General features: G+C 37.7%; 1 protein-coding gene across 11 annotated transcripts; it reads left to right on the forward strand.

The window, feature by feature from the left end:
* The first annotated feature begins 21,695 nt into the window (after nt 1-21,695).
* On the forward strand, nt 21,696-25,236 carry LOC110936412 (callose synthase 3-like). 11 transcript variants are annotated; one of them, XM_035988892.1, is made up of 12 exons: nt 21,696-22,102; nt 22,241-22,261; nt 22,379-22,427; nt 22,710-22,765; nt 22,869-22,918; nt 23,005-23,124; nt 23,188-23,306; nt 23,375-23,458; nt 23,585-23,657; nt 23,829-23,950; nt 24,625-24,790; nt 24,900-25,236. In XM_035988892.1, exons 4-11 carry the CDS (start codon nt 22,753-22,755, stop codon nt 24,674-24,676), a joined length of 633 nt encoding a protein of 210 aa, XP_035844785.1. In that variant the 5' UTR covers nt 21,696-22,102; nt 22,241-22,261; nt 22,379-22,427; nt 22,710-22,752; the 3' UTR covers nt 24,677-24,790; nt 24,900-25,236. The 11 variants fall into 11 exon arrangements, with proteins under 11 accessions (XP_035844785.1, XP_035844790.1, XP_022034488.1 ...); XM_035988897.1 differs by having other exon boundaries at nt 22,379-22,765; nt 23,731-23,927; nt 24,589-24,790; XM_022178796.2 differs by having other exon boundaries at nt 22,379-22,765; nt 24,589-24,790.
* The last annotated feature ends 46,853 nt before the right edge of the window (nt 25,237-72,089 follow it).

Here is a 72,089-nt window from a genome sequence, read left to right on the forward strand (position 1 = left end):
TCAAAACAAAGTGTTTTGATACCTAAAAGTAGTTCCATTGCAAAATGCGTGCTAAAACGCATTTTGACCGAAACTTTGACTCGTCACTACACCTAGTTAACGTGATAATCAGTGGGTATAATCACTAAGGATTATAAACAACATGATTACAATCACGTAGCAAAGTTCAACCGAACTTTGCGTTGACCAAAGACTGGTCAAACTGAAAGTCAAACTATATTTGACTTTCAAACTAGGAAAACATTAAAAAGAATGAAAGAATGCACACTATGGGTCCTTGCAATCTTTTCTACAAGAAAAAACAAGTTCCAATCAGTTGAGAGAGCTCCCAAACCAGATTGTAGAGAAGAGAGGAGAGAAATGAGCAAGTAACAAGTGAGAAATGGATGGCTATATATACTTGTTGCAAGATCATAAGATCATTACACATGTTTGTGTAACCTCCAAGCATTAAATCTCATCCATACACTTGTTTCACGCAGGTTAGAAGCCTTGGGGAAGAAATAACTTGGTTACCACACAAAGAATTTACATAAACAGCCCCTGAAGTTCAAACAAAATGCCAAAAACTGATTTTCTATCGCTGGGCACTTTCACACGCCCCGCGTAAGACTCAAAGAAGTCTTACACGCCCCGCCTGAGGAAAGTTTGGCAGAAATGTCAAAACAGGTCCCTGCACTTCAAAAACTTGGATTTCGACCCATTTTTGACACGTTTAAGCCCCGTTAACCTCATTTCAAGGCTCCAAAATGAAGCTAAAGTATAGGGAACTCAAAAAATGTTCAAAAATATCTCAGATGTCGGTTCGTTTGGTCGTATGATCGCGTTGTTCAGTTAATTACGACGGAAGTCGTAACGGACGCAAAAACGATCCAAATTGAGCGACGAATGGAATTTTATCATGCCAATCACTAAAATAAGATATTTTAATGATTACATATATTTTTGGATGTCCGGATATATTCAGAACGTAAGATATGCGCGAAAATGCAAACTTGTGCACTTTTTGACGCTTTTAGTCCCTGAATGACCAATAAGTTTATTTTAGCATACCGAACCCCTCAAAGCCTATTTCTAAGCTATGTAAAGGATATTTAGGGTATGTTTAACTTATGATCAAGTTCCGGAATGTTTGTTACCATACAAATCGGTATAGTTTCGCAGTTTGACACAAATAGTCCCTGCGATCAAATAAACTTGTTTTCGTTACACCAAACCATCCAAAACTTATTTCTAAGTTATGTGAAGGTTATTTAAGGTATGATAAGCCTATTTCACTATCCCGGAGTGTTTTTTGCGTTAAACTGACTGCGTTTACGCACCAGTTTGCGTATAACTTTCCAGAAAGCGATTTAAAGCTTGAAATCGAATCGAATCAAATCGTAAAATCACCAAACACATAAAACACATATAGTAACACCAAAACACATTGTTTTATTAATAATTGACATTGTTTTGCATTGCACGATGATTACAGAACAGAGTTGTCACAGTCTCCCCTACTTTAGCAAATTTCGTCCCGAAATTTTAACTAGAGGAAACTTGTGAGAACAATTGCGGATATTTTGCCTTCATTTGGTCCTCACATTCCCAAGTAAACTCTGGGCCACGTTTGGATTCCCAGCGAACCTTGACCAATCGAATCCGTTTGTTCTTCAACTGTTTGAATGTACGGTCCACTATCTCCACAGGTTTCTCGACAAAGTGCATTGTTTCATTGATTCGGATCTCGTCGAGAGGAATGTGAAGATCAGCGTCAGCTAGACACTTCCGCAAATTGGACACGTGAAAAGTTGGATGAATATTTCCAAGCTCTGGAGGTAGCTCTAGTCGATAAGCAACCTTTCCAACTCTTTCAACAATCTTAAATGGTCCAACATATCGGGGTGCAAGTTTTCCTTTCTTTCATAATCTCACCACTCCCTACCAAGGTGACACCTTGAGTAGGACATGGTCTCCGACTTGAAATTCTAAGGGTTTGCGTCGTATATCCGCATAACTCTTTTGATGGCTTCTAGCTGTCACAAGATTATCGCGAATTTTCTTGATTTTGTATGTCGCTTCCAGAATGAGCTCAGGTCCAGTAAGCTGAGCTTCACCGATCTCATTCCAACAGACAGGTGAACGACATTTTCGACCGTAAAGAGCTTCGAATGGTGCCATATTGATGCTATCATGATAACTATTGTTGTAAGAGAACTCGATCAATGGCAGATGAGAATCCCAATTACCACCGAAGTCTATCACGCATGCTCTAAGCATATCCTCTATAGTTTGAATCGTCCTCTCGGAATGTCCATCTATTTGGGGATGATAAGCAGTGCTTAGATTTAGTTGGGTTCCCATAGTAGATTGCATGGTTCTCCAAAAATGAGATGAAAATCGAGCATCACGATCAGAAATGATATCCAAAGGAACACCATGTCGTGATACAATCTCATCAACATAAATCTTTGCAAGTTTATCAGCAGATAGATCGTCGCGAATCGCAATAAAATGAGCTGACTTCGTTAATCGATCGATGACAACCCAAATAGCATCGTGACCTTTAGATGTACGCGGTAATTTAGTGATGAGATCCATAGCAATGTTCTCCCACTTCCAAACCGGTATCTCTGGTTGTACAAGCAAACCAGAAGGTCGTTGATGTTCAGCCTTGACTTTGAGACAAGTTAGGCATTTCGATACATACAAGGCAACATCTTTCTTCATACCAGGCCACCAAAACTTGGTACGAAGATCCTTGTACATTTTATCAGCACCAGGATGGATAGAATATCGAGACTTTTGAGATTCGTCCATTACCAAGGTGCGAAGATCGTCTTGTTTTGGAACCCACAAACGATCCTTGAAATAAAGCAAACCATCGTCCTTCGCTTTGAGTTTAAGCTCAAGTTGACGTGGTAATTCCTCACCTATCAAATTTTGTGAAGCACAAAATTGTTGATCTTGAAGAACACGAGTTTGAAGATCAGATAGAGTTCGAACAGAATGAAGCTTGACTCGCTCTTTTCGACTAAGTGCATCGGCTACAACATTCGCCTTACCAGGATGGTAGCGAATCTCGCAATCATAATCACTTAAGAGTTCAACCCAACGTCGTTGCCTCATGTTCAACTCCTCCTGATTAAGAATATGATGGAGACTTTTGTGGTCTGTGAAAACCACAAACTTCGTACCATAAAGATAGTGTCTCCAGATTTTGAGAGCAAAAACTATAGCTCTCAACTCCAGATCATGAGTTGTGTGGTTCTTTTCATGAACTTTCAATTGTCTAGACGCATACGCTATAACTTTGCCTCGTTGCATGAGAACACAACCAAGGCCTAAGTTGGACGCATCGCAGTAGACAACGAAATCATCGTTTCCCTCGGGTAAAGATAGAACAAGAGCGTTACACAGCTTCTATTTCAGCGTTTGGAATGCTTCTTCTTGCTTGGGCCCCCACTCAAAAGGCTTATTCTTTTGAGTCAAAGCAGTGAGTGGAACCGCAATCTTTGAGAAGTTCGAAATGAAACGACGATAATACCTAGCGAGACCAAGAAAAGATCGAATCTCCGTTGGTGTCGTTGGTGTATTCCAATCCTTAATAGCTGCTATTTTGCAAGGATCCACATGGATACCCTGCTCGTTGACTATATGTCCCAAAAATTGAACTTCTTTAAGCCAGAATTCGCATTTGGAGAATTTAGCAAAAAGTTGTTCCTTCTTTAGGAGTTCCAGAGTTAAACGAAGGTGTTGCTCGTGATCGGCTCGAGACTTCGAATAAATAAGAATATCGTCGATGAACACAATGAAGAACTTGTCTAAATAAGGTTTACAGACCCTGTTCATTAAGTCCATGAAGATAGCTGGAGCATTTGTCAAACCAAAAGGCATGACAGTAAACTCATAGTGTCCATATCTCGTGCGGAACGCAGTTTTGGGAATATCTTCTTCGAATACACGAAGCTGATGAAACCTAGAACGCAAATCGATCTTAGAAAAACAGGTAGCACCTTGCAGCTGATCAAAGAGATCATCAATTCGAGGTAGGGGATATCGATTCTTGATGGTAAGCTTGTTAAGCTCACGATAATCGATACACATTCGAAAGATCCATCTTTCTTTTTCACAAAGAGGACAGGAGCTCCCCAAGGTGAATAACTCGGACGGATGAATACTTTATCAGATAACTCTTGAAGCTGTTTCGATAACTCTTGCATCTCCGACGGTGCAAGACGATAAGGTGCTTTCGCAATCGGGTTGGCATTGGGTACAAGGTCAATATGAAACTCGACTTGACGAACTGGAGGTAAACCAGGCAGTTCATCAGGAAACACCTCTAGATAATCCCGAACAATCGGAATATCCTGAATACTCTTGCTCTTGCCTTTCTCCTCGGTGACATGTGCCAGGAAAGCAACATATCCTTTTGGTAGATAACTTTGGGCTTTCGTACATGACATGAGTTTCAATCCACCAGATGCTTTCTCGCCACGAACCTCTAGGACATCACCAGAAGAAAGAGGAATACGAATGATCTTATCGAAGCAAACAACCTCAGCATGGTGTTTGGTTAACCAATCCATTCCCACGATAATGTCGAAACTCCCAAGTTGCATTGGTATGAGGTCGATAGGAAAAAGATGGTTATTGAGGTTCAATTTGTGACAACCTGAACCTTCAAGGTTAGTGTCGTCTAACCTCGTAACTTTTAATCTTGTATTTTCCTTTTACGCAATGTGTTACTACACGTTTCGGTGAATGTTTGTTACTTGTTACGCTTAGACGTAAACGGAAATCATATGTGTTTGGGCTGAGTACCAGCTATACACGATTGGGCCTAGGGCCGCATCCCAAATATTTGAAGCCTCAACTAGATTAAAGCCCACCCATTAATATGTATTGATTAAATTCAACCCATTTAATATATATTGATTTAAGCCCATTAGTATATGATTTCGGAAGTCAAGTGTGTGGGCTTGGCCCAGATCGGTCAAGATAAACAACCGCCCCCAAGATCCTATATCTATTATATCTATTAATACGTATCATACTCTAAAACGAATCCTGCATAGTTTAAATCATAACAAACTCTACCTTCCTCCATAAATTACGTACGAGAGTGGAAACCCTACGCCCCTATCTCTGATTTGCGACGGCAGCCCCTCTTCATCGAAGTCTCAGATATTGTGCACTCCTTATTCCGGTTAGTATAGTCCTTGTATCTTATGTGTGCTATGTGTCTTCATGCAAGTTGTCCAGTAGGTTAAAGTTCATGTCGATTTGTTAGGGTACTGTTATTATATGATGATGTTAAGACTCGATGATTATATGTTGTTATGAGCATGGATTCGTTGAATGTCTAAGTACACATATATGTGTTTACTAATTGTTGGTGGTGTTTATATGTCTCTGTAGAATGACTAGGGCTGCTTTAGCATATTGAAAACAATATATATCAATCAGGTGATAAAGGTCTCGGGTGTGGTTAAACGGCTAGATTATAAGGCCACGAGTTTAATTAGATCCGTTGTAATTAAGCTAGTGAACCAAGTTACAAAGCGGTCACTCAATGTTGGATATATATATAACACTGTCTGGCTCGAATTAGGCATAGATATGCATGATAGTTGTTTTACTTCTAAACCTAACTAACTGGTTTGAACCAGACATCGATTAAAAGAGAAGTGTGGGTTGTAGAACATATGAATGTAATCCTGGCTTGATCATTCGGGAAACAAAAGGAAGATGAGGGGTTCGGGCCTTGCTTAGGTTGTGGGCTGAACCAAAGGGATTGGGCCTGCCGCATGCTTGTTAGGGGGGCAGGGGGTAGGCCATGCGACTAAACAAACACCCGGGTGGGTAGGAGGTAATGGGCTCGCACACTTTGTTCGGTTAAACCACGTTAATGGGCTGCATGATAACACGGGGACACACACACAGTTGGGCTGGGATCGCACAACTAAATGTGAACCGCACACTCACTAGGGGCTCTCGACTGAATGGGCCGTGTACTGTTAGCTCATTGGTGTAAATCATGTAATTGTGTTATGAGCATATGGTTTGAATGTCTAAAATGTATGATGAAACGATGTGCATGCATGGGTTGACTGTTATGGTATTTGATGGTATGTAACTTGCTAGGTATAAGATTAATTGGCATGAGTTTATTTGTTCCCAAATTAATCATAATAATCAGAGGTACATAAGATGCCTAGTTTTGATATATGCACATGAGTGTTTTTGAGAATGTATAGGACTTATGATAACTGATAGTTGGATTCGTAATTTTGTTATGGGCTGAAATTATGTAGACATTTAAATTGGGCTGTTATAGGTAAATAAACTAATGAGTTCATGCGATTCGTGTTGGGCCGGGCATTATTCTAAGGACCCAATCGGGCTGGAATAAGTAATTAATCAGTACTGGGTTGGGTACTAATTAACGGGCCTCAAGTCTCATTGGGCCAGGTGAAGTTAATGGGTCATGTGGTGTATCAATCAGTGAATGAGCTTATGTGTAATATGAATCGGTGATGTAAATTTGTATACGACTGGGATACCAGTTGCTTAATAACAATGAATAGCTAATGTGCGTGCGTAATTGTTATGATTGGCCATATGTTATATATTTCTGGTACACTAATGGATTGAGGGTGTATGTAATACTTGTGTGCTCGATGTGTAATGTGTATAAGGAATGTGTGTTTACGTGCTACGAAACTGATTGTTATTGATACCTATGCTAGGGCGTGTTTGAGCAACTATTAAACAAGTAATTAATCTTACCGAGCAAAACTAAGGTGAGTTCACTGCACTTTTCTCAAGCATGCGTCCCGGTGGTTTGGGACAACTGGTAAACACTTGGAAGGGAAACTATGGGTAAACAACTTAATCGGTTTTGGGTATTGCCTGGAGGGCAATGGGGGTGATTAGTTGATAGCGCTATTAGGTGGGAAACCTCACACCGGGCCGTAAGGACGGGCGTGAACTAATTATCTGGGCATGGCTATGGTTGTTAGAGGCACACTCCTCGGATACATATGGGCACTCTCCCTAGGGTATCTAACGAAGGCAACATAGCAAACGGTCGTTAAGGGGTACCCACTCCCCGGATACTTATGGGCACACTCCCTAGGGTATCTAACATGAGCAACATCGAAACATCAAACATCAAACATCCTAACAACGAACAATATATCGTTTTGTAAACTGTTTTACTCACATGATCGGTTATACAACTTGGTAAACAAACACAAACCTTGAAATCACCAGTGTAGTCTGACACACTTGTTTACATGCTTGTAGGTAATTACTGAAGGAATCCGGGAACTTGCCGTCTGATGCTGCTGAAGTGGTTATGGTCATAATAAACATTTTATGTTGATTTGGTTTTCATTCATTTACGCATTTATACATTTATGCTTCCGCTCCGTAATTTGGTTTTGGTTTAACTTTTCAAACGTTATATTTATTTCAATTGGGTATTTCAATACATTATGACTTGTGTTTGATATGATTGGTGGCTCTTTGTTGAATCGTTACACCTCCATCAGGGACACGCCCTAGGTGGTAAATTGGGGGTGTGACAGTTTGGTATCAGAGCCACTGGTTATAGAGAACTCGGTTTTAAAAACATTTTCATAAAACCAGACTATAACCGAATTGATCCAAACGTTGACCATGACACTCAGCTTCAGACTGCAAGGTTCGTTCCTCCTTAGCTTATGTTTTATATGCCTAGTAAACGTAACTATAATTATAGCATGCACGATACGATATGACAGGCATCATGACACATTGTTAGTGCAATATAACACTTGCATCTAGTAAATTCTAATCTTGTTGGTAGTGCTTATTTTATGTTGATTGGAGTGGGAGAAACTTCAAACATAAGTTAAGAAGCATTGAGAGGAGCATGCAAACCGCCTTATTATCATGGGTGCACACATAATAATAACGCGTGGTGCATGCAAATCCCAATGAGGCTTAACGAGTGTAAGAGGGGTTCTTCCCTGTTTGTGTATGAACATGGTAGTTAATCGTTCTCAACGTGATAAACCTGAACACTTTCCTCGTTTTCGACCCCTGAATCAGCTCATTTCCATATATAGAAACGTGAGTGGACGAGGAAACGGACGTAGCAACTATTGATTGAAACCTTGTGTGCTTACTCTTTCTGTCATTTTTTTTTCTTTCTGCGTTAATACCCTCTTTTGGAACGTTGTGAGTGTGCATTCTTTCGTTTAACTTGCGTTACGTCATCAACTCGACAGGCATGTCTACACCGTCCGCGTCTTTCGACCAATCCCGGCGCCAGGGAAGGCACCCGCTGATACTCACTCACCCCCGCGTCAGGTGGAGACGCGTGCTGCTTATAGGAAGAGACTCGCACAGGGCGGGGAGTCGTCCTCCCGACCTACGCATGCTCTACCAGTTAACTCCCTCAGCGCTCAGGCCGAGTCGGCTGTGAGTAAGGCCCTCCGAGATTATAACCAGATTCTAATAGAACAAAACCAAGTCTTAATGGAGCAAAATCAGAAATTACTAAGAAAGGTTGATACCCAAGGAGGGCGATTGGAAGCTCAAGAGAAGCAGATACAGGAACTTATTAGGAGGACTACTGACTTGAAGGCAGAAGCCCTAAAAGGGCGTGAGGTACAAGGTCTGATACTGAGAGACGCTCGATTGGATCATGAAAGGCTTAACTCGCATGCCGAAAAGATAGGTATGATAGATTGGAGGGTCCATCACTTGGAGGAAGCTCGCTTCGCACCTGAACCCGAGCCAGCCCCAGTCCCGGCACCTCCCGAACCAGAGGCGGAAGGGTCTGATGAAGAGCCTGAAGAGGAGGAGGAAGAGCCGGAAGAGGAGGAAGAAGAGCCAGAGGAGGTCTCCGATAATGACGGAGACGATGATGATGGTAGTGACCTCGGGGATGGTGACGTGGATGACTGACTCGTCTTTCAATCGTTTACCTAGTTATTTTTTTTCTTCTTTCAGTTGTTTTCGTATAAACAATCATGGTGATTAAAACTTTTGCGAATATTCGATGTAGTGACTTATATGGTTTAATTTGAATGGGTTTCTTATTTTATCGTTTAAAGGATATTTCTTGTACTGAATCGTCACTTTACCTCTTTTTACCCTTGCACCACAAGAGTCACATCTTTGACTCTACGACAGTTACCTTAATTATGGTAAACCTCTCGCTGGCCTTGTACTACCCGGTGCCTATTGGTTGATGCAATACTCTTGTAAGTTTTGACATGGTCGTTGACATGGACTTGGTTATTTAGGTATCAAGCGGAAAATTCTCTGCAAAGAGAAAATCGTGCGTTCCCGCTCCCCAGTGGGGAATCCTTATCAGTTTAAGACCATCACAGTGGCGCCGTTGTTGGCGTTGTCACAGTCGTGAAAGCCCGGAAGTGTCTACGGAGGGGCTACTCTGCTATACTAGCTTTTGTCACCGATTCGCCACTCTAAGGAAGATAGAGTATCTTCCAGTATTCGTGGAATTTCTGACGTGTCTTCTAAGGAGTTACCTGGTTTACTTCCACATCGTTAGGTTGAATTCCAGAATTGACCTTATGCCATTCCTGATTTTCCCCTGGGATACAGCAATCCCTTGGATTCGCTGGATACTGTCACAGCTTCATCATAGGATTTTCGAAGGTTTCGCAACTTCAACCTCCTTAGCATAGCGGGGAGCTGTGAGTTCCTGAGAAATAAAGTCGGGGAAACGTCTTTGCAGCTTTCGAAACCCAACCCTACAACACGCGAAGCATCGCTTCTATCCGAGGGTACCGATGATCCAGCGATATACCATGAGGGCGTTACGGAGAGGAACTGCACGACCTACAACCTCCGGTGGAAACCGTGGTCATTGGATTTAAGTGGGAGGCATTACTTGGACGGTACCGAATGCACCAATTAGACCGATCACAAGGGCCTCCAGTGCACCCTTGTTTCCATAGAGCTAACCATGTGAAGGCATCGCTAGAATGGAACTTCCGAACGAACACGGGATTAGGAGAACTATACCCACGCATCCCTGTAGACGAACCTTATCACTTTCACTTGTCATCGCCGCTAGAAGTGAAGCAGTCACAGTTACACGCGTATGTCGTTTTGCAACACTAACCTTTACCCACCAAACTCTGTTTTGGACAAATGATACACTCGCGCGACCGCAATGTGACGAACCTCCCTGTTGTGCCATGCCGCCATGCACCACTACTGGAAATTACTTCTTGACAACAAATTTGCTGGCCAAATCCTTCGGATGTTTAATGGACCCCTGTTTCGCTCGAATCTTCGTACGAACCTCATTAATTCCCTGTTTCTTTGATTGGCAACCGATATAACGAAACGCTAACCACCATACCATGATTTTCACCGATCACAAGATTAGCCCCAGGCGTTGTAAAGTATCTATAGATCGAGTTCGTCGGAACTCACTTCAAGCCATTGTTTTAGATCAATTTTCGGGATGAAAATTCTTTCAAGTAGGGGATGTTGTGACACCCCGCGAAAACGCTTAACAAACTAGCTTCCTCAGCGACTGTTTGCTAAATTTCGGGACGAAATTTCCTTCAAGTTGGGGATGATGTCACACCTGAGCAAAATCCGCAGCAATCTTGATTTCCTCACTTCACTCCTCAATGCTTACTTGCCAAATTTCGGGACGAAATTTCTTTCAAGTTGGGGATGATGTGACAACCTGAACCTTCAAGGTTAGTGTCGTCTAACCTCGTAGCTTTTAATCTTGTATTTTCCTTTTACGCAATGTGTTACTACACGTTTCGGTGAATGTTTGTTACTTGTTACGCTTAGACGTAAACGGAAATCATATGTGTTTGGGCTGAGTACCAGCTATACACGATTGGGCCTAGGGCCGCATCCCAAATATTTGAAGCCTCAACTAGATTAAAGCCCACCCATTAATATGTATTGATTAAATTCAACCCATTTAATATATATTGATTTAAGCCCATTAGTATATGATTTCGGAAGTCAAGTGTGTGGGCTTGGCCCAGATCGGTCAAGATAAACAACCGCCCCCAAGATCCTATATCTATTATATCTATTAATACGTATCATACTCTAAAACGAATCCTGCATAGTTTAAATCATAACAAACTCTACCTTCCTCCATAAATTACGTACGAGAGTGGAAACCCTACGCCCCTATCTCTGATTTGCGACGGCAGCCCCTCTTCATCGAAGTCTCAGATATTGTGCACTCCTTATTCCGGTTAGTATAGTCCTTGTATCTTACGTGTGCTATGTGTCTTCATGCAAGTTGTCCAGTAGGTTAAAGTTCATGTCGATTTGTTAGGGTACTGTTATTATATGATGATGTTAAGACTCGATGATTATATGTTGTTATGAGCATGGATTCGTTGAATGTCTAAGTACACATATATGTGTTTACTAATTGTTGGTGGTGTTTATATGTCTCTGTAGAATGACTAGGGCTGCTTTAGCATATTGAAAACAATATATATCAATCAGGTGATAAAGGTCTCGGGTGCGGTTAAACGGCTAGATTATAAGGCCACGAGTTTAATTAGATCCGTTGTAATTAAGCTAGTGAACCAAGTTACAAAGCGGTCACTCAATGTTGGATATATATATAACACTGTCTGGCTCGAATTAGGCATAGATATGCATGATAGTTGTTTTACTTCTAAACCTAACTAACTGGTTTGAACCAGACATCGATTAAAAGAGAAGTGTGGGTTGTAGAACATATGAATGTAATCCTGGCTTGATCATTCGGGAAACAAAAGGAAGATGAGGGGTTCGGGCCTTGCTTAGGTTGTGGGCTGAACCAAAGGGATTGGGCCTGCCGCATGCTTGTTAGGGGGGCAGGGGGTAGGCCATGCGACTAAACAAACACCCGGGTGGGTAGGAGGTAATGGGCTCGCACACTTTGTTCGGTTAAACCACGTTAAGGGCTGCATGATAACACGGGGACACACACACAGTTGGGCTGGGATCGCACAACTAAATGTGAACCGCACACTCACTAGGGGCTCTCGACTGAATGGGCCGTGTACTGTTAGCTCATTGGTGTAAATCATGTAATTGTGTTATGACCATATGGTTTGAATGTCTAAAATGTATGATGAAACGATGTGCATGCATGGGTTGACTGTTATGGTATTTGATGGTATGTAACTTGCTAGGTATAAGATTAATTGGCATGAGTTTATTTGTTCCCAAATTAATCATAATAATCAGAGGTACATAAGATGCCTAGTTTTGATATATGCACATGAGTGTTTTTGAGAATGTATAGGACTTATGATAACTGATAGTTGGATTCGTAATTTTGTTATGGGCTGAAATTATGTAGACATTTAAATTGGGCTGTTATAGGTAAATAAACTAATGAGTTCATGCGATTCGTGTTGGGCCGGGCATTATTCTAAGGACCCAATCGGGCTGGAATAAGTAATTAATCAGTACTGGGTTGGGTACTAATTAACGGGCCTCAAGTCTCATTGGGCCAGGTGAAGTTAATGGGTCATGTGGTGTATCAATCAGTGAATGAGCTTATGTGTAATATGAATCGGTGATGTAAATTTGTATACGACTGGGATACCAGTTGCTTAATAACAATGAATAGCTAATGTGCATGCGTAATTGTTATGATTGGCCATATGTTATATATTTCTGGTACACTAATGGATTGAGGGTGTATGTAATACTTGTGTGCTCGATGTGTAATGTGTATAAGGAATGTGTGTTTACGTGCTACGAAACTGATTGTTATTGATACCTATGCTAGGGCGTGTTTGAGCAACTATTAAACAAGTAATTAATCTTACCGAGCAAAACTAAGGTGAGTTCACTGCACTTTTCTCAAGCATGCGTCCCGGTGGTTTGGGACAACTGGTAAACACTTGGAAGGGAAACTATGGGTAAACAACTTAATCGGTTTTGGGTATTGCCTGGAGGGCAATGGGGGTGATTAGTTGATAGCGCTATTAGGTGGGAAACCTCACACCGGGCCGTAAGGACGGGCGTGAACTAATTATCTGGGCATGGCTATGGTTGTTAGAGGCACACTCCTCGGATACATATGGGCACTCTCCCTAGGGTATCTAACGAAGGCAACATAGCAAACGGTCGTTAAGGGGTACCCACTCCCCGGATACTTATGGGCACACTCCCTAGGGTATCTAACATGAGCAACATCGAAACATCAAACATCAAACATCCTAACAACGAACAATATATCGTTTTGTAAACTGTTTTACTCACATGATCGGTTATACAACTTGGTAAACAAACACAAACCTTGAACTCACCAGCGTAGTCTGACACACTTGTTTACATGCTTGTAGGTAATTACTGAAGGAATCCGGGAACTTGCCGTCTGATGCTGCTGAAGTGGTTATGGTCATAATAAACATTTTATGTTGATTTGGTTTTCATTCATTTACGCATTTATACATTTATGCTTCCGCTCCGTAATTTGGTTTTGGTTTAACTTTTCAAACGTTATATTTATTTCAATTGGGTATTTCAATACATTATGACTTGTGTTTGATATGATTGGTGGCTCTTTGTTGAATCGTTACACCTCCATCAGGGACACGCCCTTGGTGGTAAATTGGGGGTGTGACACAATTGACAACCATGAAGAATAGAATCGAGAAAGAGAGGTTTACCAGAAGCAGCTTCGACAGATAAGGGCTTCCTTAGTTTGGTTAACAAAACTCCTATCGGCACCAGAATCGAAAAGAACAGATGCAAGTTGATTGTTAACAAGGAACGTACCGTTAACAACCTCGTTGTCTGCCCTCGCCTCATTCGCATTCAGATTGAATGCTCGTCCACGAGCGGGATTCACATTTGTGTTCGCGTTGGCATTCGGATTCGCATTTACCAATCTCGGGCAGTTGTTGCGGAAATGACCCATTTCTCCGCAATTAAAACATGAACCAGGTGGGAATCTCGCAGCATTCCCTTGAGCTTGTGCTGGAACCTGAGGAGCCTGATTTTGACCAAAACGACAAATGTTGGCCAAATGCCCAAGTCTACCAGACGTAGCACACTGTTTACAGGCCTGTTGGGCAACATGGTGACCATCGAGCACAGTGAGGTGTGGTACCAGCATACGCTTTCTTTGCAGGAGGTTGAGTTGGTGAGTTCTGAGCAGTTTGATTGGTGATAGCAAAGTTTTGGGAAGCCTTTTGCTTCCTTGACTTTTTAGAAGACTCACCCTTCTTCTTACTCTTACCCTTTTCCTTGTCAGAATCGGTCGGCTTCTTTTTATCACCCTTGCGGGTGAGTTTACCCTTCCTAATTTGAGACTCAGTCAGGGTAGCCGATAACTCGATCGCGTGACGAACGGTAGTAGGATTAACACCGGTCACAATATCCTGGATGGAATTGGGTAAACCATCGATATGCCTCTCGATTGCTTTATCCAGTGGGGTAACCATAGTGGGGCATAACAAACTGAGCTCCTCAAGTCGATCCGTATAAGCACGGTGTTCTCCCCCGTCTTGTTTCAAATCATCGAATTCTCGTTCCAAAGCTCGAATCTCGTGACGGGGACAGAACTCTCTCATCATGAGAGCTCGGAGTTCTTCCCAAGTTTGTGCTAATGCCACTTCGGCACCCCTATCACGCATCACTCTGTTCCACCATGTAAGAGCTCGCTTCTCAAACACGCTTGAAGTAAATTCAACCTTACACAGGCATTCGGACACTGCACATGTCTGAATGTGCTCTCGATACTCTCAAACCACTGTAGGAGTGCAGTTGCTCTTTGTGACCCAGAAAACTTAAGCGGCTTCGCAGAATTGAAATTATTGAAATTACATTGAGCATTATTGTTGTTATTATTGTTGCTGTATAACTCATGGATTTGGGTCACAATGCCTGGAAGCACAGCAGCCATTTGCTGAGAGACAAGGGATGCGACTTCCTCAACAGTAAAAGTTCGAGCATTGCGTCGAGGAGGCATTGTCTAACAAGGAAACATGAGAAACGAGTGAGGTTGATTATTGGAGAAACAAAATAGGTATTGAAAACATCGACAAAACACAAAGAAGGCGATCATTCGTTCATTACCTCGAACAAACAAACGACACGCAGTGACAAATCAAAGTAAATGGGTCAATATAATGTATCGCGAAGACATGCTCGCCTATAAGTGAACACTCACCCCAAGAGTTCCCAGGTAAGAGTGACTGGTCCGATACTGCGGATTTGTACGAACACTCTAGCCTTAGACAGAAAACTCAATGTACAGGCATTCACTCTACCAGTTTGCACGTGTTCACATTATAAGACCCAAACTTTGACGAGATTTTGAAAACTCAAAAGGCACAAAGCCAAAGATGAATCAAACTGGAAGGGTTCAAAACCTAATAAAAGAAGGTTCAAAACCTAGTAATCAATCATCTAAGGATAGATGATTAATTTTCGAAGCGGATTCGTTATTGTGTTATCGTTGTGGTTATCACCTAAGGATAGGTGACGGTATTGTTTTAAAATCTAAACACAAGTAAACTTGTGTTGGGGTCCTAGAAAGTTATAGTCTAGGTCAAAGCATTACTAATAACCTAATTCCCTATAACCAATGGCTCTGATACCAACTCTTCTTTCACACCCCGACCACGTTAAAACAACAAACCGTGGCGGAAACGTCGGGGAGTGTTGCAACAGAATCATCGTTCCACAACCATGGTAACCAAATGTTTCATTTTATTGAATTATTATGTAATGTACATTGTCTTTAAACCAAATCAACCATACTACACACTGTTTATAACTGTTTTTAAGTCACTAAGGCCTCGTCCAGGTCATATGTGACACAAGCTTCCTAGCAAGTAACATCAAGCAATACCACCTGAAACATATGTATAAATAAAGTCAGCGAAGAAATGTTGGCGAGTACATAGGTTTTATGGGAGTATCGGATTCATGGCTCGTTTTTATGTTGCAGTACCTTGTTAGACTACAAGAGTCAAAAGTACAAACTTCGTTTTAAAAAGTATGTATTGCAACATAATTTAACCAACTCAAATCAAGATGGTTATAGTATATAAAATCTCGTAGCCATGATTCTTAACCCAAAAACATTTGTTTTAGTAAAACAACTCGTAAACATCTCGTAAAAACTCGTTAATAAAACTCGTATGGTATATATCGTTTCGAAAACCTCGTTGTGTGACATCGTTTCAAAATCGTTTCCCCAGTGAACTAAATAATGACACGCAATGTAATATGATAGAAGCACTTATATATAAGATGTACCAGCGGCGTATCTACCATGATTCTATCATACTACACTCCTTCCATTATCTAATCACCACTCCAAAACCAATTGTTTGTCCAAATCGTTTATCTCGTTTAAATCGTCTCAAATCGTTTAACTCGTCCCAAAATCGTATTCGTTTTAATAGTGAAACTACTTTTGGTCGTCTCGCTAATAACATTCAAACCTTCGTGACTCGTCTAACTCGTTTCTCGTATTAACAAACCACCAAAGGGTAAGTTAACAATCACATGTTCGGTCGTTACCTACATAACCCCCACACATAACCATGGGTGTAGTCTGATAACGGGATTTGTCAAATCCTATGGTAGCATAACCTAATACTGGTCGGTTCGGCCAAAATTAATGAATGTCATTCGTTATGTAATTATAACCAACAAGTCTTGTTCACCTTACTGAAATCGTTATTAGTTTTGTATAAACCATCTTAATCGTTTTTGAAATCATCATTTAAACCTTGAAATCGTTTTGTACATATGAATCACCCCAAAACAATTGAAAACAATAAAATAGGGGAACTATGTACTCACATTGAAGTGCAAAGTATCCTCAATCTACAGAACTTCAACAAGCTCAATCAAACCAAGGAAACTCAAGCAGCGCCTAATAATCAAATCACTAGTCAAACAGTAGACGCCTAAATTAGGAGATCGGACAGAATGAGGTCTTGTAAACCAAATGAGTGTTGGAACTCATGTGATATGGTTTAACAAAGCCTACATCCTAGATTGAAACCTAACCTAAGTGCTTTCGACCCGTTACGACCTGTTTAGGTAGCTTACGCTACTTTAACGCGTCGTGCGTGCAAACGCGTTTGAGACGTCTAACTAGTCCTATGACAAGTGTTATATGCCCTAACATGTTTAGATAAGTTGCATAATCAGTTTAGGTGACAAAAGTTAGGTTACATATGCTTAAAGTCCAATTATGCATGAAAAGGGCATGTTAGTAATTTACCTAAGGCATATAATCCACCTATCATACAACTACTTAAACTCGGTGACCATAAGGTATAACCTCGAAAGGTTATTCCCTATGCAACTATGGTCACTAACCATGCTTGGTCGGATCCTAAAGATCGACCAAAGGGGTCGAGTTCGAAAGTCTAAGCGGTGGTTTAGATCGCTTGACTTACGACTCTAAACAAGCACTAACTAAAAGTGAGGAGCTAAACACGTCAAAACATGTTTAACCTACTGATTTGGTATCAAAACAAAGTGTTTTGATACCTAAAAGTAGTTCCGTTGCAAAATGCATGCTAAAACGCATTTTGACCGAAACTTTGACTCGTCACTACACCTAGTTAACGTGGTAATCAGCGGGTATAATCACTAAGGATTATAACCAACGTGATTACAATCACGTTGCAAAGTTCAACCGAACTTTGCGTTGACCAAAGACTGGTCAAACTGAAAGTCAAAGTATATTTGACTTTCAAACTAGGAAAAAATTAAAAAGAATGAAAGAATGCTCACTATGGGTCCTTGCTATCTTTTCTACAAGAAAAAAACAAGTTCCAATCAGTTGAGAGAGCTCCCAAACCAGATTGTAGAGAAGAGAGGAGAGAAATGAGCAAGGAACAAGTGAGAAATGGATGGCTATATATACTTGTTGCAAGATCATAGGATCATTACACATGTTTGTGTAACCTCCAAGCGTTAAATCTCATCCATACACTTGTTTGATGCAAGTTAGAAGCCTTGGGGAAGAGATAACTTGGTTACCAGACAATGAATTTACATAAACAGCCCCTGAAGTTCAAACAGAATGCCAAAAATTGATTTTCTGTCGCTGGGCACTTTCACGCGCCCCGCGTTAGACTCAAAGAAGTCTGACGCGCCCCGCCTAAGGAAAGTTTGGCAGAAATGTCAAAATAGGTCCTTGCACTTCAGAAACTTGGATTTCGGCCCATTTATGACACGTTTAAGCCTCGTTAACCTCATTTCAAGGCTCCAAAATGAAGTTAAAGTATAGGGAACTCAAAACATGTTCAAAAATATCTCGGATGTCGGTTCGTTTGGTCGTATGATCGCGTTGTTCGGTTAATTACGACGGAAGTCGTAACGGACGCAAAAACGATCCAAATTGAGCAACGAATGGAGTTTTATCATGCCAATCACTAAAATAAAATATTTTAATGATTACATAAATTTTTGGATGTCCGGATATATTCAGAACGTAAGATATGCGCGAAAATGCAAACTTGTGCACTTTTTGACGCTTTTAGTCCCTGAATGACCAATAAGTTTATTTTAGCATACCGAACCCCTCAAAGCCTATTTCTAAGCTATGTAAAGGATATTTAGGGTATTTTTAACTTATGATCAAGTTCCAGAATGTTTGTTACCATACAAATCGGTATAGTTTCGCAGTTTGACACAAATAGTCCCTGCGATCGAATAAACTTGTTTTCGATATACCAAACCATCCAAAACTTATTTCTAAGTTATGTGAAGGTTATTTAAGGTATTATAAGCCTATTTCACTAACCCGGAGTGTTTGTCGCGTTAAACTGACTGCGTTTACGCACCAGTTTGCGTATAACTTTCCAGAAAACGATTTAAAGCTTGAAATCGAATCGAATCAAATCGTAAAATCACCAAACACATAAAACACATATAGTAACACCAAAACACATTGTTTTATTAATAATTGACATTGTTTTGCATTGCACGACGATTACAGAGCACAGTTGTCACATCAATTTTGCTTAAGTAATTATTATTTCATTTAATTTTTAAAGGAGTTACATCTTTTCACATTCTTCTTTTTAATTGCTATGATGTTACAAGTATATAATGATTAATTGCTATGATATTACAAGTATATAATGATTAAATACTATTAGTTTTTTCTCAATTTATAATGAATTAATATGTATAAAATTAGTTTTTATTTACGTAACTAACATGTATAAAATTTGTTATTATGTAATCATGAGAGTTAATAAAATTGTGGAAATTAATTTACTAATTTATCCTTAAAGTGTCTTAAAAGTTTGGAACTTGTCCCAATTTCCCCTTCTAAAATGGCTTTCTTTATTTATACATGTAGTTTCAAAACTTGTATAAAATTACCAAAAGGGTAAAAAACCCTTTAATAAGGTATTATAGAATATTATTATTATTACATACTATTATTATACATGCTATTAAATCTATTTATTATATTTATACATACTATTAAATTATAAGGTTGCATGTCTAACCTTTAATTTAATCAATTAATTCATTTAATTATTATAAAACTTTTCTTTAATTCCTTAATTTAATTCAATTAATGGAAGACATTAGTGGGTATGGATGAAATATCTAGATTTCCTTCAAAGTGTCTTAAAACTTTGGACAATGTTCAAGTTTTCCCCCACTAAAATGGCTTGTTTCATTTGTACATGGTGCTTCAAGATTTGTACCTATGGAAAAATTACCAAAAGGTTAGAAATCCTAGTTCTCTTAATAAGGTAGTATAGATATGTGTGTCGTATGTATATATATATATGTATGCATGTATGTAAGATTTGTCACATGTACTTAAATGAAGGAATGCTTGTATGAAAATGATTTAGTGATAGTGAAATGGATATGTTTGAGTTATATGAACATGACATAAGTATGGTCTTTTGATGCATATTAAGATCATGTTAGGTGATAATGTTATGATATAAGCATATTTGATGTATATACTTAGACATGCATGAAGATATGTGATCTTAAAAAGGTGATTTGAGTATGATTGAGTAAAAATCAGTTATGAGCATATTATAAAAACTAAAATAAAGTTATTTTAAAGTGCTTAGTGACCTATAACTTTGTCATAATGTTTGTTAGTTTTGCACGTTGTACTTGGTGCATTAGGAGTTGTAAAATACGTGAAATCGCATGATTTATGTGACTTACGAAAAAACTGCACTAATCTGATTATAACCATTATTTTAATCAGTAAATAACATGTATTGTGTTAAAATATCATGTCGTTTCGAGTTGGGATGATTATAGTAACGTTTAACGCAAAACTATGCGTTAAAACGGTCAAAAATCGGCTTTTCGAGTGATTTTTGTAAAACTGGTTTAGATCAGTAAATAAACTGACGTTTTTAGTTTAAAAACAAGTATTTTAACTAATTTTAAGTTTACTTGGTGTTGGGTTGGTCATACGTGACTTCCGACGCCCGAAAACGTTACCGAATCGCTAAAATACGCGTTTTTCGATGAACACTAGTATGGGTAAATTTTGAGTGAACCTTATGTGATAAAATGTGTTAAGTGATTTAAACATGTAAATGTGATAATATGTTAAGTGTTAATTTGATAATGGGAAAATTAGACTATGCATGTATGCATGTACGTTTGTGCGGTAGAAACGGTAAAAATTGCGTTAAATGTGTAACTTGTTTGTCGAGCATGAAATTTGATACATAGGAGATATTTTATGTATATTGGCTTTAAAAATGACAAAATATATAAGTTGACAAGATTTCACGTGTTTCGGTATTAAATTATGTGAACGTTTGTGTATATATATTACGACGCGCAAATCATAGATATATTGCGTATAAATGGGAAAGTTAACGGATTTACACAATAATGGTCACCAATAAAATCGTTCAAGTCGCAAAATCATAAAAACACACACACACACCCATATATATATATATATATATATATATATATATATATAGTGGAGGGTTCAAATGAGAAGAATTTTTTTGTAACAAGAAAAAAAAAAGAAGTTTCAACCAATAAGAATGCTTCATTTTACTTCATTTAATATTTGCATTTAGTTTTAATATAAGGGTATATTGGTAAACTTATAAAAATCATTAATTTGTATTCTTCCCCTTTAATAACTAACTAAATTAAATTTGTAACTCCTAAATATCTAATTTTTCCAAATAAAAAAAATTAACTTAATTTAAAATGTAGAATAAATTACTAGTTGTGTAGGATAAATTACGAGTTGTGTAGCATATATTTCGAGGTGTGTAGGATAAATTTCGACTGTGTAGGATAAAATTCTATAATGTGTATGGTATATGTAGGAAAATTTTGATTTGTGTAAGTTTTGTAGATTATATGTAGGATAATTAATAATTAGTTGACTAATTAATTAAAGAGTTAAAAATTAATATATATAATGAAATAGTATTTTACTAATATGTCTTTTCTTCTTTTTCTTCTCACATTAAATTTCTTCTCAAATGAACCTCCCCCAATATATATATATATATATCTATTATATATAATAAACATAAAGATTTGGGCTGATGTGGCATGATATTAGAGCTTCTAGGATTGGGTTTTGGCGGGAAAACGAAAATGTTGTCCAAAAAAATCACGCGGATCTTTCTCTTTTGTAACCCGACCCATTCAATTCGTGTAACATTATTCGGATCCAGATATAAGCGTTCTTTTCATTCTTGAATACCAAAATTGACTAAACCCTAAATTTCCTTTCATTCTTCCTCCTCAGACGTTACGATCTCTCAAGTGAAGATCTGGAGAATTTTATTTCACAACATAATAACCGATGATAGAGATATGATCTACAATCGCAAATATGTTCATCGAAGATTCCATGTTCTCGTGACCGATCCAAACGCAGATCTATTCTTCGGCATGATGTTCCGCCGCCTGCCGTCCGCTGATAGAGATTACACAAAATCTGTTCATCGGCTTGATGTTCCGCCGTCCGTTGATAGAGATTACAAAAAATGATCTACAATCGCAGATATATTCATCGAAGATTCCCTCTGAATCGCTTGTGCTTGAACGCATTAACAAAGGATTCCAAATCAAGGTTATTCACTTCCAGGTATGTCATTTCCGTAGTCGATATTGATAAAAAATCTAGGTATGTTTAGTGTTGTTCGATACCTTTTATTCTGTTTTCCCCTTATTTTCGTGTCCATCCTTAATTTTTTTTTTCATTTTTGTGTTTTGCATGTCATAGATTCATCCAGATAAGATCCAGGTAGTTATTGTTTAGATTATATATGCTTTGATTCTGCTTAGTTTTTGTTGTGCTTCTGTGTTTTTATTATAAATCCAGAAGCTACCTTCAATTAATTTTTATTTGTGACCATAACAGATCAAAAAGAACTTCACAGTATAAGAGGACTTCATTCTGAGACTCTAAGGTAATCGGATTTTGATTTGTGTTGAATTTTGGTTTGAATGAACAACACATTTTGGTTTGTAAGCGTCTTTTTGGGTACTTAGATTTGGTTGTATATTCTGTTTGTATGAAATGAAGATGGGATTTTGTTATTATTACAGTGTATTAAGGTCAAAGTAACCAAATTTGGGGATAATTTGTTTGAAAAAGCACATTCAAACACCCTTTAACTAGAATAAAAGATGCATTTGTTAGGCATTTAATGCCTTTATAAGGTTTAGAAACGTAGTCTTATCTAATGTAGTCACATTGGAATCTGTGTTATTTCAACAACTACACCGTATGCCATGCTCCCCTCAGGTACTTTCTTTCCATACGAAATAATAATAGTTCCATTATATGTGCTGCTGCAACTGTTTGTTTGTTGTTAATTAGTTTTAGGTCTGTTTTGGATTTTGACCAGATTTGATGGAAGGATATAAGGCTTCTGAGACAGGTCAAAACTTGGAACAGGTAAAAACTGGGATTTCGTTATATAAAAAATTATAATTCTTTTGAAGAAGTGGTTTGTTAACAATAGAGGTGATCTCAATGTGCAGGTGATTTATAAGATAAAATTGCCTGGACCTGCAATATTAGGAGAAAGAAAGCCTGAGAATCAGAATCATGCAATCATTTTCACACGTGGAGAGGGCTTGCAGACTATAGACATGAATCAGGTATGTTGTCAAATATCTACTTCTATAGCTATATACATTCCATAATTGCAATCAAACATCCAGGATAATTATATAGAAGAGGCGTTAAAAATGAGGAACTTTCTTCAAGAATTTCGTAAAAAACTTGATGATGTGAGGTACCCGATGATATTAGGACTTAGGGAGCATATTTTCACTGGAAGGTGCGTTGAAAGTTGTTAAACATTCCCCCTTTGTTCATTAAGCTTATTGTTATCCTTTCTTGCTGCAGTGTTTCTTCTCTTGCATGGTTTATGTCTAATCAAGAAACAAGTTTTGTAACAATTGGTCAAAGATTGCTGGCCAAACCTTTGAAGTAAGATCTAAATCATATCCTGTTGGTTCTTTTCATACTTCTGTTGCAGGCATGTTTATTAATTAAATAATTACTTGATTCCTCTACGGTTCGTTTTCATTATGGTCATCCAGATGTTTTTGATAGGTTGTTTCACCTTACCAGAGGAGGTGTCAGCAAAGCCTCTAAGATTATAAATCTAAGCGAGACATATTTGCTGGTAATTGCAAACTAAAATGTCTCCCGTGATTTGACTTTTGATCCACAGCTAACCATTTTCTTTCTGTGTACAGGTTTTAATTCTACCCTACGAATCCTAAACTTTTATATAAAGTACAAAATATATTTAAAATTAAAGTTGGATATTATAATGATTACCGATGATTTTCAGCCACGTGAAACAAGCTATGCGGCTCTTAATGATGGTCGGAAACTATGTTTAGAGTGTCTTGACTCGTCAGTTATGGATACAAGCGAGTGTCAACAATTGGTGAGAAAAAATGATTTATGGTAGTTAGTATATTTTCTTCTACTCATGAATTCACTGCTTATAACTAAAATCTGTGTTTTTTTTTATTAGAGAGGTTGGTATTATCCTTTCACATTATTCTATTGAGCTTGAAAGCAAAGTTTGTCTTTTTTACATATTGTGAACTGTAGTTGAATTTTGTTTTTCTATTGTAGTGAGGTTTTTTTTTTTTTTAATTTTGCAAGCTCTTTGACTTCAATTTTGGATGACATTTGCTATTTCGACCCGTTTGCTTATAAAGGGACGATTTGAGCCCTTTTTTAATAGGCCAAATTTGTAAAATAAAAGGCTTAAAAGGAAACGGGTCAGATTTTTCAAATTTGATTTATTAAAAGTTTAGATCATGGTAATAAACTAATAATATAGTTTTAGTAATTATCTTCATCACACTAATTATTTAAAAAAATATGGTCAAAAGTGTTTCGGTCAACCAACGGGCTCGACCCGCAACACAAAATGTTGCGTGATGTCCAGATATATCATGTTGACCTTCGACAAGCAGCATGGTTTAGTGCTGTTCCTTGGAGTATGATGCCATTAGTGGTCTACTTCGCTGGTGTTTTTTCGGACAAACTGATTCAAAGTGGCATTGACCATAACTTTGACTCGCAAAATTATGCAGGTGTTGATATTTATTGTGTGGTTCTTGATACTACAGCAGGAGTTTGGTTCGATACAAAATCTGTTGTGACGTGTCCAAGGACTGGTAGATACAGTGCTGATGCTACTGGCAGAGATGCCGCGGTTGAATTAACAAGGCGGTGTAGGCACGCGGCTGGCTGCTGTAGGGGATTTAATTTTCATTTACGGTGGTTTACGCGGAGGTAAGACCTGATCTATCTTCTCAGTTCTCTTGATACACTAATAATTCACATTTTCAAAAAAAAGTCTGGTACTATGGTGTTTTATTTTCTGTTGCTTTGTTAACTGCAGGGGTATTGTTAGATGATCTTTTAGTTGCTGAAGACCTGTTTGGTGCTTCTGTCCTTTGAAAAGGCTATTTTGTTGGGGGTTCTTTGATTATAGGGTTTTTAGTGATGCAAGTTTAGTAACAGGGATTCGGTTTTTTCCTACTAAATTTAGTTCATTTTCATACATCTTATTAATCTATGGATGCAATGGTATATATGTAACTAGGTTAATAACAAATAATATAACTAAGTTTCCCGAGCCCGGAAAGCAATCCTAGATATGCTTATAACAAAACGATTTGGGAAGTTTTGTGTAAAAGTTTAATGAAATAATATGTTACATTTTAACAAAAAAAAAACATGTTTATCAACTAATAAAAATAAACAACCCGGGAAGCATTCCCGGGTGATAACCTAGTATATATATATATATATATATATATATATGGACCGATATATATATTAACGTGCCAACATAATCAAAAATGATAACTTTTCGAGAAAATCTCAAAGTTATGTGATAATTCTAAGAAGCGGAGAAACTTAGGATTTTTGTGTTAAATATATATTGATTTAGAATTGTTCCTATATTAGGACGTATATAAAAATCAATCTCTGGGATTGCGATATTAAAATACGCACCCAAAGGTGAGTGTCACGAAACCCCTCTTTTTACTGTTTTGTATATATTTTGGGGGCGGAACACGTCGTTAAAAGGGTTTAATAATGTTTTCGAAATAAAACATACCTTTTAATATATAAAATATATATTTTTGCTGAAAATATATGAATTTGATAAGTTATACATTTCGAAGTAAAACGTTTTTGATGATTGAATATTGTACGTGCGGTATTTCTTAAGTGAAACGAGACTGTACGGATTAGGGATGAATTCCGGACTGAGTCTCAACATTTGAGTGACAGGGGAATTCGTAAATCGTCGTGTATTAAATTGTCATATTAGTAGGATTTATATATTGTACGTGAGGCAGACATCATATTATTCTTCGAGAAAGAACCATGCGCCCATGATGTCGTTTAATCATTTAAGTAATATACGCGAGGAATTGTTGGTAGATCTATCGGGTTGACAACCCCTTCGTGACCGGTCGCCCCGTGTCAAGTCAAGCGACGAATTTTGATTCTGTTTATTGTCTAGCATTGATTATCCTTGCATGGTTAATATATGGTTCGTATCATCTAGCTAACATACGAGTCTGAAAGTTGACGTAATAATTTAATATACAAAACTTGGGCAGTAACAATATTGTCGGGTTCGAGAAACTGCGACGGATGGCCCATGGATTTTTAATAAGGAAGTAAGATGGACTTTCTAAAATTTATATGGATGTTTTCAAATAAACACCTAATCAGAAAGTTTTCCTTGAAATAAAATTGGTAGTAAATGAATACGTGAATTCACCTGCCTTTGTGTTGACACTTGATTTTAACGTGTTCTACAGGTACTTGAGTTCGGCTTCGGGAATTATTGCGTATCTTGTGGTTTTTGATGCATGTTTTGTCACTTAAATATGTTGGACTAATTTTAAACTTTCTGGGACAAATGTAATAAGATCCAAAAGGATCAAAGACAATTTAATTATGTCGTGGTTGTGTCACGTTATGGGACGTCATGCTTAAAAACTTATGTTTTAATTAAGTTAATATGTCCAACACTATAATGCATCAAACATCAAGATAGAAATGGGCAACAGCTTCCGTCACCACTACGTTTTATATTCCGCTGCGACGTATTTTGGGGTGTGACACTAAATCAGAAGATCGGATAGAATGAAGTTTTGTAAACCAAATGAGTATGAGAACTCATGTAATATGGTTTAACAAAGCCTACATACTAAATCGAAACCTAACCTAAGTGCTTACGACCCATTACGACCCGTTTAAGTAGTTTACGCTACTTTAACGCGTCATTCGCGTAAAACGCGTTCGGACCGCCTAACTAGTCCTATGACAAGTATTATATGCCTTAACATGTCTAATAATGTTGCCTAATCAGTTTAGATGTCAAAAATTTGGTTACATATAAACTAAGGCATATAAACTAACTATCATACAACTAACTAAACGAAGTGACCATAAGGTATAACCTCGGAAGGTTATTCCCTATACAACTATGGTCACAATATATGCTTGGTCGGATCCTAATGATCGATCAAACGGGTCGGGTTCGAAAGTCTAAGCGATTGTTTAGACCGCTTACCTTATGACCCTATATAAGCACTATACTAAAAGTGACAAGTTAAACATGTTAAAACTTGTTCAATGAAGTTAGAAAACAAGTTTGATATCAAAATATAGGGTTTTGATACCCAAGAATAGTTTGGTTGCAAAACACGCATTTTGACCGAAACTATGACTCGTCACTATGCCTAAATAACTTGGTAATCAGTAGGTATAGTCACAAGGGACTATGACCATCGTGATTACGCTCACGTTGCGAAGTTCAAACGAACTTCGTGTTGACCATTGACTGGTCAAAGCAGAAAGTCAAACATAGTTTGACTTTCGTTCTTAAAAAACGCATAAAAGCACGAAAGAATACTTACAAGAGGTCCAAGCTATGAAGGTATGATCTATAAATTCTCAGGTATGAAGCTTTGAGCTTCAACTTAGAGAATATTCAGATCATGTGTGAGTTTCAAATAAAAAATCATGGGGTTTATATAGTTTTCGGGCCACCGTTAGGATCATTCATCGAAAAACGAGCTTCAATCTAAGCATTACGTGTGTGCCCATGGTTTTAGAATACCATGGGTGCCCCAAAATAGCCCATAGACTTGTTAAAAACCACTTGCAAATCATGGGAACAGCTGGATCAAGCTGGAAATTGATTTTCGCAGATCTGATGGTTTTACGCGGGCCACGTAGACATAAGCTTATTCTTACGCGCCCCTCCTAGAACTTCTAGATCAGCAAGTTTTCAAAATTGGCAGAACAGGCTCCTGATGCTTAAAACTTGATTTTTGACATGTTTAAGCCCCGTTAACCTCATTTCAAGGCTCCATAATGAAGTTAAAGCATGGGGAACATGAAACATGCTCAAAAAGATCTCGATGTCGGTTCGTTTGGTCGTACGGTTGCGTTATTCGGTTAATTACGATGAAACTCGAACGGACGCGAAAAACAATCCAAATTACGCGACGAATGGAATTTTATCATGCCAATCACTAAAATAAAATATTTTAATGATTACAAAAATTTTTGGATGTCCGGATATTTTCAGAACGTAAGATATGCGCGAAAATGCAAACTTGTGCACTTTTTGACGATTTTAGTCCCTATTTAACCAAAAAGTTTATTTTTGCACACCGAACCCATCAAAGCCTATTTCTAAGCTATGTAAAGGATATTTATGGTATGTTTAACTTATGGTCAAGTTTCGGAATGTTCAATACCATACGAATCAGCAGACTTTTGCAGTTTGACGCAAATAGTCCCTGCGATCGAATAAACTTGATTTCGTCACACCAAACCCTCCAAAACTTATTTCTAAGTTATGTAAAGGTTATTTAAGGTATGATAAGCCCATGTCACTATTCCAGAGTGTTTGTCACGTTAAACTTATTACATTTACGCATCAGTTAGCGTATAACTTTCAAGAGAGCGATTTAGAGCTTGAAATTGAACGATGAATGATATGTGCAAATGATACACATAATTATACAAATCCCAAGTATGAAATACAATATTTCATTGGTTTGGTATTTGTATGATGGTCAAAGTGACATTGGCGTCACAGTCTCCCCTACTTTAGGAAATTTTGTCCCGAAATTTAATTTTAGAGGAAACCTGTGAAGACAACTGTGATTGTTTTGCTTTCGAATGAATCCTACGTACCCTAAGTAAAACTCTGTGCCCCATTTGGATTCCTAGCGAATTTGTCAACTGTCAAAGTGATGCCGTTGTTTTAACAAAAGCATGGAGCTTTGAACAACGGATAGGAGAATGTTTCCTATAAAGACTATTATAGGAAACTTGTGTGTGCTCGAAATAAAAGTCGGAGATTGTAAGATAAAATAACATTGGTCCAGGTCCAGGACTTCTAGTAACTCAAATAACGCTACATTCACAATGTAATAAGGAACACTTATATATAGGAAGTACCATCGACGTATCCACCATGCCCCTTTCTACATTTTTCCCGTTTCGTTATTCTCATCACTATAGGTCTTAACACATGACAAATTTGTTGTGGTTTCTGTGCATTGAACTCCATAATTATGTATGCATCCATAATTACGTAATTCGTTGCACAGTCCGCACAGTTCATTTCATAATGCGTAGGAGAAAAATCAATCGAATAAACAGGAAGTAACTTGACTAGACCACCAAAGGATCTTTTTAACTAGATCAACGAACGATCTTTTTAACTAGATCAACACATGATCTCCTTAACTAGACCGTCGTATGATTTCCTTAAATAGACCACTTAAGGGGTCTTTTCAGCTATATCATCACATGATATTCCTAACCAGATTTTGAATCAATCTCTTTTAACTAGACCACCCAAGGGGTCCAATTATAGAATAGTAATTCATAATCCAAGGGTCTTAACTATTACGTAGAAGCCCATTAAGGATTTAAGGTAGTACCTTTGGATATCCTGCTATGAATCTTTGTTGGGATTGAACCCTACCAGAGGAACAGATAATGAAAGCCAAAACCGGATCACAACAGTGGACTCACAATAAGCAGCAGTTTACACTTTGCTTTCCCTTTGAAAGTGGCTCAAACATCTGATATGCTCCAAAGTACTGCCTCTATAAACATCTGCTGACCTACAACTGTTGTTCTACTCAAGGACTGATGAAGACTAAAAGCCATGCTGTTCAATCTGCTGCCTTGAGTCAAGCACTGCTGATCATGACAAGTACTGATGGGTTCACAGCAGTGGAATGATGCAGCAGCAGTTTTATTCATCTCATGTAATGTAATGCAATATCAGTAGTTAGCAAAGCAGTAGTTGTATAGATCAGTAGATAGAGTTTGTTAGGTTGTTAGATGTCACTTTCATGGTAATGTCAGCTGAGATGCTTCAGTGGTTTGGATTGTCTATAAATGTAACAGTACTATGTATTGTTACATTTGATCGTTTTGAGTGAGTTCTTCTCCTCAATCCAATCCTTTCATCTTGAACAACCAACCTTGGGGTATCAGGCTGAGGGGGAGTTTAGTATTGTAAGCATGCTTGTAATCTTTTGATTTGCTTTGTAACCTTTCGACTGATGAAAAGCAATTATTTATCAAACTATTCTCTTCTTTGAATTGTGTTTACAAAGTTTGTATTCATTTCCGCTGCATTTTACATAATTTAATATACTCTGAATGTTAAACTTATACAAACAAACACAATCATGAGAGCCTCCGATCCTAACAATTGGTATCAGAGCTTGGACAGTCAAATTCGATCTAACAATCAATTTGACATAACAGTTCAGCTTAAAATTATTGATACTAAGGTTGATTGTATTTAGTTGAAAACAGAGCAAGAGAAATCATGTTCAAAATGATGAATCTGATACTCTGTAAAACAACCAAGATGTCATAAGATTCACAAATCTCATACAACTGGTGATGTCATGCACAAATCACTCATAGTTTCCAGATCTGGAAACTTATCTGGTAATTATGGTAGGTTCATCTTCATTTAAAATTGATCTCAACTGTTGTTATGAAATTTGTGATGATTTCATCATATTTTATACTAAAGTATGTACCTCAGATTAGCGAAACCTATATTCATATAAACATTAGTGTTTTGCTAACATTGAAAGAGGGAAATAATGCTTTAGTAAAAAATTCTTATGTGCTAAAAAGCAGGTTGAGAATCCTCAAAAGGACCAAATCAACTTTGTTAAAACACATTAAGAAAATAAGGAGTCAAAACAGTTCAAATCATACGTGATGTGAGATTTGGTAATAAAACATGTACAAATGTGGCCAGATTTCTCAAAACATTACTTCAAAATGATTCTGGACTATGTTGTCTCAAAATGAAATCTCCCAGTAAGTATTTCTATACTTATGAATGGGAAGGGTAAAAAGGGAAGAAGTAAATGAAGAAATCTCAAAGTGTGGTTATCTCAAAACTTTTGAAGTCAAAAGAAAAGAGTATAAGCATAAAACACTTATGAGGTTAAAGTTGGGCAAAACAATGGTAATCATGCAACTGTGTGCATTCATCAATAAAGGAATTGTTCAGGTAACAATGGCATCCCCAGTGGTTGACCTTAAAAGAAGAATTTACAATCGATTGACAAGAAAATGACCCTAAACAATGGTCAAAATAACTTGAGAATGATATGATCATGAACTTACTTGGAAAGCTGTCAGATCCTTTTGATGTTATTTTCAAAACATCCTTTAACTATTTTTTAAGGTATTTTTTTTTAAATAAAACTGGATATATATTATTTCATTTTTTTTCTAAATAATATATTTTCTACTTTTACTCATTCTTGTATAGTAAAAGTTTTCACAACCGGTCAGGATGTAATTTCCAAATTTTTGTGCGAAATTATTATCCATAAATCTGATCAAAAGGAAATGGTACATATGTCAAGGTCATGTTAAGCTCAAGTTTGTTTGAGAACAAAAATTGATTGCAAATTGATTTTGAACTACTAAGATATTCATGTTCTAATTCAAATAATTAGACACAAAATGAGTAGCCTTAGTAGAAAAGTCTTCATCATCTGAGATGCTAAACCACTGTCAGGAATAATGAACATGTGGCAAAACCTTGAACAAAAATTTCCGAAGATAACTGCTGGCAATTTAATCTTGATAATATACATCTAAAATGTATTTTGTTAAAGATAGCATTTCTGGTGCCAAACAGATGTTGGACAAGGTATTGTGCTTTAACGAGCTAAAATCAATTCCTACATCTGAACAAGCAGATGCTAACATTATTTGTCAAAAGTTAAAACATTGCTGCACTATCAGTTGTTGCACTAAAGGTCTTCATTTTATTTTCTACCACCGTTTTCCCTTAACTGCTGTTGTGCCTCAACATCTGCTCTTTAAAGTCTGTCCACTGCTAAAAGTCAACCCCTGCTCCATAAAATTTTGAAAAACACTGATGTTCAAAATCATTGTTCTATCCTCTGATATACTATCCACTGATAGTAAAAATCATCCACTGCCTCATTTTGTTACCGTTGTAACTACTGATGCCCAATTCATCAGTGGCTGTCAAAACAACTGTCCTCCATTATTTACCATTTCATCAGGGGTTGGCACGTGGTCAGCGTTTAGCCGTCAGATCATTATAACCACTGCCACATCAGGATTCACTTTTTCCCTAAAATAAAACCCTGATTAAACCCAAACAGGGGCTCACACTGTCGAATTGAATTCCAAAATTCTCTTCTCAAAACAGTTTCCCACTCTTCTTCACAGAACTTTCTTCGATCTTCTTCATCAAAAATGACGAAACCAAAATCGAAGTCAAAATCAAAACCATCTTCTTCCTCCACCCCAACAGACGCCACTCAAATGGCTGTTGAACCGAGCGAAATACCATTCAAAGCTCCTCACAACTACGTGGGTATACTCACAAAACCCACAACCGACAACACCTTCAATTCCGTCATAGAAATCATATCTGCATCAAAGTATAAAACTTTGTTAACAGCAGATGCTCCCATCTACCAGGAAACCCAGAGAGAGTTCTGGAAAAATGCCACTCTTGAGAAACAAGATGATGTCATCAAAGCCATAAACTCCTCAATAAAGGGTAAAGCCATCCAAATCACACCGCAATCCATTTCAGAAGTCTTCAAACTTGATGATCAGAAAGGTAAAATTTCTTTCTCAAAAACCGAGTTGAAAAATGATTTTCTGAACAGGGGATATGCAGAACAACCTAAAAGGGATACCCTACAAAAAGGTTATTTTCCTTCTGCACCCAGATTTTTATTTCACACACTTTTGATGTGTGCTTCAAATAAAACAACACCTTTCAATGAAATACCATTAAAAATTCAATGTCTGGGCTATGTTATTTTAAATAATGAAGATACAATTACTCCCAGGAAATTTTTTATGATATGGTAAAGAATGTTGACAGCAAAGCATTTCTGCTCTTTCCACGATTTCTGAGTTATTATCTTGAACAAAAATTTGAAAAGAAAGATGCAGATTTGCTCAAACAAGGTTCTCCTTTTCAAATAAACGGCTTAACACCTGAGACTTTCTCAAGGATGTTAGCCCCTGTAAAAACAAAAGCAGGGGTACCTGAGCAGAATTTAGCAGATGAAACTGCTCCTCAGGTATCTGCTGCTGAGCCCACTGCTCCAGGTGATCAAAGCAGCACACCCACTATTTTGAAACCCACACCTGCCACCACTAAAAAGACCAAAAAGAAAATATCCAGAAAGCCCACCAAACCCAAAACAAAGGCACCTCTGGAAGATGAGATCCCAGAGTCAATGCCAGTGACAGCACAAAAGTCACCAATAACCACTGCTGCTACTTCCTCACAGCAGATGGAAGAAAGATCTCAACCATTGCCTCAAACTCCTCCTGCATCCTCACAAAAGGATCAGGTTGTAAACACAGGGACCCCACAATATGAAGCTCTGGACCCACTCGGATCCATCTTCCACAGTCCTAATCCCAAGGACATGTCTCTTTCAACTCCTTCACCTTCACCCTCCATATTCCCACAATCAATGATACCTTTGTTGCATACAGTTGGTATTACTCAGACACAAACCAGTTCCTCTCAAACACCTATCACTGAGAGTATACTCCCACAAGTGACTGGGTCTGATATTGATATCTCTATTATCCCAGCAACAACTAAGGAGGTTACACTGCAGGAATTACAAGTAATTCCTGTCAGTAGTTCAAGTGGAGCAGCTACTACAAATGTTGGACCCACAGGTTTGCATTTGGACAGTGGTTACATACATAAGACTCCCTTGAAGGCAATTTCTTCAATAGCACCGCTGAGAACCACCAGTGAGTTTGTTTTAACTACTGGCAACATCAAAAGGTTATCAAGTGCTGAAGAAAGAAGTCCCCAGTACCAAGAACAAGGGGCATCAATGGCTGAATTTTGGGAATCTGTTCCTAAGTCATACATTGGTAAAACCACTGCTGGTGGGGATTCAGATGATCCTGTTAATTCAGGTGATGATTCAAAATATCAGGAATTGACGGGCAGGGTCGAAAACCTTGAAACCTCTATTGCTGAAATAAAAGATATGGTGTAGCAGCTGTTAAAAGCTCAGAAAGCCCAATCCACTGCTCCTCCTGCTCAAGCACCTGCTCAACAGGCACCTGCTACAAATGAGTTATGGAACTTATTCTAACCACTGCTGGAACGACAAAAACAGATGGCAGATCAGCAGCATGCCATACATGTTCGAAAGCTGACAAATATGGTGGAATCAAGATTCAAGGATACTCAGGCAGATATTAAAGCTATAAAGGCTCACATTCAAAGTGCCTCTGGAAAAGTCCCCTCCACTGTTCTTTTCATGAATGAACCCTTCCCAGATAATGCCAAAAAGGGGGAGAAGATCAAGTGGAAGAAAAAGGGAATTGATGATGGTATGTATGTTGAGCCAGAAAATAGTCAAACCAAAACTACACTATCAACACACACCACATCATCACACACCACCACAACTACTGCTCCACCACCATCTGTGTCTACAGCACCAAAACCACCATCACCATCAAAAACAGCCAACCCATCATCACCTCCTGCCAAAAAGCAGAAGACGACAGATGTTATAACATCTGTTGTAATGGCAACAGTGGTTGAAACACCAGTTGTTCCAACTACTGTTAGTCAGCCACTCATCACCACTCAAACTACTGTCATCACAACCCCTGCTCTAAAGCAGAAGACATCTGCTGATACATCAGTAGTTGTAATCATAACAGCGGTTGAGACACCAGTTGTTTCAACAGCTGTTTGTCAACCTTCCACCACTGCTCTCACCTTTCCTACATCACAACCAAAGCTCTTCAACAGAAAAAGAAAGCCAATCTCGGCCGATGAGGGCATACATGATCCTAATGTTGCAAAATATCCACTGGAACTTGAAGCTATCAAAAATGAGATGAGGCAATTCTATACAGAAGAAGATCCTTTAAAAAGAAGATTCTCCTCACTCATAGGCTATATGGCACCAGAGGATATGGATGATTACCTCAAGATCAAGGCAAGGCAAGCTAAAATAAGAGCTAAAGTTGAAAGTGAAAGTGAAGGTTTAAGTGATGAAGGCATTGCTAAAAGACTGGATTTCTTCCTCACAAAAGTAAAGCAGATAGAAGAGTTTGCACAAGAACTAAACAAAGAAAAGGCTGATCAACGAAAAAAGTTAAGAAAACAATATCTAGCCTACATCATGAAAGAGAAATTCTATCCTGCTGAAGAAAAACAGTTCGAAGAATGGCCAATAGTTGCTTTAAAGCATGAGGCAGAAAGGATTGAAAAAATCAAGAATGATCCTACAAAGAAGAAGAATGCTCCAAACTGGAGCAAATACAAAAAGCTCATTGCTGACCTAACTGCTGAGTATAAAGGAAAGAAAAAGGAACTGGTGGATGCAAAAATGGATACTGCTGAAGCCATATCAAAATGGTCAAAGCAGCAGACTGATGAAGCCTATGAAAGGCTGAAGAAAAGAAAGATAATTGTTTCAAGCACTTCAAAGAAGCATGAACAAATGAAGAAGCTTGAACAGCAGATAGAAAACCTCAGAACAATGCTCAAATCAGCAGACAATCCTACTCCTGTGACAAACCAAGAAGAAGGAAAACAACTATCTGAAGAAGAGGTCAAAGAAAAGGAAGCTGAGTACTTCAATGATACCATCATGAAAATGGGTCTAAAAGAAGAGAGCTCAACAAAGCTTCAAAACCTTTTTAAGAAGATATTAACCAAGCCTGCATCACCAAACACTTCGACAGGCATGACAGACCTTGAAAGGAAAGAGCAAATTGAAAAAGAAAATGCAGAAGACATAGCTGCAGCAAACAATGTCATTGAACTAGCCTTCAAAAGAATGTCTAAAAGTCTGCAAGTATTCACAAGGCCATCATCTCCAAACTCATCAAAGAATAAATCTCTCCCAAGAAACCCATTAGGTTTAAAAATACTAAAGTGGATATCTGATCAAAAGACCCACGTATTGACTCTTGTCAGAACCAATGGTGAAGTGAAGTACATATCAAGGAAAGAAGCACTAGGCCTTAGTGTTGAAGATTTGCAGGATCTCCTTGAACTTACACTGTGTAGGGATGATGATGACACAAGTTCCAAGAATTTTGAAGAAGAATTTAAGAGGCAAGCTCAGGAACTTCTGATGAGGAATAAAGGTCCAGAATAATGAAGGGTTTTGGCATTATCTGTTCCAGGGGAGATCGTTGGGATTGAACCCTACCAAAGGAACAGATAATGAAAGCAAAACCGAATCACAACAGTGGACTCACAATAAGCAGCAGTTTACACTTTGCTTTCCCCTTGAAAGTGGCTCAAACATCTGATATGCTCCAAAGTACTGCCTCTATAAACATCTGCTGACCTACAACTGCTGTTCTACTCAAGGACTGATGAAGACTAAAAGCCATGTTGTTCAATCTGCTGCCTTGAGTCAAGCACTGCTGATCATGATAAGTACTGTTGGGTTCACAGCAGTAGAATGATGCAGCAACAGTTTTATTCATCTCATGTAATGTAATGCAATATCAGTAGTTAGCAAAGCAGTAGTTGTATAGATCAGTAGATAGAGTTTGTTAGGTTGTTAGATGTCACTTTCATGGTGATGTCAGCTGAGATGCTTCAGTGGTTTGGATTGTCTATAAATGTAACAGTACTCTGTATTGTTACATTTGATCGTTTTGAGTGAGTTCTTCTCCTCAATCCAATCCTTTCATCTTGAACAACCAACCTTGGGGTATCAGGCTGAGGGGGAGTTTAGTATTGTAAGCATGCTTGTAATCTTTTGATTTGCTTTGTAACCTTTCGACTGATGAAAAACAATTGTTTATCAAACTATTCTCTTCTTTGAATTGTGTTTACAAAGTTTGTATTCATTTCTGCTGCATTTTACATAATTTAATATACTCTGAATGTTAAACTTATACAAACAAACACAATCATGAGAGCCTCCGATCCTAACAATCTTTCATATGGAGATATGGAGGATTCTACGAGGATTTGGATAATGAATATTCGGATCACACAAAAACACAAAACGTATAAGAAAACACATAAGCACATAATCACATAACTGTTTAACTTGATCTTCATTTTGTTAATTTTCTTGTTAATTGTGCACACGAATTTTTAAAGCACACCAGGAATCCAATCCGTGGATTCCACTTGGCTCTTTAAACATCTTCAAGAATCTAAGTATGAAGATAGGAAGATCTTAATAGGAATTCGGCTTTGTTTCTTAAAAAGAAACGAGTATTTAAGATTTTTGGAGAGATCACAAGTGATCATAAAAATGAAAGAACCACACGAGTGGTTTGTTTTGTAAGGAACACAGTTCCTTGGTGTCGGCATCGAAGGGTTGTATCAAACATACATAACAGTTTCGCAAAATAAAAATGAAACAACGAATTTTTATTTATATAACAACTGAGTTGATTCAAACATCGAAAGATAACATACAAGGAAATACAAGAGACTAATTGTTCACTGCTGCATTGTCGTTCACGTTTGCCTCATTTATGTTAAACACTCGTCCACGCGGTGGATTTGCGTTAACAAGTCTTGGGCAATTGTTTCGTTAGTGAGTAAGGTCACCACAGTTATAACACGACCCAGGCGGAAACTGTGCTTGAGCAGCAACAGGATTTGCAGCAGCTTGGTTAGCATAACGGCAAGTATTGACCAAATGTCCCAATCGCCCACAGTGGGTACATTTGTGACACTAAACTTGCTCCAGGTGATGTCGGTTGCATTTGTTGCACAGACGTGCAGTACCAACATAGTTTTTCCTTGTACGAGGTTGTGCTGGCTGATTTGGTGCAACCTGGTTATTCTGAGCAGTTATTGCGCAGTTTTGTGAAGCCTTGCACTTCTTCTTCTTGGATGTCTCAGCCCGTTTATCCTTTGGTTCTTCTTGTGCAGACTTGTCAGATGGTTTCGGGTCACCCTTTCGAAAAAGCTTACCCTTCCTGATCTGGGATTCAGTTAGGGTAGCAGACAATTCAATGGCCTGTCTGACGGTAGTAGGGTTGCTACCAGTAACGATATCCTGAACTAAGTCAGGAAGACCATCAACGTACTTTTCAATCGCCTTTTCCAAAGGCGTAACCATGGCAGGACATAACAGGCTCAGTTCCTCATAACGGTCAGTATAGGCTCGATGTTCACCACTGTCCTGTTTTAGATCGTTGAATTCCCTTTCCAATGCTCTAAGCTCATGACGAGGACAGAACCCCTTCATCATTAGAGCTCGAAGCTCTTCCCAAGTTTAAGCTAGTGCCACATCGGCACCCCTATCACGCATCACACTGTTCCACCATGTAAGAGCACGCTTCTCGAACACACTGGATGCAAACTCAACCTTACGCTCATTCGGACACTGCACGTGTCTGAATGTGCTTTCCAAACTTTCGAACCATTGCAGGAGCGCGATTGCTCCTTAAGACCTAGAAAATTTCAAAGGTTTAGCGGAGTTGAAGGTCTTGAAGTTACACTGAGCATTGTTGTTGTATAACTGATGGATCTGGGTTACTATGCCCGGAAGCACAACAGCCATTTGCTGAGAGACAAGGGCTGTGACTTTTTAATTAGTTAGAGGTTGTGCATCTCGTCGAGGAGGCATTGTCTAAAAGAAAAAGGAAATATGAGAAACGAGTGAGGTTGTCAATTGGAAAAAAACAAATGAGGTATTGAAAACATTGACAAACACAAGGAAGGCGATCATTCGTTTGTTACCTTAAACAAACAAATGACACGCAGTGATTAATCAAAGTAATTGGGTCAATATAATGTATCGCAAAGACATGCTTTAGCCTATAAGTGGACACTCATCCCAAGAATTCCCAGGTAAGAGTGACTGGTCCGATTATGTGGATTTGTACGAACACTCTAGCCTTAGACAGAAAACTCAGGATACAGGCATGCACCCTTCCAGATTGCATGTGTTCACACTATAAGACCCAAACTTTGAAGAGATTTTGAAAACTTAGAGGGTTCAAAACCTTATAATAAATCATCCTAGAACAGATGATTGATTTTCAAAGCGGATTCGAAATTTGTGTTCTTGTTGTGGATGTCACCTAAAGATAGGTGACGGTATTGTTTTAAAACTAAACACAAGATAACTTGTGTTAGGGTCCTAGGAAGGTTATATTCTAGGTCAAAGCATTACTAATAACCTAATTCCCTATAACCATTGACTCTGATACCAACTTTTCTGTCACACCCCGACTACGTAAAACAACAAATCGTGGCGGAAATGTCGGGGGAGTGTCGTAACAGAATCATTGTTTCACAACCATGGATTAAATAGTTTCGTTTTATTGAATTATTGAACTCATTGTTTTATTACAAATCAGATAAATACAAATATTGTCTTTCAAGTTTTAAAGTAGCTAAGGCACGAGTCCATCCTATGTATAGCATGCATCAATTAATCATCACATAGCAGCACCTGAAACACATGTGAAAATAGGTACGTCAGCATAAAAATGTCTATGAGATACATAGGTTTTATTTAAACAGGATTCATGACTTGTAAGTTTAAAGAAAATGTTTAACAAAAGTAGTCATGAGCCTTAAAATATTTTCTTTTATATTTCATACAAAAAGTGATAAGAAATCAGTTGACATAAAAGAATAATGCATAATGAAATGAATAACCAAGTAAAAATGAGTTTGTATAAAATATGTTGTTTGTATAACAATGTTTTGATAAAAAGGTTTGTAGCATATATAAAAATATATCTTGGTTTTAAGAAAGTTGGATAAGTAATATATTAAAATATATTTTAGTTTCAAAACAGTTAAACAGATAGTACATCAAATATACTTTAGTTGTTAAAATAATAGTTTTCTGTAGTATATCATAAGTATACTTTGGTTTTGTAAATAACATGTCAATACTATGCTTTGGTTTTGTAAAATAACATATCAAACTATGCTTTAGTTTTGTAAATAACATATCAACTATGTTTTAGTAAATAACAAAATATATGTTGGATTTGTACATAGTATATCAAATTATACTTTGGTAAATAATATCACATATGAGAGCATATCAAACTATACTTTGGAAGTATATCAAAATATACAAAAGGAAATGTGATTTAGAATTCATTCAAACCTTAGTGTATCAAACTACACCTTAGAGACTATAGAAATACCACGAAGGCAACTTCTATTTGGATAAAATTTGGTTTCTGACATTCCATACAACAGGAATGGGGTGTCTAGTCCTATAGCACTATATCATACTACCAATCGGTTTGGTGAATGTATAAAATAAGTACAACCCAACAATTTATTTTATAATCTTTTAAAATTAGTGTTTAAACTATAAATAATCATTCAGTTTGTCAAAAGATAAGTACTAGCATGTATAATCAATTTATCTTTTGAAATCATGAAAATAACAATTAAGCACACATGTTTCACCACAAAACACTTGAAAACAGTAAAAGAGGAGACTATGTACTCACTTGAGATTGCTTAGAAGTCTTGAATAACAACCAAGCAAGGCTAGAGGGATCACGGAGTCAAACGGCACCTAATATAGGTAACTATGTAAATAAACCGGACCTAAATCGGAAGATCAGATAGAATGAGGTTTCATAAACCAAATGAGTATGGGAACTCATGTAATATAGTTTAACAAAGCCTACATACTAAATCGAAACCTAACCTAAGTGCTTATGACCCATTACGACCCGTTTAAGTAGTTTACGCTACTTTAACGCGTCGTTCGCGTAAAACGCGTTCGGACCGCCTAACTAGTCCTATGACAAGTATTATATGCCTTAACATGTCTAATAATGTTTCCTAATCAGTTTAGATGTCAAAAATTTGGTTACATATGCTTAAAATGAAATTATGCGTAAAAAGGGCATTTTGGTCATTTTCCTAAGGCATATAAACTACCTATCAAACAACTAACTAAACGAAGTGACCATAAGGTATAACCTCGGAAGGTTATTCCTTATGCAACTATGGTCACAATATATGCTTGGTCGGATCCTAATGATCGATCAAACGGGTCGGGTTCGAAAATCTAAGCGGTTGTTTAGACCGCTTACCTTACGACCCTATATAAGCACTATACTAAAAGTGGCGAGTTAAACATGTTAAAACATGTTCAACGAAGTTAGAAAACAAGTTTGATATCAAAATAAAGGGTTTTGAGATACCCAAGAATAGTTTGGTTGCAAAATACGCATAAACACACATTTTGACCGAAACTATGACTCGTCACTATGCCTAAATAACGTGGTAATCAGTAGGTATAGTCACAAGGGACTATGACCGTCGTGATTACGCTCACGTTGTGAAGTTCAAACGAACTTTGTGTTGACCATTGACTGATCAAAGCAGAAAGTCAAACATAGTTTCACTTTCGTGCTTAAAAAATGCATAAAAGCACGAAAGAATACTTACAAGAGGTCCAAGCTATGAAGGTATGATCTATAAATTCTCAGGTATGAAGCTTTGAGCTTCAACTTAGAGAATATTCAGATCATGTGTGAGTTTCAAATGAAAAATCATGGGGTTTATATAGTTTTCGGGCCACCGTTAGGATCGTTCATCGAAAAACGAGCTTCGATATGAGCCTTACATGTGTGCCCATGGTTTTAGAATACCATGGGTGCCCCAAAATTGCCCATAGACTTGTTAAAAACCATTTGCAAACCATGGGAACAGCTGGATCAAGATGGAAAGAGGTTTTTGCAGATCTGATGTTTTATGCGGGCCGCGTAGACATAAGCTTATTCTTACGCGCCCCTCCTAGAACTTCCAGATCAGCAACTTTTCAAAATTGGCAGAACAGGCCCTGATGCTTAAAACTTGATTTTTGACACGTTTAAGCCCCGTTAACCTCATTTCAAAGCTCCATAATGAAGTTAAAGCATAGGGAACATGAAACATGCTCAAAAACATCTCGGTTGTCGGTTCGTTTGGTCGTACAGTTGCGTTGTTCGGTTAATTACGAAGAAACTCAAACGGACACGAAAAACGATCCAAATTACGCGACGAATGGAATTTCATCATGCCAATCACTATTTGGATCGTTGTTCGGAATGTTCGATACCATACGAATCAGCAGACTTTTGCAGTTTGACGCAAATAGTCCCTGCGATAGAATTGTCAATCCAATCAAGAGTGCGGAATCCTCTTGATCAGAATATCACAGAAACAAGTAGAAGAACAGAAACAGCAATTCACTTTCAATCCGGGTTTTCTATTGATTATCAATCTCATAAGAATTACAATCCATCAAAACCCTAACCCTCTCTCAATTTCGTCCAAGACTAATCTCTCACGAAATTGCTCTCTCACAAACTGTTTTGCCTGATTAACCTAAACCCTAATGTCTAACCTTGTTTATATAACACAAGGTTGCAACTGGGCTAGGTCAAACACTCTTAGGCTGCGAATTGGACAGGCCCAATTCGCCCCCATACACCCAATTCTTTGGGTTTAGTTAGCCCAAACATTACAACTAACTATTACAAAGCTAAACCCGCTAACTGTTTATCTTTTAACTAATTACAAGATATCCAAAGACCAAATCTAAGCTGTTGTCACAGAATATGCACCAACAAACTCCCCCTTGACAATAGCTTCATAAAAACTTTGTCTTCAGTCTTCTTGCAATCTTTAAGTAATCTTGCACTGTCTTTGGTCTTTGGATAGCTTCAGCTTCAATAGCTTCTGTCAGCACAGCAACAGACTCCCCCTAAGCTGATGCATCTAATCACCAAATCTTCAAAACGTTAGCACTTGAGTAAACTCCAGTTCAGCATTTGCACAGTAATCTTCAAACTCTTCAATCTTGTCTGCAATATAGAAAGGAGGTTCTACCAAGCATCCAATCAAACTCTCATCTTCACACTTCACAGCAACTTCTTAGCAACAAACTGCCTCAATCTGTATACTATAAAACAAACATCTCGAGAAACCATAAGAATTTTTCAACATAGTTAAATAAATTATTATTTTCCAAGAGATTAATTGAACTGTATCACAGATTAAGCATTTCCAATTCATTACCAACACGTAAAATTTTTGTTCAATACATAAGAACCTGCCTGATTTAAAAATTTTGAACTCACTTACTAACACCGTTTCCCCCTATCGGTAACAATTCCTCCAAGAATAACAGTTTTCCGTACATTAAGAATTTTAAACAGAAAATGACACTATTTTTGGATTTTTATGTTTTTCTGAAAGCAAGTAAATAACAAAAACAATAAACACTCTATTTTTGTGAGAATCATTGGTAAGAAGATCATATCAGCACAATCAAACTGTTTCACACAATTAGACTATTTTTTATTTAATGTTTTAGTGAAACAACAGTTCAAGACGATTACCAGTATGTTTGTCCACTTAAACAAAATGCATGAACATTTCAAGTACCATTACCGTATGATACGTTAAGGTAATTTTATTATCTGAGATATTAGCGTGTCCCACAACAGGATATACCCCCGCGATCAAGGTATGCACAAAGATTCATCGTAGTAGGTGAGTATACTGATGTCATCCTTTAAGATATCCTGACTGTGTCTAGGTCTGCATATAATCTGTTTTATCATGTTTTGATTGCTTAACTATGAACACCCAAATAAATACTAATCAAATCCTGGAAATATAAACAACACACTCTATCATGCAAGTATCTTCCCTACCACATATTTCACAAGTCCAATCCAGATTTCTGAAATCTTAACTGGGAATAGGTTGAGAAGAGAACAGAATAGATCTTTAGCAGAGATGGTATAATATACAGATCAAATGAGTTTTTCTCAGTTTGATATAGGTTTCTTGGGTTTCTTTTGGGCACTTGAGGGCCTCTTTCGGGTGTATTAGATCTATAGCGCGACAACGTACAACTAGGTCAGCATGTATCTGGATGCAGCAGAAGCTGTCGTTGCCTAGCACCTCCAGCTCAGCATATATCTGGATGCAGCAGAGGAGGTACACGACTTTTTTCAGAGAAGATTTCAGAATCAGATCAAAATGTGTGTATCGGGACAACATACAGACATTCAAATAGAAATGAGCTAATTCCAAGTGACTTTCTTTCCTGGGGTCATGTACAATTTTAGTTCTGAACAGAATGACAGCCAAGATATCCCCAGATGAAATAACAGTATAAAGACCCAAAACTTCAGATTTTTGCAATCTATCAACGCAAGAATTAAGGTCATTAAACCATACACCACTGATGTGTTCCCCACTCATATTCAGTTCATTAAGGTTTATATCACATTGGTAAGTTGATTATTTCATGCTTTTTGCCTACTGGTACATCATATGATGAAGCTGCTATCACACTTAAGCAATTTAGGTTCAATTTCAGTGTGACAGTCTAACTTGCTGATGTACTATCATTTCTTCCTTTTCACACAGTGATAACTCATTTTTGATTTTCTATTTTTTTATGTTTTTTATTTTTTAATTTTTTTTATTTTTGATTTTTAAGAAAAACAGTAAACTATTTACAAAAATTCTTATGAAAAACCAGTTATTCAGGATTCCTCATCCCGTTGAGTTCGACTAAATGTTCAAAGCGAGCCCTGTCAAATGCTTTAGTATAATGATCTGCCAGGTTATCTTCTGTGTCGACTCGATGTAATTCAATTAGCCTCTTTTCAGCACAATCCCGTATAAAATGATGCCGTATGTCAATATGTTTTGTGCGACTGTGTTTCACGGGATTATTAGTTATTGAAATTGTGGCATTATTGTCTATCATAATAGGAGTACGAGTGAAATCCAAACCGTAATCGCGCATCTGCTGTTGTATCCAGAGAACCTGAGAGCAGCAGCTTCCAGCAGCAATATATTCAGCTTCACACGTAGAGGTAGACACACAAGATTGCTTCTTGCATTGCCAAGACACGATCCTGCCTCCTAAGAACTGACAACCACCTGTTGTAGACTTTCTGTTTGACTTGCATCCTCCAAAGTCTGAGTCAGTGTAAGCAACAAACCTCAAATCACTATCAGCTGGATACCACAACCAAGTTTAGGTTTCCCCTTCAAGTAACGAAGAATCCGCTTCACTGCTTTCATGTGTGACTCTTTTGGATTAGCCTGATATCTGGCACACAAGCATACGGCAAACATGATGTCGGGTCGTGAAGCAGTCAAGTACATTAGAGAACCAATCATTGCCCTGTATTGAGTAGGATCAACGTCTTCAGTACTTTCATGATCTGGGCCAAGATTGTGATTTTCACATATGGGTGTGTTGAAAGTAGAGCAATCATTCATTTTGAACCGACTCAAAATGTCATACACATACTTTGTTTGATGAATAAACATCACATCCTTCTTCTATTCAACTTGTAATCCCAGAAAGTAAGACAGCTCACCCATAGCACTCATTTCGAACTTGCTCTTCATCACCTGCTCAAACTCTTTACACATGCTTTCATCAGATGACCAAAGATGATGTCATCCACGTACACCTGTACAAGCAGAAAATCTTCCTTCTTCCTCATGATGAACAGTGTACTGTCAATCTGACCTCTTTCAAAACCATTCTTTATCAGATGTGTAGACAGTGTCTCGTACCATACCCTGGGAGCTTGATGTAACCCATATAAAGCCTTATCAAGTTTGTACACCCGATCTGGATAATCTGGATCAACGAACCCATCTGGTTGTGAGACATACACCACTTCTTGGACTTTCCCGTAAAGAAACGCACTCTTCACGTCTAGTTGGTAAACTTTGAAGCCCTTGAAAGTTGCGAAGGCTAAAAACAAACGAATTACCTCCAATCTTGCCACTGGTGCAAACACTTCATTGTAATCTATCCCTTCTTGCTGATTGAAACCTTTGACAACCAATCGAGCCTTGTTTCGCGTCACAATTCCTCTTTCATCCTTCTTGCACCTAACTACCCATTTGGTGCCACTCTCTCTTTCACCTTTAGGAAGATCAACCAACTCCCAAACCTTCAATTTTGCAAACTGGGCCAATTCCTCTTGCATAGCTTCAACCCATGAATTGTCTTTAAGAGCCATATGAATGTTCTTCGGCTCCTCTTGGGAAAGAAAGCAACTATACAAGCATTCGTTCACAATCCCAGTCTTCTCAATCGAAACAAATAACCCTGTATTCGCTGCTATGCTTCTTCTCGTCTGAACACCTGCAATAGGATCTCCAAGTATCATGTCAACTGGATGATCTCTATTTGCTCGTGTCGTATCAACAACATCGACTACTAGATTGTCACCCAGGTTTGATCCAACCTCCCCCTGAATGTTCTGATCCGCAAACGGATTAATGAAGTCCTCCCCCTGATTGGGTTCGGGTTCACTATCGCTTGAATCAGTATCAGCAGCACCTTGGGAAGTGTCCGGAGCATCTGTAATATCAACATTTGATCTAGGCATGAACTCGCCTTCATCATCACCAACCACTGTTTGAATCAGCTGAGACTCATCTGCATTGGAAAACTCAGGAATATTAAATTATTTAAAAACACTTTCATAATCATATAATATAGCTGGTCCACTCGTTAATTGTTGAGGTTTGTAAGAAGTAATTTCAACATTAAACACAACCTCAATTTTACCAGTTTTTAGATTAAAAACCCTTTTATTCGGTGCGCCAGGTACGTAACCTAGAAAGTAGCCTTCGTCAGCCACCTCACCGAATTTTTGTTTATCTTTATTTCGCACAATGGTGCAGGGTAATCCAAATGGTTCAAAGCCTTCTAAGTTTGGTTTCTTGTTAAACATTAACTCATGACAAGTTTTGTTAAAACGTTTAACAGTCAAAACTTTGTTTAGGACATAGCAAGTTGTATTCACAGCTTCTCCTCAGAAAAGAACTGGTAGCTTAGAATCTGAAAGCATCGTCCTAGCAGCTTCAATCAACGTCCTGTTTTTCCTCTCCGCAACTCCATTCTGTTGAGGCGTATAAGGAGCAGAATATTGATGTTCAATTCCCTTGCGAAGACAGTAGAGATCCAGAATACGATTCTTGAACTTCGTGCCATTATCACTCCTTATCCTCTTGATCTTTGCATCATGGACGTTTTCCAATTTTGTAAAAAGATCTATCAACATCTCTGCTGTCTCATCTTTTGTACCTAAAAAGAAAACCCATGAATAACATGAGTAATCATCAGTGACAACTAAACAATAGTACTTTCCACCTATGCTCCTTACGTTCACTGGACCGAATAAATCCATGTGAAGTAATTCATAAGGGGCATCTATGGAATTTACTGTTTTTGATTTGTGAGGTTTCTTATGTTGTTTTCCCTTTTGACATGGAAGACATTTGTCTTCCACTTGAAACCTCTGCATTGGAACCCCTTTCACTAGCTCATGTTTAAAAAGGTAATTCATCTTTCGATAGTGAATATGGGCCATGCGTCTGTGCCACAACATCGATTCAGCTTCAGATGCTTTTGATAGTAAACACGCCACCACAGTAGTCGGATCCTTAGCACCCATGTCCATGACATAAGTGTCATTTCTCCTTGGCGCTCGCATCACTATCCAGCCGTCCGGTATCTCCAAACCTGGTTTCAACACTAATGCTTCATTCTTGGTAAAATAGACCGAGTGACCCTTGTCGCAGACTTGTGACACGCTCATCAGATTGTGTTTAAGCTGCTCAACATAGTTCACTTTGTCCAGTGTGATCTTCCCATTGGTCACTTTTCCTCTTCCAGTAATTCTACCACCTTTAGCACCCGCAAAATTCACATTTCCTCCATCATATTCTTCAAATTCAGTCAACAATCTTGCACCCCCGTCATGTGCCTGGAGCAGCCACTATCAACATACTACAAGTTGATAATCCTCCTTAGCAGCTCCTACACACACCAACCAAAAAATTAGTTAGATTGGGGGACCCAAGCCTTAATGGTCTTGGGTCGTCCAAATTCACCAACCACTGGAACATCCATCCAATATCCATTACTCCTAACTGGAGTCTTGGATCTCAAACTTGTTGGAATTTGATTTTGATTTCCACTAGGTCTTTGGTCCTGAGGGTTCCTATGTGTGTTTGGACTATTTGACCTTTGAAAATTTTGATTTTGATTCCAAGAAGCATTATTGTTGTAATTTCTAAAGCCATTGTTATAAAAATTTCGACCACCATTATTTTGGTATTGATTTTGATATTGACCTTGACTTCTGAAATTATTTGAATTAAAATTGTTCATTCTTGGTGAACTGCTTCTAGGTCTCTCAAATCTGCTTGGTGGAGATTTAGGCTGAAATCTTGGTTGATTTCTTTGAAAACGAGGAACTTGAGGAGTTCCTTTTTCAGCCCTATCTACACCAACAACAACATTTTCTGGTTGCTTGGGAGCAGATTTCTTTGGAGAGTTGGACTCTCTCACTTGCTTATCACCACTCTTCTCTGGTGACTTCTCTCTCTTCCTTTCACTCACTTGTGCTTCACTCTTTTTGTTAGGACAGCAGCTAGCTACATGTCCCTTTGTGTGACACTTGAAGCACGATCTCTTTTTCGAAGACTTCTTATCTGAAGCCTTTGAACTAGATTCAGGTCTTGATGATGATGCCTTAGAAGAATCTGGTTTAGTTTGCTTAGTTTCAGAATTTTCTTTGTTCTTGTTTTTAGCAAACTCTACATTAGATTCATTTTCAATAACAACTGTTTTGGTTTTCATGTCACTTCCTTGAACAAAATTTATTTGTTTAGCAACAGTTGAATTCTTATTCTTAGGATGTGAAGTTTTCTTTTTCAAAATTGGTTTGCTGTTATTATTCTTCTTAGCATCATCACATGCAGACTCATCACCTTGACTTGTTGTGGAACTACTTGGTGCTGTTGACAGAAAATTGGTTAGCTCATCTTCATCAGGTAGGAATGAATAATCATGACTAAGAGGAGGTGGAACTTCATTAAAGCCTTGGAATCCCACACTAGTCTTGTCATTACTCTTCTTTAACCCACCCATCATATGTTTCATAACAAAAGTAGAATCCCTGAATTGACCCAATTTCTTTTCAAGTTCAACAATTTTGAGTTGTGCATCTGTCAACTCTTTGCATTTTTCAGAAATCTCTTTTGTTTTCTCAGCCATCATGTCATGAGCTAAGTCTATGACTTGAAGTTTTTCGTTTAGTTTGCAGGTTAAAGAATCAATTTCAGTTTCAGAACCTTTTATTTTCTTCAAGTATAGAGATTCATTTCTTTTAGCGAAAAAATTTGATTCTTTAATGTTAGACATTTCGCTTACCAAACTTTGGTTGTGTGTGGACAACCTGTCAACCTCACCCTGTAGTTCACGGCATTTTAAACACACAGAATTAGACTTACCTCTCCTGTTTGTTTATCAAGGTTGGCCATTAGAGCCGCAAGCTGAGCTTCCATTCTTTTATATTTTTCATCCTTTTCTTCAGCTTCCTTTTCATGGTCAGACTTTTGCTTTTCATCTTTGGTAACTGTTGTCTGATCAACCTTCTTTTCTTCAGCTTTATTCTCTACCTTCACCTCAGCATCAAGTTTCACTTCAGCATCTCCCACAGTAGCTTTATCATCATCAATAGGCACTATCTCTGCCATGAATGCCTGAGTGGCATTCTTATTGTCTTCTAGATGAACGCTCCAATCATACGAACCTTCTCGTGCTGTAGAGATCAAAGCCTTTGAGCTAGAGTTGTTTGATGCATTCCTGTTGTTTGAACTCTGACTCAAATTTTCTTGCTTTTGTTTCTGACATTCCCTAGCAAAATGCCCATAACTTTGACAATTAAAGCACCTCACTTTGGTCTTGTCGAAACCAACACTTCTCCCTACAAACTTCCTTCCTGTTCTGTTCATGAACCTTTTCACTCGCCTAGAAATCATGGCCATTTGCCATTGCAAATCCATATCTTCAAGATCATCAAGGTCAATCTGATCATAGTCTTCATCTAAAGCAGCAGGATCAGATATCTTCCCCTGAATGTAGTTCTCATAAGAAGCAACAAACGAAGCAAGTAGAGCAAGATGTTCTTTAGCAGACTTCACACTCATAGGCATCGACTTAGCACTACTACTCTGCTTAGAAGCAGATGTTTTCTTTGCTCCTGATGATCCTCCTGAAGCAGCTACAAAACACACATCACCATCCTCATTTACTGTAACCTGCTCATTCTCACATGATAGAAACGCAGTAGCAGAGTCGCTAGAAGCGTTGTGAGATGAAGAAGATGTAAGCCCATTGTAAACCGCTGGATCTTGAACCTGATCATATCCAGTGTCTTTCTTCTTCATACTGAGCTCATAAGCTCTCAGCTTGCTAACTACCTCTTCAAGCTCTTTTGTCTCATAATCTGCTTCACCCTTGATCATAAGAGTGTAGATATCCCACTTGGTAGGCAAAGCATCTAGCAGCTTGTCATTCTTCTCCACGTCAGAATAGCAATCTATCTCATAATTTTCCATTTCTGACATCAGATGGTAGTAACGAGTGATGATGTCTTCAAGTGACTCATGCTTCATGTACTTGAAAACAGCAAACTGCTTCTTCAGTAGATCAACTTTGTTTTTCTTGACATCTTCATTTCCCGCGTATCTTTTCTCTAACGCATCCCACATATTTTTTGAAGTTGTGTACTTCTTGAAAGTATGCTGTAACACCTCGAAAAAATTTCGTCCAATAATGTCTTGACACGTGTCATAAGGTTCCGTTATGTGAAAACATACTTTAGAGGGACTAAAAGTGACAAACAGTGAAAACTATGGAACGTAAGGGTCCAAAGTGTCAACAACGGATAAATAGGCTCTATGATAACCCTACATAATGTTTATAACCTTAAACGGATGGTTCATAGATCATACGACGCGGAAATTGCACAAAAGTGAAGTATTGCAAACTATAGGGGCCAAAAGTGTCAACATGTTTAATTTATACCTCTGAGTGAACTTTTGGCAGACCCGAAGCTTTGAGAAGCTAAAATATACTCACTAGAATATGTGGTTAAAATTTCATGAAGTTTCGTCAACGTATGAGAAAGTTATGGCCAAAACCGTACTTGAAGGACTAAAAGCGTCAACGTCGAATTTCAGGGCTTTTCGGTTGAGCGCAAAATGTTCCGAGGACATTTCCATGTTGGTAAAAGTCCTAAGGTTCTTAGAAACCAAGTTTGGGGGTTTACGGGTCGAGAAAAGTAGCCGAAACATCGCGTGCAAGACCAGGGACCATTTCTGCCAAATTAGAAACTTGTTTGGCTGAACAGCAGGTCAGGCGACCCGCCTGGACAGACCCAGGCGGGCCGCGTGGGACTATCAGGTGCAGACTTCGCGAATTTGGGTTATTTGGGTCCGAATTTGAGTGCTAACCAGCTGTTTTTCACCTCCTTTTGCTCCAATCAAATGCCATGCATGGCTAGGCAAACAGTAAGCCTCAAATTCCAGCTTTAAATCGGATTGCAAGGCCATTTCTTGAGCATTTTCATCATAACCAAAAGCTCTCACTTGCAAGAACCTTCAAGGCAAACTTTCTGGAGTTAATCCGATCATCAAAGCTGATTCTAGTGTTCACTAAACACCTATAGGACTCTTGTAAGCTCTCAATTCAATCTTTAATCCGTTCTTGTTGTGATTATTGCTAAAAGTCAAGCTGGTTGTTCATAAGCTTTGACTTTCTGATTAAACAAGTTTCAATCAGTCATTTCTCGAATTGAAACCTGATACATGTTGGTAATATTATGGGAAACAAACCCTCAAAAGGGTACTCTCTGATTCCCACTACATGCATGCTAAATGTCGAGTCAAACCTATTTCTAAAAAGTCAACAGAAGCGATTTTGGTGAAAAATGACATAATTAATGATATAGATGACAAGCAATCTGTTTGATCTTCATAGAAAGCTTTATTATGAATATAAGAATGTATTTTACCGCGATCAACTCGACGATCTTTAGTGTAAACCCGGATTGGAACCGAAAGTCTTAATAAACGACTTTTTCGTAAACTATCGGTTCGGATCCGTACATGCATGTGTGAGATCTGTATTTTAGAGCATTTTTGACCATTGGCATTTTAGTCAAACTTTCTGGAAATTTTATGTCATAAGTCTATGCTTAGCCGATTCGAATGCATGATTCCGATTTATGCATAAAGTTGACTATTTTGCCCTTTTTGATATAAAACGTGATTTTTGGAAAAGTGAAAGAGTAGAAATCTTTATTTCTAATATATAAACTTGCACCGAAAATTTCGGATCAGTTGGTGGTCCAGATTTTGAGTTATGGCCATTAGCGTAAAACTATATTATAAATTTACATAAACGGTCCTTTTCGCGTAGAACCCGTTTCTGGCCACGTTTTGATACGAAACTCTTTACCAACAAAAGTAATATAATATTCTGGGAATTTTGATGATTTTTAATTAATTTTTGGCTGAACGGATCCTAGATCGCCTAGTCATTTCGGCTTAAGTCGGTTTTGACCGTTTTAGCCATAAAATGAGTTTTTCACATCCTTTTGACCCGAAACCTTTTTCTACTGATTTTATATGATGAATAAATTATTTTAAGTATTCTGAAAATATAAAAATCTCAGGTTTAATTTGAAAACCCGAAAACGCCCTTAAATCGCATATTTAGCGTTTTAAGCGCATAGTAAGCGTTATACTTGTTTTAAACATATAAGACCTATACCTACTGATGTGTTTAGCATATTTTCATATAAAAACAGTAAGTATAAGTATATGAACTCAGACTTCCAGTTTTTGGCAGTTTTAGCCCTTGTGAAATTACTAAAATACCCCTACGGAGCATAGTTTGGTTTTAAATGATAAATTTGGTATATGGGTCATACCCTACTGATATAATATGTTATATTAAGTATATTTACTGTATGAACCAGACCCGAAACTCAGATTTCTAATTTTACTCTTTTATTATCTTTTAAAAAGACCAAAATGCCCTTCTAAGGCATAAATTGAGTTTAAAATTATTCCGGGCAATATAGAACATAACTTACTGATATTATATCATATTTAAAGCATATTATATCAGGGAACTTACATTTGAATCATTTGTCTACCCGTATCGCCCTTTTTGCGTTCGGTTCGGTTTAGGTAACTAGTTTGCATAAATTGACCGAAACGGGTCAAACGTTATCATTTTGTCTCAAAATCCAGAATGTATTTTGTATACCCATATTATACAAGTATTCAAACTTGTCGGGTCTAAATCACGTCCTATCCGGTCTTCGCTTAATCGTGCGCTTGAACCGTATATTTCCTTAAAACTAACCGGTCTGAGCTTAGGCTTAAATTAAAGACCCGTTAGTATTCTAATTGGTTATTTATACCATCGTTCCAGACTAGAGCCTTCCGGTAAATTGTACCTACGCTTACTTAAGTGAATACGGCTGAGTTATTATAATTCTTGCTATTTAAGACAGGAGCTAGCTCAGGTAAATACTCTTAACTTATTTTCCCTATTACGGGCTTGGGATACGGTAATATAAATACCGCATGGTCAGGTATGGGATTCGAAGACCAATGTGTCGGGAAATTCAAATAACCTGTTTTAATTCGTATTGCTTGACTGAAACATTGGGGGTTAATGCGACCGTGTCCTGGATATCCTTGACTCATTAAATTGCAATGGCCACGACCTAAGCACGGGGTGTAGGCATACACCTGACAGATGCTTCATGCTTATTACTTGATTATACCCATTATGGGATTCCCAATAAGGGAATAGTGGTGTGTCGGTTAATCTTGAACCGGCATAGGACCGGGCCCCGTATGTAGAGCAAGTTATGTAAAACTGATAACATGAGATATAGTTTGTCCCAAGTATAAAAGATTAATATTGCCCTGTGCATCTTAATCAAGTGTCAAAATAGTTTTGTGCCTTGTGCGCCTAAACCAATTTTCATAAACTCTTTTCAAATGAGTCAGTTGAGTGTATTTACCAGTGAAAACTGACGTATTTTCCAAAGTCTAAGTGACAGGTACAAGTACGTAATAGGCTGGAAGCTGCTCAGGGCGTTAGTAAGGAATCTTGCAAGTTCTAGGCGTCTAAAATCTGTTGAACATTTATCTTATTTTATTTGATCCGCCTGTGGATCCGTTTCAACTACTTGTGATATTAAATATTACGTTTATGTAAAGTTGAAATGAATCTATTTCTGCTTCCGCTGTGCATTTATATATTGTGTTGTTTGACTAAGATGTTATCAACTACGTCACGTTACCCCCACCGGGCCCACCGGTGACACGTGGAAATTCGGGGTGTGACAGGTTGGTATCAGAGCCAACATTGAGTGAGTTAAACACTAGCTTTTGTGTTTAATCTCAATGACACAATTGCACATTCCTAAATCTTCTGAGTCTAGACTTAACATAGGAATACTCCCGATTCTAATCTGGAATTTACTGCTTCCAATTATTTTATATATTGGATACGTCGCCAAGCGAAGGAGCCGTAATAGGAGTTCTCCACACCCGGAGTCCCAAGATGCTGAGCTCCGTACCACGGCTAAAGTGAAACGAACATCCAAGGAGAAAGCATTCAGAAATAAAATGAAGAAGAAGCTCCTTTTACTGAAGATCGTTTCCTTATTAGTCCTTATAAGGACATATTTATTTTTCAGTCCCTGCGAGGACAACATTATTCCTTTCAAGTCCCGCTTAGGGCAACTTTATACTTTTACTTTTATATAATGGAATGATTACGTTTGGATTTTCATTCTAAATAAGAAATATTAAATAAATGGAAAATATCAATTTTATTTGATTTGCCATTTAACAAGAATCTTAGTAAGGCAAAACCTAGCTTGAATGTCTTAGTAAAAGGCCTGGCCAATATGGTAAAACCTGGTTGAAAAGATTCAAATCTCTGTTAATATATGTAAACATGTTAACACTCCTGGCTAAGCGTGACCGTAAAATCACACAAGCCACTCTTTTTATAAATTATCTGCAGATTATATCTGTATACAAGTCTGATAATGACTTGATGCCTACGGGTAATAAAATTTGAAAATTGGGATTTATTTAAAATTCCCTGTAAGTAAAATAATCATCCCTTAAGGATGAAGTGCCACGAGCTATAATACACTGTCCGATTGCGACATCGACAGTTGTGAATCTTTTGAGATTCCCTGTCCTAAGGGGGTGAGCTATGCTCAAAAGCCCTCTAGACGATAATCTGGTCGTCATGTCATTATTATGACCGCTGAATGACATTTGATTTAAATTAAGTACTAATCCTGTCGTTATGTCATTATTATGACCGCTGAATGACAGTTGATATAAATTAAGTGCTAATCCTGCCGTCATGTCATCATTATGACCACTGAACGACAGTTGATTAAATTAATGACACTGATCATGGCGTCATGTCATTATTGTGACCGCTGAGCGTATCATCAGTACAATGACTATATGTCTTAACATCTTACGAGATGTCAATTGATAGGCCCACGGGCCAGAAATTTTAATAAAGGCAGTGGTGGTCTATGACTCCCTGTCAAGAAAAAGGTAATGAACTATGTTCAAACCTCAAGGCTTCGATTCTCTGAAATCCTAGCTTATAATTTATAAATGTCCTTGTGACTAGGCCTTTGTGCCACCTTAATATCCGTAATGTTTTATAACTAGGATAAATTGTAATGCCTCGACTCTCAGAAATCATGGGTTATAAATTAAACTTGTCTACGTGACTAGGCTTTTATGCCAACGTTAAATTTTCAATAAATTTGGGATAATTATAATCCTGAATAAAATAAATATCATTTCTTTCCTGCCAGTATTTATATTAAAAAGAGTCTCAAAAGGTATAACCTAGCTTGAATGTCGTTAGGGACCTGGCTACGATGGTAAGACCTGCTTAAAGAGACTCAGGTCCTTGTTAAAACACCTGAAAACTTGTTAACACTCCCGACAACAGTGATGCGATAAAATCACGATGGTCACCTCTATATTAGGAACTTCCAAATTCCTTAATTAGCCTATATAATCGATAGGAATCATGGCTAATAAACGTCGAACATGATATACACATCTACACATCCACCTGGGATGTATACCTACGGGCAAAGATGCATACATGAAAACGATAGTATTATTTCATAACTTCTTGTCAAGACAATGAATTATGAAACTTTCCGATCCAGAGGAATCATTGATTATGTATTAAAAATTTCCCTAGTGACAAGGCTTCTGTGCCATCGAAAAGTCCTATGGGACAAGCCGTTGTGCTATATAAGGTGTCGCTATGACATTGACAGTCGTGATTTAGGTCCCCTGTCTAGTAAGTATAAAGGATTTATTCCATTTAAACGCCAAAGATGGTTTATTTAAAAATCTAGGCAAAACATGATCAAATAAACTAAATACTATCTAGTAGCCTATATGGTTTGTTTGCACCATGGCTATTTAAATTATCAAGTTCGACAATTCCCTATAATTAAATAAGCTATTACATCATGGTTAATTAGCCTTCAAAGCTTCACCATGACTGACTCCTCTGGGGCTCACAATCATCTAGTTAGTCAGAATGATGTACATTGACTAGCCTTTGTGGCAAAATAAATTATCCTTCAAAAGATGACGGTTGTAGTCTTTGACTCTCTGTCCAAAAGTAAAGAACTATGTTCGAACCTTAAGATCTCTGATCCAATAAGACTGCAGCTTAATACCTTAAGTGCCATATTTTGTATGTCCTTTGTGACAAGGCCTTCGGGCCTATAATTATTAATGTCCTTCATGACAAGCCTTCCAACTATCTAAAGATTGTCGTTATGACAAAGACAGTTGTGACATTGTGACCCCCAGTCAAAAGGTGATGGACTCGGTCCAAACCATAAACTCAATTGAAGGTCCTTTTTGACCTAGTCTAAATATAATAGACATACTTTCTAGTAGCATACTATAAGGAAGTTATAAACCAAACAGCCATTATGGTTTAGTAATACCATGACTTTAAAAATCATCCATTACGATGATCTCATAATAACTTGCATCTAAGCATACGTTATTTTTGGTGTTAGTACCAAAGCTCCAGAATGGAGGTTTCCGACGAAGCGCACAGCAGTGCAGCGGCTAAAAACAAGAATGCAAGTATAAATATAAATGTTAATGGCACTACTCTTCAGGCCTTGATTAGCGCAGCAATTAGTGAAGTTTTGGATAAGGTCCTTGAGAACAAAAAGGAACCAAGTGTCACTCACTCAAAGATCCATACGGAAACGCATACATCGGCTCGTAAGGAGAGCTCCGTTCACTCTTCAGATGAAAAGAGCGAACCTCAGGAGTTAGTACTCTATGATAAGCCCCGTTCAACTGAGGGCGGGTGCACCTACAAATATTTCGTCTCATGCAAACCCAAAGATTTCAATGGCGAAAAAGGAGCAATTGATGCTATGGAATGGCTTGAGGAAATGGAAACGGTTGTGGACATCAGCGATTGTGCTGATAAGGACGTGGTAAAATTTGTTTCACAATCTTTTAAAGGAGAGGCTCTTGTATGGTGGAAGGCCATGATGCAGTCCACGGGGAAAATTCCCCTATACCTTATGGGATGGTCCAAGTTTGCGGACCTTATCAAAGAGAACTACTGTCCACAGCACGAAGTGGAAAAGGTGGAGACAGATTTTCTGAACCTCACAATGAAAAACCTAAATTGTCAGCAATATGTTACCGACTTCAACTCCCTATCTAGACTAGTACCCTATTTAATCACCCCGGAACCAAAACGCATTGCGCGTTTCATCGGTGGTTTGGCACCAGAAATAAAAGGGGATGTTAAGGCTTCAAGGCCAATCAACTACAGATCAGCTGTAGATCTATCCTTGTCTCTCACTCAAGATGTAGTGAGACAAAAGTCGTTCATGAATGAAACTAATGACAAAAGACCAAGGGAGGAGGATAACTCTCAGAATTCTAAGAAGAGCAAATCCAAGCTCAACAACAACCAACAGGATTCCAACAAAAAGCCTACATGCAAAACCTGCAAAAGAAGACATTGGGGGCAGTGTCGATTAAACCAAAAGATAAAGCAATGTGGCATCTGTAAAAGGGCTGGCCACCAGTCCCACGAATGTAGGGACATGAAGAATGCAAACTGTTTCAGTTGTGGTGAAAAGGGGCACATCAGTACTAATTGCCCTAAGGCTGCCAAGAAAGGAGCAGCTAGGTCTGGAAAGGATAAGAAAGGAACCGCCTGGACTACCGGTTGAATACCTGAGACAGTACACATCGATAATAGCATTAGGTACGTCCTTTACCATTTAGCATCGATAGTGACTGCCAAGTATTTTTTTTACATTGATGCAAGGGATAATAAACCTTTAGCAAACCATAAGCTTAGCAAACTCTGGATTACATTCATTAGGACTTCATATATTAAATATGAGGTATAATTTACCAATGGAATCTTTAATGACCTCTCTCCCATCCTCGGAGATAATCCTTTCATAAGAATCTGGAGTACTCTTCCCCAGAAAGAGTACGACAATATATACTAATTATTTTATTTTATTATTTTTTCCTCATTGTTTTCTATCGTCTGCGAATGCCAAACTATGTTTGATAAGAGTACCATATGAGGATTTGCGTATCCTAGTGTGTCCCATAGATTGCTTCCATGCCTGATCAGTATGGAGGTTTAATGCATGGGATCCCCGAAGATATTCCAATGGTCATATTGTACTAAAGTCGACTAGTAGTATTCAAAGGAGATATCCAATATAAAAATGTCCTTATAAGTATCTCTACTTAGGGCATCCTTGTAATGGTAAAGGGAATATGTCATTTATCTGACACCGAAAGCGATAGATAAGCTAAAGTCTGAGAATACGGAAATCTCTGACATCTCTATGTGTCATAATTAGCTTCTTTATAAGAATTACCACGGTTACCTTCTGAGAGGCAAGAGGATGTTAGGACAAACATCCCGCTTAAGGCTGCAGTTATTGTAAGAATCTTATGTCTGTTATTACCAACGAAATAGGAAGAACTAAGAGCCAAATAAATAAGTTTTGGATAAGGTTTCGTAAAGCCAAAATTCAAGATTCTAAGAACTCCGATTTTTAGTAAATGAGAAAGACGGTTCATCTTGCTTATGCATTGACTACCGCAACCCTATTTAGGCAATGACTAGGAATCCCCAGATTTCTGCCAGGATCGTCGATTTATTCGACTAGCTGTAAGGAACAACTATTCTTTGAGATTAGTCAAGCAGTGATTGGAATAACCATATCGCCTTAAGATAAGCTTTTCGGTAATAGTTGTTATATAATTATCAACGCTGCTCCTTTGGGAGACCTTGTAAAGATAAGATGTTAAACATCTATTGCTAGGCAGAGAATTGGTAAGTCCAATTATCAGGATCTAAAAGTTGCCTTGGGAACAACGAATAAGATTGAGCAAATCCATAACCATCTATAAGTTGCCAGTATTCGGCAGAGAATCAAGGATTCATGGAAGTAGCAAACCTCCTAAGTTCTTGTTAAGAAATAAGGTTCAACAAAAGATATCACCCTGGAAAGGTGTGCCAATCTGTTAATTGTCAGGCTAGTAAGCTCTGAATATATGAAATCATTCGAAGTAATCGAATATATCGAGATCAAATAACTTATGGGCTAAAACCTATTTAAGGAGCTTGGTGGAGCTCGCAATGTATTACACCCTAAGGATTAAAGGATATGTTTCGCCAATAAGTCAAGAAGCACTGCCGCATAACGGTTGGCAGACGGACGGACAGAGTAAGCGTACCATCCAAACATTGGAAGACATGCTTCGAGCATGTGTGATTAATTTAGGTGGCAGTTGGGATAACCGCCTACCCTTGATAGAATTCTCCTATAAAAATAGCTACCATACTAGTATTAGGGCCGCGCCTTTTGAGGCCTTATACGGTAGGAAGTGTAGATCGCCTATATGTTGGGCAGAAGTTGGAGATGTCCAGTTGTCTGGACCAGATATCGTCTTTGAGACGACAGACAAGATCGATCAGGTTCGCGATCGTTTGAAAGCTGCCAGGGATAGGCAGAAAAGTTATGCGGATCCGAAGCGCAAGGATTTTCACTTCGATGTAGGTGATAAGGTATTGCTTAAGGTATCACCTTGGAAAGGGGTGATGCGATTTGGTAAGAAAGGCAAGCTAAGCCCGAGATGCATAGAACCTTTCAAGATCATCGAACGTATCGGGTCAGTTGCTTATAAGTTAAACTTGTCTGAAGAACTTAGCGCTATACCTAATGTGTTCTACATCTGTAACTTGAAGAAGTGTTTCGCTGACGAATCACTGGTTATACCGCATACAGATGTACACATAGACGAAAGTCTAAAATTTGTGGAAAAACCTTTGTCGATTGAGGATCGACAGGTAAAGAAGCTTCGAAGGAAGCACGTGCCTATTGTTAAGGTCAAATGGGATGCCCGTAGAGGACCCGAGTACACGTGGGAAGTGGAGTCCACGATGAAAGAAAAATATCCCCATTTATTTGAATAAATCTCGGGGTCGAGATTTCTTTTAAGGGGGTGAGGATGTAACACCTCGAAAAAATTTCGTCCAATAATGTCTTGACACGTGTCATAAGGTTCCGTTATGTGAAAACATACTTTAGAGGGACTAAAAGTGACAAACAGTGAAAACTATGGAACGTAAGGGTCCAAAGTGTCAACAACGGATAAATAGGTTCTATGATAACCCTACATAATGTTTATAACCTTAAACGGATGGTTCATGGATCATACGACGCGGAAATTGCACAAAAGTGAAGTATTGCAAACTATAGGGGCCAAAAGTGTCAACATGTTTAATTTATACCTCTGAGTGAACTTTTGGCAGACCCGAAGCTTTGAGAAGCTAAAATATACTCACTAGAATATGTGGTTAAAATTTCATGAAGTTTCGTCAACGTATGAGAAAGTTATGGCCAAAACCGTACTTGAAGGACTAAAAGCGTCAACGTCGAATTTCAGGGCTTTTCGGTTGAGCGCAAAATGTTCCGAGGACATTTCCATGTTGGTAAAAGTCCTAAGGTTCTTAGAAACCAAGTTTGGGGGTTTACGGGTCGAGAAAAGTAGCCGAAACATCGCGTGCAAGACCAGGGACCATTTCTGCCAAATTAGAAACTTGTTTGGCTGAACAGCAGGTCAGGCGACCCGCCTGGACAGACCCAGGCGGGCCGCGTGGGACTATCAGGTGCAGACTTCGCGAATTTGGGTTATTTGGGTCCGAATTTGAGTGCTAACCAGCTGTTTTTCACCTCCTTTTGCTCCAATCAAATGCCATGCATGGCTAGGCAAACAGTAAGCCTCAAATTCCAACTTTAAATCGGATTGCAAGGCCATTTCTTGAGCATTTTCATCATAACCAAAAGCTCTCACTTGCAAGAACCTTCAAGGCAAACTTTCTGGAGTTAATCCGATCATCAAAGCTGATTCTAGTGTTCACTAAACACCTATAGGACTCTTGTAAGCTCTCAATTCAATCTTTAATCCGTTCTTGTTGTGATTATTGCTAAAAGTCAAGCTGGTTGTTCATAAGCTTTGACTTTCTGATTAAACAAGTTTCAATCAGTCATTTCTCGAATTGAAACCTGATACATGTTGGTAATATTATGGGAAACAAACCCTCAAAAGGGTACTCTCTGATTCCCACTACATGCATGCTAAATGTCGAGTCAAACCTATTTCTAAAAAGTCAACAGAAGCGATTTTGGTGAAAAATGACATAATTAATGATATAGATGACAAGCAATCTGTTTGATCTTCATAGAAAGCTTTATTATGAATATAAGAATGTATTTTACCGCGATCAACTCGACGATCTTTAGTGTAAACCCGGATTGGAACCGAAAGTCTTAATAAACGACTTTTTCGTAAACTATCGGTTCGGATCCGTACATGCATGTGTGAGATCTGTATTTTAGAGCATTTTTGACCATTGGCATTTTAGTCAAACTTTCTGGAAATTTTATGTCATAAGTCTATGCTTAGCCGATTCGAATGCATGATTCCGATTTATGCATAAAGTTGACTATTTTGCCCTTTTTGATATAAAACGTGATTTTTGGAAAAGTGAAAGAGTAGAAATCTTTATTTCTAATATATAAACTTGCACCGAAAATTTCGGATCAGTTGGTGGTCCAGATTTTGAGTTATGGCCATTAGCGTAAAACTATATTATAAATTTACATAAACGGTCCTTTTCGCGTAGAACCCGTTTCTGGCCACGTTTTGATACGAAACTCTTTACCAACAAAAGTAATATAATATTCTGGGAATTTTGATGATTTTTAATTAATTTTTGGCTGAACGGATCCTAGATCGCCTAGTCATTTCGGCTTAAGTCGGTTTTGACCGTTTTAGCCATAAAATGAGTTTTTCACATCCTTTTGACCCGAAACCTTTTTCTACTGATTTTATATGATGAATAAATTATTTTAAGTATTCTGAAAATATAAAAATCTCAGGTTTAATTTGAAAACCCGAAAACGCCCTTAAATCGCATATTTAGCGTTTTAAGCGCATAGTAAGCGTTATACTTGTTTTAAACATATAAGACCTATACCTACTGATGTGTTTAGCATATTTTCATATAAAAACAGTAAGTATAAGTATATGAACTCAGACTTCCAGTTTTTGGCAGTTTTAGCCCTTGTGAAATTACTAAAATACCCCTACGGAGCATAGTTTGGTTTTAAATGATAAATTTGGTATATGGGTCATACCCTACTGATATAATATGTTATATTAAGTATATTTACTGTATGAACCAGACCCGAAACTCAGATTTCTAATTTTACTCTTTTATTATCTTTTAAAAAGACCAAAATGCCCTTCTAAGGCATAAATTGAGTTTAAAATTATTCCGGGCAATATAGAACATAACTTACTGATATTATATCATATTTAAAGCATATTATATCAGGGAACTTACATTTGAATCATTTGTCTACCCGTATCGCCCTTTTTGCGTTCGGTTCGGTTTAGGTAACTAGTTTGCATAAATTGACCGAAACGGGTCAAACGTTATCATTTTGTCTCAAAATCCAGAATGTATTTTGTATACCCATATTATACAAGTATTCAAACTTGTCGGGTCTAAATCACGTCCTATCCGGTCTTCGCTTAATCGTGCGCTTGAACCGTATATTTCCTTAAAACTAACCGGTCTGAGCTTAGGCTTAAATTAAAGACCCGTTAGTATTCTAATTGGTTATTTATACCATCGTTCCAGACTAGAGCCTTCCGGTAAATTGTACCTACGCTTACTTAAGTGAATACGGCTGAGTTATTATAATTCTTGCTATTTAAGACAGGAGCTAGCTCAGGTAAATACTCTTAACTTATTTTCCCTATTACGGGCTTGGGATACGGTAATATAAATACCGCATGGTCAGGTATGGGATTCGAAGACCAATGTGTCGGGAAATTCAAATAACCTGTTTTAATTCGTATTGCTTGACTGAAACATTGGGGGTTAATGCGACCGTGTCCTGGATATCCTTGACTCATTAAATTGCAATGGCCACGACCTAAGCACGGGGTGTAGGCATACACCTGACAGATGCTTCATGCTTATTACTTGATTATACCCATTATGGGATTCCCAATAAGGGAATAGTGGTGTGTCGGTTAATCTTGAACCGGCATAGGACCGGGCCCCGTATGTAGAGCAAGTTATGTAAAACTGATAACATGAGATATAGTTTGTCCCAAGTATAAAAGATTAATATTGCCCTGTGCATCTTAATCAAGTGTCAAAATAGTTTTGTGCCTTGTGCGCCTAAACCAATTTTCATAAACTCTTTTCAAATGAGTCAGTTGAGTGTATTTACCAGTGAAAACTGACGTATTTTCCAAAGTCTAAGTGACAGGTACAAGTACGTAATAGGCTGGAAGCTGCTCAGGGCGTTAGTAAGGAATCTTGCAAGTTCTAGGCGTCTAAAATCTATTGAACATTTATCTTATTTTATTTGATCCGCCTGTGGATCCGTTTCAACTACTTGTGATATTAAATATTACGTTTATGTAAAGTTGAAATGAATCTATTTCTGCTTCCGCTGTGCATTTATATATTGTGTTGTTTGACTAAGATGTTATCAACTACGTCACGTTACCCCCACCGGGCCCACCGGTGACACGTGGAAATTCGGGGTGTGACATATGCTTGATGCTATCAGGTAATGACATTTTGATTGCAGCCAAGGCTCTCTTTTCAGCCTCATACATCTTTTTGTCAGCTTCTTGCATGTTCACATAGGCTGTTAATCGCGGTCTGCCCTCAAAGTCATGTACTGGGTTTATGTACCCATCTTCAATGCATATCCACATACGCGTGTCCTGATATTCAATGAATGATTGAAACCGATCCTTCCAGGTCAAGTAATTTTCCACTTTCATCATCTTAGGCGGTTTGTTGGTAGTGCCAACCTCATGCTCCATTCTCAACAGCTCATTCAAACTAGACATGTTCGACATTTTTAACGTAACAGACTGATAAAACCGTACAAAATTATTCCGAAAACAGTGGTTACCAAATTACACCGTTAGAATCGTCTTTTTTTGTCCTAAAAATCACACGAATTCAACGGTGCAAACGATTTCGTCAAACGAGCTACGGATCAATTTCTATTTGCAAAACACTGAAATTTTATCGACGCTTGTCAACTGAAATTCCACCACTTTAATTTCGCTGGTTTAGTTAATTTCGCTGGTCCTGTTAATTTCGCTGGTTTTGAAGGTCAAATTCGCTGGTTTAGTTCGCTGAACAAGTCAATTTCGCTGCCTATTTTGCTGGTCTATTTCGCGATTACGACGACCAGTAAATTCGCCGAAAATCGTAATAATTTCGCTGTGGAAAATTATACGATTACCAAAGTCGCCTTTGGATTTAATTTCGCCGATGACCGAGTTATTAAGTTCCAAATTCTCCGTTCAGTTAATTTTGCTGGTCCTGTTTGCGAATTTGCTAAATTCGCTAGACAGTAATAAGGAAATTCAATCTTTTTGAAATTCTGAAGATTTTATCTCCTCTCCAACACAAATCTGCAAAATCAAAACAGCAAAATATCATTGATTTTCGAAAATCAACAAGAAACAGAACGAAGAACGTGAAGAACACGAAGAACAATCTTCGAATCTTCAAGTGTTTCCAGCCAAAATCCTTCAAACAATCAACAGAATCTTTCCAGAAATCCTGAAAAAACACCAAACAAACAAACCAGAAGATCAAAACAGCCAAAAAATTCGAAAATTTTATCAAACCAACAGAAAAATTTTGAAACCCTAATTGTCAGGTTTCAAAAAATTTCGAAATCACTCCCTGTTTCTGCAGCAAACAATTCTGAACCGAGCCTTCAAGAGCCTAATGCTCTGATACCAATTGTAGGTCCCCTAGATGTGTATGGATCTTTAACAGAATTGTCAATCCAATCAAGAGTGCGGAATCCTCTTGATCAGAATATCACAGAAACAAGTAGAAGAACAGAAACAACAATTCACTTTCAATCCGGGTTTTCTATTGATTATCAATCTCACAAGAATTACAATCAATCAAAACCCTAACCCTCTCTCAATTTCGTCCAAGACTAATCTCTCACAAAATTGCTCTCTCACAAACTGTTTTGGCTGATTAACTTAAACCCTAATGTCTAACCTTGTTTATATAACACAAGGTTGCAACTGGGCTAGGTCAAACACTCTTGGGCTGCGAATTGGACAGGCCCAATTCGCCCCCATACACCCAATTCTTTGGGTTTAGTTAGCCCAAACATTACAACTAACTATTACAAAGCTAAACCCGCTAACTGTTTATCTTTTAACTAATTACAAGATATCCAAAGACCAAATCTAAGTTGTTGTCACAGAATATGCACCAACATTTATCTTATTTACTTTGCAATTTACAAATTGCTTGTTCTTAATTGTTTAAAGTCACAAGTATAACAAACTCATATCTTACAGGCCTCCACCCAACACAACGGGGATAGGCACTTTCCTCCGTACTTAGCCTCAAATGGAGAGACTTTGATGCAAGTGTGATAACTATTATTATATGAGAACTCTACAAAAGGTAAATGAGTATCCCAATTCCCGCAAAAAACCATCACACAAGCACGGAGAATCTCCACCAGAGTTTGGATGGTTTGTTCACTTTGGCCATATGTTTGAGGATGAATGGTCGTACTTAGATCTACCCAAGATCCGAATGCCTTTTGAAATGATCGCCAGATTCTTGATATGAAATGTCCATCCGAGATAATTGAAACAGGCACTCCATGACGTGCCACTACCTCCTTGATATACAGTTCCGCTAACTTATATGTGATATCCTTTTCGTGTGTCGGCGGGAAGTGAGCAAACTTTTTTAAGCGTATTACCCATATCATGTTGTTTCCCCTAGACGTTCTAGGTAACTTAGTAATGAAATCCATAGATATTTGTTCCCATTTCCAAATAGGAATTTCTAGTTGGTGTAACAAGCAAGACGACTTTTGATATTCATCCTTGACCTTAGCGCAAGTCAAACATTTCCCTACGTAGGTCGTGATATCACCTTTAAGGTTAGGCCACCAATAATATTCCTTCAAGTCATGATACATTTTATCCGCTCTTGGATGGATTGAGTACTTAGACTTATGGGCTTCGTCTAATACTAAATTTCGTAAACCACCAAACAATGGAACACAAATACTTCCCATGAAATACAATGTTCCATCTTTTGATACCATTTGATATTCCATACCAAGTAACGATTCTTCTTGAATAAACTCCGACTTGAGAGCTTCACGCTATGAGTAAAGAATTTGAGCTATGAGGTTCGTCGGAATCGTTAATTCTAGTGCACGTACACGTAAGGTCTTGACTCATTCTTTCTGGCTCAAGGCATCTACAACGACATTCACTTTGCCAGATGATACTTTATTTTACAATCGTAGTCATTCAACAATTCCACACAACGCCGTTGGCGCATATTTAACTCCTTTTGTTTAAATATATGTTGAAGACTTTGTGATTCGTGAATATGGTACATCACGTACCATAAATATAATGTCGTCAAAACCTTTGACCAAACCACCGTGCCTAATTCTTTTTGTTAACCTTTAGTTGGCGAGACGCGTACGCGATGAGTTTTTCCTGTTGCGTTAACACACAACCTAATCCTTGATGCGACAGATCACAGTAAACTACAAAGTCATATGTAGTGCCAGGAAGTGATAATATCAGAGCATCACACAGCTGGTCTTTAAGCAGTTGAAATGTCGCTTCTTGTTTGTCTCCCCAATCAAACGTTCTATCTATTTAGGTTAGCGAGGTTAGGATTGGGCTATCTTAGAAAAAAAATTCAATAAATCCCTAATAATATCTCGCTAATTCTAAAAATTGTCGCACTTCGGTCGAGCACTTTGGTACTTCCCAATTCTTGATCGCCTCGATCTTGGAGGGATTAATGTGAATACATTTCTCATTCACCACATATTCAGGTAATTGCACCCCGCGAATCCAGAATTCACATTTAGAAAATTTTGCATATAATTTTTCCTTTTTCCACAACTCTAGAATAATTCTTAAATGTTGTTCGTGCTCCTCCTTGGTTTGTGAATATATTAAGATGTCGTTGATAAACATGATCACAAATTTGTCTAAGTACAGCTTGCACACACGATTCATTAAGTTCGTAAATACCGCTGGTGCATTCGTTAGGCCAAAAGGCATGACAAGAAACTCGTATTTACCGTAACGAGTTCGAAACGCCGTCTTGGGGATGTTTTCATCTTGAATCCGTAGTTGGTGATAACCCGATCTCAAGTCGATCTTAGAATAAAAGCTAAAACCATGTAGTTAGTCAAACAAGTCATCGATCCTTGGTTTGTTAGAGTTAGAATATAACTATAAACATTATTTGAGTACATATAGAAGACTTGTTTAGCAAGGTTTATTTCACTATAAATAGATCAATTAGGGGTCATTATAAATGTGTCAAGAATTATAATAAACAGAAACAGTCGATCTTGATCTTGGTTGAGATAAAATTTCGTGCTCTTGAGCCTGATTTTCAACAATTGGTATAAGAGCTTGAAGGTTTTGATAGTCATTCATCAACCAAGGGGAGCAGCCCCCTTTAGGATGTGGGGTTGCAACGGTTGTAATATTGGTTCGGCAGGGTCAGCAATTAAAGGTGACCGTAGCAGGGATCGTTAAAGAAAGAAGAAAGAATAGCAGATGCCATGTTTGTAGAAGGATCGGTAGTTAGGCAGTTAAGAAAAGACGAATAAAAAATAAGAGGTCACCGAAGAGAAAAGGAGACCGTTGCGATTTGCTTGATCAGAGGTAGCAAACAAGCAACCAACAAATATTGGTTTCTGCAATGCAATTAAATCGAAGGAGGGCCATTTCTTAGTCGCAATAAAAAAAATTAACAGCCATCAAGAGAAATAAAGCTTAAAAGATCTAGGTTAGTCTTCAGTTCACAAGTTAAAAGATTTAGGGTTCGGCCCCGACATATGGATGAAAAAGTAAAATAGAAACTTATTTTTCAAAATATGGACACAAAAAAAAAGGTATAAAACATGCAAAGTCCACCTAAACATGGATATGCACAAATCGGTTAAGAAAATTGAATTGGTTGAAAAGCTGAATCAGTATTTTCGTTCAAAAATAAACCAGTGATAAAACATAACTGTTAGCTTGATAACCGATTTTGGGTGTTGGAACCCTATAACCTATTGTAACCCATTGGGTTAATAAGTTTACAAAAAAATGTTTTTTTTAATAGGGTTAGAATATAATAGGAAGTTTTTTTTGCTAGAAAGCCTAAGATATAATTTTGACCATCAATTGATTTAATCAAGGGCTAATATTAAATGAGTGAAATTGAAGAGAAGAAAAGAGGCGCGTGAGTTTGTATAAGGGCATTCTAGTCAATGCAGGACAATACTTTCTCTCTTCTCCAAATTTCCCCACATTTTTTAAACGTTAATAACTTTTTCATACGACATTATTTTTTTATAAAAATTGCACGAAAAAAACGAGCGTTTTTTTATCTTTAAAACGAGTATATTATTGCTATATTTTCGAAAAATATTTCAAAAACTTAGTTGCGTAAAACGCTATGGAAAAAACCAGTTGCGTAAAACGCAATGGAAAAAAACGTAAAAAAATGACTTTTTTTTAAAACGCAATGCATCAAAAACACAAAGAAATGTCTTATTTGTAAAACACAATAACCTTAAAACACAAATGAAACTCTACTTTCTAAAACGCAATGGACTGAAAACACATATAAATGATTTTTTTTCTAAAACGCAATGTACTAAAAACACAAAGACATGTCTTATTTCTAAAACGCAATAGCCAGAAAACACTTGAAATTTCTTTTTTCTAAAACACAATGGCCTAAAAACACAAAAGAAGTGTCCTTTCTAAAATGCAAAGTACTGAAAACACATAAAAATGTGTTTTTACCTAAAACGCAATGCAACAAAAACACAAAAAAAATGTCTTATTTCTAAAACGCAATGGCCAGAAAATACTTAAAAATGTCTTTTTTCTAAAACGCAATGGACTGAAAACATAAATAAATGTGTTTTACTTAAAACGCAATGGACGAAAAACACTTCAAAAATGTGTTTTTCTAAAATACAATGCCAGAAAACATATAAAATGTCTTATTTCTAAAACGCAATGGCTTAAAAAACATAAAAGAAAGTGTTCTCTCTAAAACGCAATGGACTGAAAACACATAAACATGTATTTTACCTGAAACGCAATGACTAAAAACATTTAAAAAATGTGTTTTTCTAAAACGCATTGGATCAAAAAACACAAAAAATGTCTTATTTCTAATGCAGTTTTCTAGAGGCAATTTATCAGCTCGCTCTGCCCCTTGGACCCCGCCAGGGGCTGCCGCCCCTTGGACCCTGCTCCCAGGGGGGTGCCCCCGGACCCCTGCCAAGATCGAAAAACTCAATTAAAAATCCCCGATCGTAAAAATGCGATTCAAAAAATTTCTACATAGATCGAAGCCGATTTCTTCAGATTTCTTCACCGATTGACGAAATTTGAATGTTAGAAATACTTATCAGGGATCGAATCGAATGAATCGAGTGATTCGCTTCAAAATCACAGTGAAAAAAATGAGATAGTGTATGAATTTAAACTAGGTTTTTTCAAAATAAAATTTTAATAACACGTTGATTGGGTGTTTGAATCATTGATTGGTGACGAAAATTGCACTATAATGTAGTGATTAGTGTGATAGATAGTGAATAAAAGGTTGAAGATGGTGGGTTTTGAAAATGGTGGGTTTTGAAGTTACAAAGAAAAGAAGAAGAAAGAAGATATGGTAAAATTGACTAAAATACCCTTGCTCTTTATTTTAAATTTTATCACATATCATAATACTATTGCTTCCTAGCCTTCTAGCCAAAAATATATTCGTATTTGATCCTCTCACTTTTTTAATATAGGGTTTAACTCTTAACCCATATTTGTGTATTTGGAAAATGTGAAAAAAAAAAACTCAAAATTGTTATAAATAGGCTAACAAACCAATAAAAGTGATAATAACCCGTTAACTACAAAAAAGGGTTAGAAATAACCGGTTTTACTTCAAATCTCATAACCCGTTGCTAACTTATTTCATATATATCTGAACTGGTTTTTATATATGAGTTAGTAACCGGTTTTTGGTTACCGCTAATAACCAGCTTCGGTTATGAAACCGGGTTTTTTGTATCTGTACATTTTTGTACGTCCAATAAAAGGCCCATGAGCCATCACACTTATACTTGGGCTCATGTGTGTTTTCTTTAACAGCTCATCAGAATTAGACTTTCGGCTGAAAGAGTTTTAACAGGCCATTTCCCATTGGCAGCCTTCGAGTTACTAGAATTATCAAAAAAAGACGAAAACGACAGCTTATAAGTTTTACATACGAGAATTAACAAGTTGATTATGATTTTACTTGAATTCAATATTAATACACGTACATTCAAGCAGTCAAAAATTTTTTCTATATAAAAGAGTTTAGAATTGTTTAGAAATTATATAATTTCTATAAAAGGGCTAAGAATTATATGTGTATATATTTAAGTTGCAATTCTATATAAAATGTAACATTTTACATAAGTACTATATAAATGTTATCAAATAATAGGATTTTCTGTTAAAATATTGATAAAATCCTATTTACAAAATTAGATAGCATTCTAAAGCTTCATTTTCGTTTTAAAAACCATACACGTTTTGGTTGTTTTTTCCTGGTAATAAATTATATAACTAGTTATTAAATTTTTCATCACCAATTCACCGTATCATCAACAAAACCTACGTCATGGATACGTCACCAGGACGTATACTTCTTTAGTGGCTTATTATAAGTCCCTACCAACATGTAAACCAAAGCTATAATGATCTAATAAGAAAATAAGTTGGTCAAACCATCTCCAACACTCAAATGTGGAGAAAAATTCGTCAACTGCCTAAGTGGATGATGGTGAGAAGATAACACCAATGTGGAGGAGCCCGTGAGCCTATTAGGGGTGTTCAGACATATTCGAAAAGTTCAAAATTCGACTTGATTTGAATTCGATTATCAAAAGGTTCGAAATTGATTTTTAACAATTTTTAAATAATAACCATCAAATTTTTCATTCATACTTGCCAAGTTACATCAAAACAAAAGGTAGACGGGCAACAAGCTGCGCCGCCACCCCTTTCTGAATTGCAAACCCTAATCTGCCAAAGACAAAATCCCGTCCCCCTGGTGCCGAGCAATTGTTGCGGATGACCTGTTGGACCCTGGTCAGGAATTGGATAGCTTCTGGCGCTAGGGAGCCAAATGTGTCAAAGGCAAAAGGGACAAAAATTTTTTAATTTCAATTTGAAATTCGAATTCAGTTTATACAAATTTTCTAGAGTGAATTTCAAGGATTGTCCTTTATCTTAATACCCATTTTCAGGAACTGTCCTTTATGTTCAAAATTGACGAGTTTTGTCCTTTATGTTTTCATATCATACACGTTTTGTCCTTTAGGCTTA

Source organism: Helianthus annuus, chromosome 4 (assembly GCF_002127325.2).
Source record: "Helianthus annuus cultivar XRQ/B chromosome 4, HanXRQr2.0-SUNRISE, whole genome shotgun sequence".
Classification (NCBI taxonomy): domain Eukaryota; kingdom Viridiplantae; phylum Streptophyta; class Magnoliopsida; order Asterales; family Asteraceae; genus Helianthus; species Helianthus annuus.

What these genes read in the sequence shown, in the direction of transcription:
- LOC110936412 (XM_035988892.1), top strand. An exon ending in AGACTATAGACATGAATCAG is followed by an intron (nt 23,125 to 23,187) that starts GTATGTTGTCAA and finishes TCAAACATCCAG; the next exon opens with GATAATTATATAGAAGAGGC. An exon ending in TAAGCGAGACATATTTGCTG is followed by an intron (nt 23,658 to 23,828) that starts GTAATTGCAAAC and finishes GATGATTTTCAG; the next exon opens with CCACGTGAAACAAGCTATGC.